Source organism: Chenopodium album, chromosome 22, assembly GCF_948465745.1.
Source record: "Chenopodium album chromosome 22, dcCheAlbu1.1, whole genome shotgun sequence".
In the NCBI taxonomy this organism is placed as follows: domain Eukaryota; kingdom Viridiplantae; phylum Streptophyta; class Magnoliopsida; order Caryophyllales; family Amaranthaceae; genus Chenopodium; species Chenopodium album.
The window spans coordinates 8,790,085-8,862,173 of NC_137855.1; the positions used below are offsets into that span (position 1 = coordinate 8,790,085).

Below are 72,089 nucleotides of genomic sequence, written 5' to 3' on the forward strand. Positions count from 1 at the left end.
TTGAAAGGTGGGGTTGTTCCTTTGTAGCTTTTGTCTTGAGTTTGTCAAATCATGCTAAAACGTTTTCGGTGCAAAGTTTAAATAGTGGGATCCGAGGTAGGTTAACCAAAATTTGAATGCTTAAAAGTAAAATGGTGAATGGGGTGACAATAGGACGTTTTATTAGTAGGGCGTGGGCCAAAGTTATGGGATTTAAAATGAAAGAATAACATTTATGTATGATGATGATGTTGGTTTGCATGGATCGACTTATGATTAATTCTAGTGGAACATTATTTTCTTTTTGATTTCCTTTTTAGGTAATAGGCCCACTCTTTGGTCTATTTTGACAATTTTCAGAATGGTACAACACCAAAATGTGGTTAGTTATGGAGTTAGATGGGTTTTCTCTTTAAAAAGATCTAAATGGATGTTTTTAGAATATGAAATTTGATGCAAACGCCAAATAACCACGTTAAAGTTTTTAAAGGTGATATTTAAAATGTAAACTCAATTACATTTTTTTTTTGAAACTCAATTACATTTTACTAAGTCATTACTTGTTACAACAAAATAAGAAATAATAATAATTATTGTTATGACTGGACGGTTAAATAAAAAAAGAAAAAATTGTTCCATATACCCTTGAGGTATTAAAAAATGCACCGTGTACTCCTAAAAACTTTTTAATGCACCGTGTATACCTAAGGTTTGTAAAAAATTACACCAAATACCCCCTAACTCATAATAAATGTTAATTTTGTTAAATTGAGACCCGCCTAAGCATCAGATTCTATTAAATTAATACATTGTAATGCTACTAAATGATAAACCATTTAATTATCAAGTAAACTTGATAAATAAATCAAATTCTAACACCCAAAAGTTTAGGATTTATAACAATCAATGGAGTTCAAATTTTGATGTAATTTATGCTTTTGGCGGTTTTATTGCATAAATAATATAAAGTACTAAAAGTGAGTCAATGTGTGGGTATTATTATAGTTTGACATGTCAATGAATCAATGATATGTGCATTTGTTAGACGATCAGGATATTTGATACATTTTTGTTACAAACCTTAGGGATACGTGGTGCATTTGAAAGTTTTTCAGGCCCTGTTCACTTTACCTTAAAAAAATAATATTAGTAAAAATAATTTCAGTTTAGTAAAAATAATTTGAGTTCAGTAAGATTTGATAATTATAAAGAAGAAAAACACTATAATTGAAAATCAGTAAAAATAATTTTAGTTCAATAAAAATAGTTTCAATTCAGCAAAGATAAGGTGAAGGGATGATTTGGGAGATGGATATATATATATATATATATATATATATATATATATATATATATATATATATATATATATATATATATATATATATATATATATATATATATATATATATATATATATATAATGAGAAGTTCCTTAAAATGAGAAGGATGAGCAACGAAGTGATTAACTTGCTAGAAGCACAACCGAACCCGCAAGCACGATGGACCGCCGAAAATGACTTGTAACTGTAAAGCTATAGGGTATCTAATAAAAATAGTTTCAATTCAGCAAAGATAAGGTGAAGGGATGATTTGGGAGATGGATATATATATATATATATATATATATATATAATGAGAAGTTCCTTAAAATGAGAAGGATGAGAAGGATTTTTATGCATAGTTTTTGTACTAAATGTGCATATTTTTTGAACTAAATATGCAAAAAAAATTTGAACCAAATTTGATGTGCATAAATTTTGAACATAATGTGCACATTTCCTGATTTTCCAGAAATTTCAAAAATTTTATTATTTTGAAAATCTATTTTGCTCATTTAGTGAAAAAAATCTGCACATTTAGTGAAAAACTTATGCACATTTCATCCTTCTCATTTTAAAAATCTTCTCATTGGATCGCAACTATATATATACGACCGGTAGATGGATTTTAAAGTTTTTTTTTTTTTTTTTTTTTTTTTTTTTTTTTTTTTTTTTGGGGGTGCAAATGAGGGCCAAGCCCGTTTAATCAGATGGATATTAAAGATATGGTATTGTTGTATATGTAAGTAAAAAATAATACATTTTTTTGTTGATTTTGTTTTTAAGAACTAAACCATTATGTATCATATCTTTAATGTATTATGTCTATGTACTTTTAATATTTTTTATGTTAATCAAATATTTGTAATTTTTTTTAATGGATTGTTAACATATACTTCCTCCGTTTCTATTTAGTTGACGCGTTTGATTTAGGCACATATATTAAGGAGAGGAGAGAGAGTGATAGAGAATGAAAAAGCAAGTGGGGTAGCTAGTAAATGCAAGGTAAAAAATTTACCCAAAAAGGAAACGTGTCAACTAAAAAGAAACTTCCTAAAAAGAAATACGTGTCAACTAGTATAGTCTAAATGATATTTTTCTTATTGCAGTTTATTGCTATTTTACTCTTCTTACAATTAAGATACAGGCCATAATTGATTTGCATGTAAATAAGGCTTTGTACATCTAAACCAACTTATGTTACACATTGTAATGATCATTTAGAATTTTTGACAAGATCTAGATTTTCCTATTGTGATATTATTCTTAGGCCCTGTTCTTTTGAGCTTATGGGCAGAGTAGAGCAGAGCAGGGCAGGGTAGGACAGAGCAGAGCAGGACTGAGCAGAGCAGAGATAGGCTTCCACACAGTGCGGATCTGAGTAGAGCAGAGCAAAGTAGAGTAGAGCAGCTCTAAAGAACAAGGCCTTATTCTTTCTAAAATCTAAATTTTTGCCTATGATTGATTAACAATAGTTAAGGTATATTTATATTTATTTGTTTTTCTCATTAAAAGCTTACATACTTTCCAAAAAAAGGCAAATCAAGATCGAGATGATAATATGACTTATGTCATTGCTTATGTGTCTTTTAGTATCTAGTTATAAATGATAAATTGATTGGTTTTTTTTTTTTTTCCCCAATAACCTTATACAATAATCCATAGTCTACTATCCATTTTGGTGACAGTGCCCAAATTAGTGGGCCTTATGTCTAACAAACTCCTATGAATGCAAAATTTAAGGTACACTATTATTCTTGAGCAACATTCACCCATTAATATATTTATATATGTGCAATGAATTAGCATGGTGGACAAATTACCAAGGGGCTTTTCAATGATTCAGATGCACCATATACTGTATTAATTTGCATACTAGCCATTAAGCTAAGGTCAGCCATGGTTGATTACTTCTCGAGCCACGGTGGGCGGGCGAGCAGTCAAATGACTAGTTTTTTATTATCTCATATGACTGTTCAGACTTGAACAAGGTTTTTGGTTAAGACTATTATGTGTGATCAACTTACAAATAAAATTAATGCTTAACACTCACCTTAATAAAATTCGTAAATCAAATAGAAATTTCAAATTTCTTAGGGAAAATTCTTAAACATCTCTTGCTTAATGACTGAACACCAAAAGTGTGATCAACTTACAAATACAGAAGAAGTATGTTGTATGATTGGCACCAAAAAATAACAGTCAAATGAAGAAGAGTTAACTACTTGTTGATTTCATGATTAATTTACTTGTTGAGTTGTTGATTTTTGTTTTTTTTTGGTATGGATTTTATTCAGCAACTAGTAAGTGACTTGGGCAATGCCCCGCGTTTTTTTTTTTTTTTTTTTTTTTTTTTTTTTTTTTTTTTTTACGTTGGTATAATACATTTTCGCAGCTGGAAAATATTTAAACTTTGATGGGAAAACTTTCAATAAATAAATCACATTAATACATGCCGGTTACAAATTAGTAGGTCAAAGCAATTAAAGTACCTTGTAATTATTCATCGTTCTTATTGAGCTCAAAATAAATACACCGGTTAAAAAACTTATTTTGGGTGATGAAAATTAATTTAATTGTTTTTTTTTTTGTAACAACTGATTTAATTGATTATCATACGATCAATACTATAATACAATTAATTAATTTATCATACAATTTATTGACACGTATTTAACATGTACATGTAATTGATTATGTGGCAATTTGATCGATAACGTTGTAATACCCCCAAATCTCCCTCTACGTAATTACTAAACTTATATGTATACAAATACGGTAGAGATAGACTTGGGCGTATTACCGCCACGTGAAAACGTAAGGCTTTATAAATTACTTAAATTGCAGCGGAAAAATAACTAACTTTTATTTATAATATGAATAACCATAATAACTGTTTCAAAATAAACCAATAAAAACTTGTCCATACATAAATAAAATTAACTCCTAACTATGTGATCCCAATCCCGACTCTAGTATGCGCACGAACAACTTCACACCTGAAATCAGGACTGCTTACCAAAATGGTAAACAGAGCGAACCAAAATAAAAAGGAAAATAGATTAGCAAAAACGCTAAGTACGTATAAGTGCAAGGCATGTAAATACTTTTATTAGACAAACATGCTTTCGAAATAACCATTTAAATTTAACTTGTCACAAGTCACATTCGAAATTAGAATTTCTAAAATTAAACCTTCCGAGGATAGTAATGTTCATCAATAAAAGCTTTCCAAACCAATAGATTTCCAATTTATAAACTTTCCAATTTTAAAATATAATTCAAAACCAATTTTTCCTCACCTAAGTGTGCACACCCCCCAAGCAAGTTATACTATACTCGAGGAAAGACCAGATCATACAAAGCTCATGGTCTTACTTAACCAGTCCCGGGTAGAGGGACAATTAAAATACCAAATACTCAGGCTCATAATAAGCTGCAAATTAATTAAATCAAGTGATTTATAAATTAAACTAATTTTCATTAAACCAAACAACACTTTTAGAGATCAAACCTTTAAATCATAAAATCATATATTTTAACTCGTCACGAAAATCATTAACTTAAATATTCATACGTTTCTTCAAACAATTATTAAAACAAACATTTACCATCACGCATTGTATCAAAGACCTAGCCACCTATACGTACCTTGATCACGAGAACAATAAGGTACGACTACTAAACTTGACCACGATCGAGAGACTCCTCCTACACAAATATAATAACCTTAATTAATATAAGGTTAACAAAATAATACAAAACCAAAACACCATTCTATTGTGCATGAACGGCCTAAATATTAACCTTATCAAACAAATTATTTTAGTATCAAGATAGTGCTATTAATTAGTATCAAAGTGGTAACGTTAGTGTCAAAAATAATTCATTAGCTTCTTAAAGAAATAGTATTAGTATGATAATGTAAGTAATAATAATCATAGTATAGTAATCAAGACTTGTGGCAAAAAGAAGGATGAAGGAAGGAACGTGACACTGCACCTCCTTGATAGCAAGTCACCGCAAAAGGTTGGCAGCAGAGTGGCGGTAGTTGGGTGGTCGATGGTGGTGAAAGAGGTAGTTGTTTGGTGGCAACAACTTGGTTGCGGGTTGCAGAGTTTATTAATTAAGCTAGATAGAGGACGAAGAGGGCGTGAGAGATAAAGAGTAGAGAAGAGAACTTTTGATTTTTGGTGTGAGTGAATGAGGGGGAATAAGGGTCTATTTATAGGCGATTAAGGGTTAAAAAGATAGAGCTCAAGGAATTGTAGAATTAAGATAAGTTTGATTAGTTAAGTGAATTTGGATGCAATTTAGCGTAAGTTAATTTATGTGAAAATTAAATGAAAAGATGATGAGAGAAATAGGATAAGTGTTGATTTGGTAGAAGTAGGGATAAAAAATTGAAGATTTATCAAGAATTAGCCAAAAAACTACTATCCACCTAACTTTAGGCTAGAGTTGTACGTGGTTTTTTTTTATTTATTTATCTTTTTAAAATAATATACTAAAATCATTAAGAAAGTAATTAATTGATAATTAAATTAGTTTTTCATTAAAATACAACTAAATATTTTAGATGATATCAAAATAGAAATTAGTTGTGAATAATAAGATAATAACTAAGCTGAGGTTGTTAAATATTATTAAGATAAAATCTGGATAACAAAATAATTAATTTAAAAACGTCGTACAACGTTAATAAAGTATGGATTGACCAAGGTCATAATTTCAAATAATTAAAGTAATAACTAAGAAAATATTTCCAAAAATTAGGGTATTACAAACGTGGCTAAATAAGAAAAAAAATGTGACACGTGGCGATATGACACTCCTTGCCTTTGAGTTTTAATACTTTTGAGTTTTGACATATTACTGTTATTATTATTATTATTATTATTTTGACATATTATTTTAACGCAAAAGGAAATACTATATACCCACATACGAGCAATATACTTTTGAGTTGTATGCAATGCATAATACAATAATAAATGCATACTTAATTATTACTAATTTACTACTTGTGGATTTCATGATTAATTACTTGTTTTTTTTTTTTTTTTTTTGGTGAGAACGAGGGGCAAGCCCCAAAAACAAAGAGAAACTAGCAAATTAGAAAGGCAAAAAACCAAAAAACAAAAAACAAACAAACAAAAACAAACTACTACTACTACTACTCAATCCTCGATACCCTTCTCGGTATCGTCATTCCCCTCAAGTCCTCCAATAAAACGGTTAGAAGATCCTTCGGGACCGCCTCAAAGATGACTAAATTTTGCTCCATCGTCACCCCATAGTTTGCCAACCAATAAGCAACTCTATTGGCTTATCTGTAGCAATGTCCGATCGTGACTTCCCAGCCCTGCCTTTCGATCAAAGCTTTGCACTTACGGATAATATGAATAAAAGGGGAGTTAGTGGGAATTGGATCCACTAACAAACGAACCACCACTTCCGAATCAACTCTCACCATTACCTTGCGATGTCTTCCATTCCACACAATAGCTAATCCCCTCATCACCGCAAGAAGTTCAGCCCGCGTACAAGTACAAATACCACACCTCATCACAAAAGCTTCAAGAAGCTCACCGGTATGGCTTCTTATCACACCTCCAGCCCCCGCACTACCTGGGTTTCCTTTCGAAGTGCCATCCGTATTCAGCATTACCCATCCATCAGGTGGAGCAATCCAACGCACATAAATTTCCTCAAGCTTCCTCTTACCACGACTTGTAATATTTCCTCGCTCATAAGCCTTCTTTATATCTCCAACTCGAGCCATGATAAAGCTTGCTTGGTCAATTGGAATAACCGCTTCTCTATCAAAGCATCTAGCGTTCCTCCATCTTCATCACCACCAGCACGTAACTGCATAAATCAAGGTCCAATCCTCTCTAGCAAAAGCTCCTGGAGCTTTTAAGTTGCGCATAATCCAATCTTTTTTTGGTAGCCAGAAGTCAGCTTCATCAACATTTACTCCAAGTTGCTTCCATACTGATAATGCAGCAGGGCATGCTCTCAAAATATGTTTCAACACTTTCTTCCACATGCCCACAAACTAAACACCTTGGATCATCGGTTAAATGCCGCAAGAATCTTGTGGCATTTGTTATCAATTTTTCCCTATAAGCTAGCCAAAAAAAGAATCTAATCCGTTGTGGAGTTTGGATTTTCCATATTAAATTCCAATTGACTTCCTCACTCGAATCCTGTTGCCCCACATCACGAATAATTGCCATTGCTGACTTCATAGTAAACACCCCAGATGGGGATCCATTCCAATAGATATTAACTATTGCATCATCGTCTTCAATGAGCTCATGCGCTTGAATTTTTTCTAGAATTTCCTTCGGCAAATAATCAGCAATTTTCTCGAACATCCACCCTCGATTTGCATCCCACATTTCATTCACCTTGTATTCTAATATTGCTTCTGGGAGAGGGACAATAATAGTCTCATCAATTAAGGCTCCATCAATCACCCAGCCATGATGCCAGAAAGACGTAGCTCTACCATTACCAACAACCGTTCTAATGCCCTTCTTCAAGACGTCAACATTCTCCACAATACCCTTCCAAGCATTTGAAGCATCCTGTTTGTGCTTGAACATTCCTATTTCACATTTACCCTCGCAATATTTATGCCTAAGAACTCTCGATCATAAAGAATCCTTTTCAGTCAAGACTCTCCAACCTAGCTTCGAAAGGAACACTGCATTAGATTGCCTCATCGATCTTAAGGCCAACCCTCCTTTTTTGGTTTGAGCCTATTCACAATCACTTTAGTGACAATCGTATAAGTGATGTTACAAAGCCCAATCGGTCTAAAGTGGTTTGCTTTTTGAGGAGTCTCCATCTTTGGAATTAAAACCAAAAAGGCATCATTGAATCCTTCGAGAAAGCTACGCCCTTCCAAAACATCAAACACCAACTTGAGCAAATCGGCTTTACTTTACTCCAATATTTTTGATAAAATAGTGATTGAAAGCCATCGGGTCCGGGAGCTTTATATGGATCCATGCTTTGCACTGCCTTGTATATTTCACATACTGCAAATGGTCTAGTCAACACTTCCCATTCATCTTCATTCAGTTGAGGAAAATAATCCCTTAAAATCTCCCCTGCTGCCTGATGCTGTCCTTCTTTAGAAAATAAATTTTTCCAGTATTCCAACACCAAGTTCTTGATGATCTCTGGCTTAGTTTCCCAATCATCATTCGAATTCATAAGTGTCTCAATTCTATTTTTCTTTCTTCGAATAATGGTAGAAAGATGAAAATACCGCGTGTTATGGTCCCCATCACATATTGCATCCGCTCTTGATTTCTGGAACCATAGAGTCTCTTCTTCATCGAGCACTACATTCATCTCAGCTCGAAGTTTTTCCTCTAATTTCAAAATATGCCGAGGTCCTCCATTTGCTAGCGATTTTTGAATCCCTTCCAATCTAGCCATTAGAGCAGCTTTCTTTCGAAAAATGTTGTGAAAGACCTCCCTATTCCAAATAGTCAACTGACCAGCAAATCGCTTCAAAAACGGTATTAAATCTTGGATGTAATCCCAATTTTCTTCAACAAATTTATCAAACTTCTCATGGTGGAGCCAAGTAGCCTGAAATCTGAATGGTTTTACAGCCGAGGGAATGGGAGTAAATCCATTCGTACTTATTATTATGGGGCAGTGATCCGATGTAAAGCGTGGCAAGTTACGAACCGCCCCTTCAGCAAATTTGATCCTCCATTCTTCATTGGCTAGACCTCTATCTAGCCTTGCCGATTTAGAGGTCCCTGGAGTCAAGCCATGAAACCAGGTTTGAGCAGGACCCGTGCATCCAAGGTCAATCAAGTCATTGGCATCCACCCATTCACAAAAGTCCCTACATCTCTTTTGCATATCAGCACCTCCAACACTCGAACGCTCAGACATAAACGTAGTATCATTAAAGTCCCCCGCAAGCATCCAGGGACCTTTATATCTTTTCCCAATTTGCTCTAACTCCTTCCATAATTCTTTCCTCAATGCATTATCCGAGCTAGCATAAATCGCCGAGAAGAGCCATGGTTCCTCTTCTTTTTTTTCCACTTCCACTGTAATAAGCTGAGTGTTGTTATCAAACACCGTTACCTTGACAAGTTCCTCTCTCCAAAACAACCAAATCCCACCACTAAAATATTGCGCATGCATCTACTCTAGTTTGACCCAAAAATCCAATTCTATCGCAGATCTTTTGCGCTTGTTCACCACTGATATGAGTTTCTACTAAAGCAAGTAGAGTTGGATCGTTAATTCGAATTAGCTCCCTTATGGCAGCCAATTTGTTCCCCGCCCCTTGAATATTCCATATCATTATTTTGATTGACATATTAAACATTGGAAAAGTAGGATGGCGGTCATAAACATTCAGAGGAATGTTAGGCAATAGTCCTATGTACACTTCCATCAGCGCACTCATAGGACCTCTTACTCTTATCGGGATTTCCATCGTGGCTAACATATTCGGGGGATTGTGTCTTGGTGGAAGAAACGTGGTTAGTTCTAGCAAAGCCTTGTTGGCATTTGGATGAAACTTGGTCAGTGTTGGTCCCTCCATCACATAGTCCACCAGCGCTGAGTATGACGGAGGGGAACATATCTCCAAGGTGATCGGGATCTAGGGGTTTGTTGCGAATTCCCAAGCTTCCATTGTCACCCAAAGGATTAATAAATTTTCTGTTCTGATTTTGGTCGGAAATTTTCAAATCAGGGTCAAGATTCTTATTTTTTTCTGATAATATTGAATCGCTGATAATAAAAGGTTCAATATTTTCTTTATTATTGAGAAGATAATTATGTAAGCCTATATTCTCCTTGGAGGGCAAGGACTTAACATAATTATCTTTTTCCAAGCTAGGTACCACTACTTTTTCCTTATTCGCCCCTTTAGGTTGCTCCAAAGATTCACCTAAATCAATTGTTGATCCTCCTTCCATATCTACTTCCATCTCATTATGAGAGTTACCCGAATTTCCATTCACCTTCTCATGAGAATTGATCTCTTTTCCTAAATTGACTATCTCATTCAAATTCATTGAAGTTTCCAAAGAATTTTTTGCCTTCAAATTATTTTGATCTTCCAAAATTTGTTCTTAAATGTCTTCTAGATCAACCATTTCCTGATCTTTCTCCTGTCCCAAAATAGAGATTCTTGACCCCGACCCTTTTTTTCTTGAATCCACTTTCTTCTAAACCTAATTCTTGGTTTGTTTTCCTTTGTTCAATCCCGCAACATCTTCCTTGCTGTTCTGTTTTTCAGCAACATTCCTTTGTTATTCAACAGGCTTCTATTGCACTTGTGCCTTTGGTTTATGCACATACTTTCGAGTATTCCTTTGCACTAACATCCAGGAAGCAAATTGATCATGTTCCTCAAATCTTGCTTTACTAACAGTGTCCTTCATAATCACCTCCTTCCTTCGAAGAAATTTTTCCCCATTGTCATCTTGAACTACTTCAAGTTCACAATCATTATCTTTATGTCCCAATTTCCCACACCTGAAACAAATTTGCCTTAATCCCTCGTATTAGACACGCCACATTCTCCCATTCAATCAAAATTTTGACATTAGAGGTTTAGTCACATCCACTTCGAACCGAACGTACTGACCTCTGCTCATAGCCTCAGTATTCCTATCAATACTCACAACCTTGCCAGTACTCGATTCTATTCTATGAAGAAATTCCTTATCGAAATATTCAATAGATAAATTTGGGATTCGCACCCAAGCCGTGAGAAACTTTATCGGTGCTTCGTCAGCTATAAAATTCGGAATCCATTTTCTGATAGTCAGATAATTATCCCCAATTATCCATGGCCATTGAGTTAGAACGAAGTGATAGTCCTCCATATTGGTAAATCGCACCACATAGTAAGCATAACCCAAATCAGTAAGGGATATATCTCCTTTCAGACTCCATTTCAACCTTAATCTCTTAATAAGAACTTCATATCCCAACTTCTTATCCAAGAGTTTGATAATTAAGGCATTTTGCCATGGTCTCCTTAGTCGCTGTTTCTCCTCCTTGGTAAGGAGAAAATTAGGGCAAGACTCATCATCTGAGTCGCATTCCAATGGTTGATCATCATCAAAATCGAATTCCTCTTCCATATTATTCAAGAACCCCTGGCTCATTTGTGCACTTCCATTTCCTTTTGCCATATTGCAATATGAGATGCGCGGCTGAGGATGTTGTAATTCCTCCGCAGTTTCCGCAACAACAGTCTCCATCATCATATCATCTTCAATATGTTGCCCTTTCTCTCATAGTGCTCGCAGAATTCTCCGGCGTTCTTTTAACCTTCTTATTTGATCTTCCTCTTCAGAAGGAAGGGTTTTCTCGTGTGTTTTCGCTCTCTTGCATCTTGCTTTTTTAGCACTCACCTTTTTTTCTATAGATGATTAATTACTTGTTGAGTTGTTGATTTTTGTTTTTTTGGTATGAATCTTATTCAGCAACTAGTTAGTGACTCGGGCGATACCCTGCATTTCTTCTTCTTTTCCCCCTTTTTTTTTCTTTTTCTTTTTTTGGTATGAAGATTGTGGATATTACTTAATTATTTTTTTTATGTTGGTATAATACATTTTCGCAACTGAAAAATATTTAAACTTTTATAGGAAAACTTTCAATAAATAAATCACATTAATATATACCGGTTACAAATTAAGTGGGTCAAAGCAATTTAAATACATTGTAATTATTCATCGTTCTAAGGCCCTGTTCTTTTGAGCTTCTGGTAGGGTAGAGTAGAGCAGAGCAGATTTCAGCAGAGCAGATTTCAGCAAAGCAGAGCAGAGCAGCGCAGATTTCATTATTATTATTATTATTATTATTATCATTATTATTATTATTTCTAATATTATTAATATTACTATTATTATAATTACTATTATTATTATTATTATTACTATTATTATTGTTATTATTATTATTATTATTACAAATATTACTACGAAATTTTATTATTAAATATTAATTATTATTATTATGATTATTATTAATATTATTATTATTAAATATTATTAAAATTATTATTAATATTATTATTATTAAATATTAATTATTATTATTTAATATTAATTTTTAATGATATTATTATTAATTATTATTATTATTAAATATTAATTATTATTATTATTATTAAATATTAATTATATATTATTATTATTAAATATTAACTATACATTATTTTTATTAAATATTAATTATTATTATTAAATATTAATTATTATTATCATTAAGTATTAGTTATTTATTATTATTATTAAATATAAATTATTATTATAATAATTCAATATTAAATATTAATTTTAAGCAGAGCAGGGCAGAGCAGAGCAGATTGAAGCAGAGCAGAGCAAAGCAGATTTCAGCAGAGCAGAGCAGATTTCAGCAGAGCAAAGCAGCTCTAAAGAACGGGGCCTAATTGAGCTTAAAATAAATACAACGGTTACAAAACTTATTTTGGGTGATGAAAATTAATTTAATTATTTTTTTTAACAACTGATTTGATTGATTATTATACAATCAATACTATAATACAATTAATTAATTTATCGTACAATTTATTAACACATATTTAACATGTACATGTAATTGATTATGTGGCAATTTGATCAATAACGCGGCTAAATAAGAAAAAAAAGTGACACGTGGCGATATGACACTCCTAGCCCTTGAGTTTTAATAATAATTGATTGATATATTTGTATAACATGGACAAATACTTGTACAGTAGTACACATACACTTCGTACTATATTGTAGACGCACTGTTGGTTACATTTCTAGAGTTGTACTTCATTGTCTCAATGGGTCATAGTTGTACAACAATTATCATGTAAATATGATCTCTTTTTTTCCTAATGTTTAGGAGATTTTCACATCAAGGCTACTCCTCATAAATTTGGAAACAAATCACTTGATTTATTAGCTTTCAAACCATGCATGCATGTTTAATCTAGTAATCTTGAACAGAAATAAATCGTTATCCATTTAATTATATTATTACCTTATTTTATTTTTTTTTTCTATATAATACCAATAAAAGAGTAACAATATATATCATCTTTCATTTGCATTATTCATCCCAAGGCTATCTCAAACGTTTCATAGCAAGAAATTAAAAATGAAACCAACAAATTTCATTTTTTTCTTATACATTATTACTACTTCCATCATAATCCCTCAAACAACCTCATTTTCTTTGCCAATGATTCCTATAGATTCAAGTGAATTACAAATTGTACCTCAAAGTTTAACCACTCATCTACGCCACCAATTCCTTATGAATATATCTTTGTCACGAGTATCAATGTATCGTAAAAGAAGGGGCTCGGAGCCAAATACAAACTCACTCGAATCCACCGTATGGTGGAGGTTAAGCAATTTTTTCGTAACACAAGTCTTCTTTGGCACAAGCTCAAATCTTTTCGGCCCTTATCTTCTTTTAGACAGTGGGGATGACAATACTTGGGTACAATGCGACGGATGCAATCCTTGTTTTGAGGTAAGTGGTGGAAACCCTAGAGTTCAAGATTCTTTAACGTATAAATTACTTAGCCCTGATGATCCGCGATGTGAACCTAGATACATTTATGATACATCATGTGGGTTTTTGAATGAATATGTGAACGGGGGAGTGTCTTCCTCTGGTCTCGTGGGGACGAATACATTTTTATTCCTTAATCCAGAAACCCAAAAACCCGAATTTATTCAAGATCTAGCATTCGGGTGCGGTCTCATCAACAAGAACATCAACTTCGGGCAAAATGATGGGCCTGACAATACAATTGGGGGCTTATTTGGGCTTTCACCCGGCCCAAGATCTTTCCTTGACCAACTTGATGCCCAAACTCAAGGAAAATTTTCCTTTTGTCTTACATCTTGGGCCGAGCCAAACCTTGGCAAATCTACATTGCATTTTGGTGATGCAGCCAAATTAGAAGGACCTAATGTCCAACAAATTCCTATGGATTCAAGAGAAAGATACCATCTATATTTTAGTGGTTTAAGTGTAAACGGAAATAGACTCTCATTTGATCCTTCTATATGTGCATTAACCGATGATGACCCTTCCAAAGGCACAGGGTTCTTCGTCGACTCGGGTGCACCACCCACAATACTACCTACAAGTGTATATCGACCCCTACGTGCAGCCATGGTTGACTACTTTGCTCAATACGGTTGGCAAACTATAGGAGAACAAGCCTTTGATCTTTGCTACACGTCGACACCTAAAGAAGGCCAAAGCTATCCATCCGTGGTGTTTCACTTTTCGAAAGGTGACCAAGGAGGGGAGGTCGATTGGACAATGGACAAGGACAACATGTTTGTTAAGCTCGATGCAATCGATGGTTTTTGTATGGTGGTTGGCGAAGTTCCTGATCCAGGACCTTGCATCTTTGGTGCTTATCAACTAGCTAACTTTAAGGTCTCATTTGACGTCAAAAATGGGATTTTATCATTTGCTCCTCAGAGATGTCAAGAGGATGTTTAGCTTGATTTTAAATCAAGCTGATTATTGTACTTGTTAATTACCATGTTAGCGTAAATTAGTTTATGTTCATGGTGTGTTCAGAGGACATAACTATAAAAATGTTGTGTTCAAATAAATTAATAAAGCTACTTTACTATGTACATATTCACAATTTAGGAAATATTTTACGATGATCGATTTGTTTTTAAACTTTTGTGAGTTACTACCCTTACCGGCCAAATTGACACTCGCCAAAAATGCTCTATACATATACATATCCATAGTTCAATAGTACAAATCCCCTAAAATATTTAAGACGACCCAATACAAAGCCCCTAAAATATCTTAAACGACCCCAAACATAGACATTTATCAATAGCTCTTTTTGTGTTACAGTATTAGCTCTTTTTCTTGACAAGGCCCGGTACAAGACTCCTAGCGAGGGTATTCTTGATTCTAAGGAGGCGGACCGCTTATTGAAGTTCGACCCTGTCACATTTGGAGGAGGCCGTCGTCACCACGGGACGCGTCATCACCACCGTGGTACCACCAAAAACGCTAGGCTTCGATATAAGTGGATAGATTATCATATCACACACCATTGCTAGCCACAATTTCTCCTACTAGATTATGGAGTATTATTTTTGGTCCATGGATGTTGGTCTCATATCTCATTCAATCACTTTTGTATACACCCGGTTTTTAGTAATTTACTGTACATCGAGTTCACTTTTGTCAAATTTAGTGTCACTTTTGTCATATTTATCAATGAAGCATAAATAACTCTTATATATGTCAGAGTAACTTTTGTGCATTTTAGGGTAACTTTTGCGCCTTTTATTGTCACTTTATAACGGATGTTCAGTAATTTATTGTGCGTTATGTTTATTTTGGATAATATTTGTCTTTAGGGGTTTTTACGGACTGTTAAATACGGATTTGGGCCGCACCCGCAACTAAAAGAGAGTCTAGTTTGCAAGACCAAAAGATGTTTTATTCTAAAATCATATGATAATAAGAGTAATCCTTAAGTCTTATAAAATGTTTAACTATCTCTTCTTTTCTCAGCGTAAAAAACTATTATTTGAGAACTTTATACTTTAACGCGGACATTAATATTACTCACTTTGTGACTCTCAGCACCAAATGCGAAGTATAATCTATGTTAGTTGATGATAATTGGAGGGTGTTTGAAAGGTGGTGTTTGTAGCTTTTGTCTTGAGTTTGTCAAATCATGCTAAACATTTTCGGTGCTAAGTTTAAATAGTGGGATCCGAGGTAGGTTAGCTAAAATTTGAATGCTTAAAAGTAAAATGGTGAATGGGGTCGACAATAGGACGTTTTTAGTAGGGAGTGGGCCAAAGTTATGGGATTTAAAATGAAAGAATAACATTTATGTATGATGATGATGTTGGTTTGCATGGATCGACTTATGATTAATTCTAGTGGAACATTATTTTCTTTTTGATTTCCTTTTTAGGTAATAGGTCCACTCTTTGGTCTATTTTGACAATTTTCAGAATGGTACAACACTAAAATGTGGGATTAGTTATAGAGTTATGATGGGTTTTCTCTTTAAAATGATCTAAATGGATGTTTTTAGAATATGAAATTTGATGCAAAAGCCAAGTAACTAAGTTAAGTTTTAAGGGGTGATTACAAAATGTAAAATCAATTATATTTTATGTACTCATTACTTGTTATGACATAAAAAATAAAATAATAATAATACTTATGTTTGAATGGTTTAAAAAAAGGAAAAATTGTTCTGTATACCCTGAAATCCTGAAATATTAAAAAATGCACTGTTTACCCCTGAAAACCTTCAAATGCACCGTGTATGCCCGAGGTTTGTAAAAATTTCACCAAATACCCCCAAATTCATAATAAATGTTAATTTTGTTAAATTGAGACCCCCATAAGCATCAAATTCTATTAAATTATTACAATGTAATGCTACTAAATGATAAACCATTTAATTATCAAGTAAAGTTAATAAATAAATCAAAATCTAACACCCAAAAGTTTAGGATTTATAATGATCAATGGAGTTCAAATTTTGATGTAATTTATGCTTTTGGCGGTGTTACTGCGTAAATATAAAGTTCTAAAAGTGAGTCAATGTGTGGGTATTATTATAGTTTGATAACTCAATGATATATATGTGCATTTGTTAGATGATCGGGATATTTGATGCATATTTGTTACAAACCTCAGGGACATACGGTGCATTTAAATGTTTTCATGCCCTATTAACTTCACCTTAAAAAAAATAGTATTATTATAAATACTTTCAGTTTAGTAAAAATTATTTCAGTTTAGTTTATATTAATAAGTTCACTTCAGTAAAATTCGGTAACTATAAAGAAGATATACACTGTAATAGAAAATCAGTAAAAATAATTTCAATTCAACAAAAACAATTTCAACTCATTAAAAATAATTTTAGTTTAACAAAGGTAAGGTGAAGTGATGATATGGGAGATGGATATATATGTATATTTTTTGACAGGGAGATGGATATTAAAGATTTTTTTTTTTTGGTGCATATGAGGGCCGAGCCCATTTAATCGGTTGGATATTAAAGCTATGGTATTGTTGTATATGTAAGTAAAAAAAAACACTTTTTTTGTTGATTTTATTTTTAAAAACTAAACCTTTCTGTATCATATGATTCATCTCTTTAATGTATTAATAGTGTGTCATCCGGGCATTGCCCCAGGATGTTACTTTGAGGGTTTTTTTTTTTTTTTTTTTTTTTTTTTGGATAAAGTGTTTGAAGTATTATTAATTTGGAATATAATGTTTAATATTGAAGAGAATATAAAGAATAGTATGTGTCACTGTTTTTGAGTTTGGATGCAATTTTGTATTCTGCATTTAAATACATTTATGTGGAAAAATAGAACATAAGTTATTGGTAGTTAAAATGGTAAAGTCATGTGATGTTCATTCCACGAGGTTAGGAGTTCAAACCTCTTTATATGCGTTTTTAATTAACATCGCAATGAATTATTGAGTGGTGACATGGCGCGATGCCATGGGATATTAAGCAGTGACGTGGAACACGTGGCATATAAACATTTTTAGGAACGCTTTTTAATATATAACTAGTGTGTGTCCCGGACGATGCCCCGAATTGCTAGTTTGCACTTCTTTAATTTGATAATTATGTTCAACTATTGTATAGCTAGTGTGAGATTTGGGCGTTATCTTAAATGTTACGAATTTATTTTTTTTACCTCTTATGTATTTATTGTCCAATCTTGTGAAAATTAAATAAATCAAATAACCTCTAATTTAAAAGCAATATATAATGTTAAATATGTGAAAATTTAAAACAATAATAAAAGTTGGTTGAGATGGTAAGTGTGTAGCATTTATTTCTTTGAGGTTGAGGGTTCGCATCTAGATAAAACCATATGTTATTAATTTTGTTAAATGAAGTCGCAAGTTTACGTGTCGCTGACGTGACATTGTGACATGTTGTCATATACGTTGAAGAGTGCCACGTGGCACCGTTCCTTTAAAATGAATGCCTTTTATAATATATTTTTTTTTAATCAAATATATATAATTTTTTTTAATGGATTGTTAACATATATAGTCTGAATGATATTTTTCTTATTGCAGTTTATTGCTATTTTACTCTTTCTAAAATTCAAGATGTAGGCCATAATTGATTTGCATGTAAATAAGGCTTTGTACATCTAAACCAACTTATATTACACATTGTAATCATTATCTAGATTTTCCTAATGTGATACGGAGTATTTTTTTATTTTTTCTAAAATCTAAATTTTTGGCTTTGATTGATTTACAATAGTTAAGGTATTTTTTTTGTTTTCTCATTAAAAGCTTACATAATTTCCATAAAAAAGGAAAATCAAGATCGAGATGATAAAATGACTTATGTAATTGCCTATGTGTCTTTTAGTATAAAATGACTTATGTAATTTCCATAAAATGACTTATGTAATTGCCTATGTAATTTTTTTTTTGTTTTTTTTTTGTTTGTTTTTTTTTTTTTTTTTTTGTTTGTTTTTGTGTGTGTGTGTGGACCATTTAGTATATACGAGTAGTTATTAATTGATTAATTGATTTTTTTTGCTGATTTTAAATTGGGAATCTATACTTATCCACACATTTAGTATATAGTTATTAATTGATTAATTGAATTATTTTGCTGATTTTAAATTGGGAATCTATACTTATATATTAAAAAACATTCCTAAAACAGAATATGTTTCACGTGTCACCTTTTTTAAGTTTGATATATCAACAACATGTGTCACATGTCACTATAAACATGACATGTCACCTTCACAACATGTATTAGGTTTGCATCTAAAAAATGCTTATAACAAGACTTAAACTCAATACCAACAAGTCTTAAGTTACAAATCTTACCATTTTAGCCATTTATTAATTGTGTTTTTTTATCCTACAAAATTATAGTTAACTTATTTAAGTTGATTGGTGTTTTATTATATTATTAATTATTTGTTTTCATTATATAATGATTGAGTTTGGCAACTAAAAAATGTTTATAGCAAGAATTAAATTTGAAACCAACAAGTACAAACTAGCAACCCGGGCATAGCCTGGGCCACACACTAGTTTGAGATTATAAGTGTGAATGCAATGGAGGAGCCAAGGAGGTGCCTCTACTTATATGTAAACAGTATTTTGGACTTTTGGCTAATACATACCCCAATAACCTAATACAACAATCCATAGTCTACTATCCATTTTGGTGACAGTGCCCAAATTAGTGGGCCTTATGTCCAACAAATTCCTATGAATGCAAAATTAAATTACACTGTTCTTGAGCAATATTCACTCGTTTATATATATGCAATGAATTAGCATGGTGGACAAATTACCAAGGGGCTTTTCAATGATTCTGATGCATCTTACACTGTAATTATCTGCATACTAGCCATTAAGCTAAGGTCAGCCATGGTTGATTACTTCTCGAGCCACGGTGGGCGGGCGAGCAGTCAAATGACTAGTTTTTGTTTATCTCATATGACTGGTCAGATTTGAACAAGGTTTTTGCTTAAGACTATTATGTGTGATCAACTTACAAATAAAATTAATGCTTACGACTCACCTTAATAAAATTCGTAAATCAAATAGATATTTCAAATTTCTTAGAGAAAATTCTTAAACATCTCTTGCTTAATGACTGAGCATCAAAAGTGTGATCAACTTACAAATACAAAAGAAGTATGTTGTATGATTGGGCACCAAAAAATAACAGTCAAATGAAGAAGAGTTTTTTTTTTTTTTTTTTTTTTTTTTTGTTTGACATTGAAATGAAGAAGAGTTAACTTTAGAAGTATGTCGTATTATAACTATTTATTAAAGGTATGGTAACACGATAGTTACCAACAAATATGACATACTATCTGCGTTTCTTATTAGTTGACACGTATTCCTTTTAAGAAGTTTCTTTTTAGTTGACGCGTTTCCTTTTTGGGTAAATTTTTTACCTTGTATTTACAAGCTACCCCACTTGCTTTTTCATTCTCTATCACTCTCTCTCCTCTCCTTAATATATGTGCCTAAATCAAACGCGTCAACTAAATAGAAACGGAGGAAGTATGAAATTATTAGAAAAACATAAAAACTGAGTTAATTAACTATTCCGTATTATAATATTTTTCATCAAAAGATTCTAAACCTTATAGTGTGACAAAAAAAGAGAGCCTAAATACTTCGTTATACTTTTGAGTTTTGACATATTATTTTAACGCAAAAGGGAAATACTATATACCCACATACAAGCAATATACTTTTGAGTTGTATGCAATGCATAATACAATAATAAATACATACTTAGTTATTACTAATTTACTACTTGTTGATTTCATAATTAATTACTTGTTGAGTCTCGTCAAAAAAAAAAAAAAAAAAAAAAATTTACTTGTTTAGTTGTTGATTTTTGTTTTTTTTTTTTGTATGAATTTTATTCAGCAACTAGTTATTAGTGACCCGGTGATGCCCCGGGTTTTTTTTTTTTTTTTTTTTTTTTGGTATGGAAGATTGTGGATATACTTAACTATATTTTTTTTTTTACGTTGGTGTAATACATTTTTGCAATGCAATTGAAAAATATTTAAACTTTGATAGAAAAACTTTCAATAAATAAATCACATTAACACATACCGGTTACAAATTAAGTTGGTCAAAGCAATTTATATACATTGTAATTATTCATCGTTCTAATTGAACTCAAAATAAATACACCGGTTACAAAACTTATTTTGGGTGATGAAAATTAATTTGATTGTTTTTTTTTTTGTAACAACTGATTTAATTGATTATTATACAATCAATACTATAATACAATTAATTAATTTATCACACAATTTATTGACACATAAACATGTACATGTAATTGATTATGCGGCAATTTGATCAATGACGTAGCTAAACAAGAAAAAAAAAGTGACACGTGGCGATATGACACTCTTTGCCTTTGAGCTTTAATAATAACTAGTTAGTGACCCGGGCGATGCCCTGAGTTTCTTTCTTCTCTTTTTTTTTAATTTATTTTTTGGTAAGGAAGATTGTGGATATTACTTAATTATTCTTTTTTACGTTGGTATAATACATTTTCGCAACTGAAAAATATTTAAACTTTGATAGGAAAACTTTCAATAAATAAATCACATTAATACATACCGTTACAAATTAAGTGGGTCAAAGCAATTTAAATGCATTGTAATTATTGTAATTATTCATTGTTTTAATTGAGCTCAAAATAAATACACCGGTTACAAAACTTATTTGGGTGATGAAAATTAATTTAATTGTTTTTTTGTAACAACTTATTTAATTGATTATTATACAATCAATACTATAATACAATTAATTAATTTATCATACAATTTATTGACACATATTTAACTTGTACATGTAATTGATTATGTAGCAATTTGATCGATAACATGGCTAATTAGGAAAAAAAAAGTGACACGTGGTGATATGACACTCCTTGCCTTTGAGTTTTAATAATAACATTGACATTGATTGATATTGATATATTTGTATAACATGGACAAATACTTGTACACATACACTTCGTACTATATTGTAGACACACTGTTGGTTACATTTCTAGAGTCAAGGGCGGAGCCACGGGGGCCGGGTGGCTGGTGGTCTTGGGTTCGATTCTTGTGAGGCTTACTTGATCACTTTTTTTTCTTTTTATTCCTTTTTTTTTTTTTAATTTTTTATTTTTTTATTTTATTTTATTTACTTTTTTTTTTTTTTATTGTATTCACTATATCTTATACAATTATTAATATTATTTTTCCTTGAAAATCACTACTGTAATAGCACAGTATTAGTTTTAATCTTTTAAATTATATTTCTTTTATCTAATCCCTTCAATCTTTCTTTTTATTAGTTAGTTAGTTTTTTTTTTTTTTTTTTTAATTTTTTTTTAATTTTTTTTTTTTGGTGTTTAGAGAGCCACAAGGATGGGGGTGAAAATCGATCCCAAGATCTCTTGGAATCGGAAGGGAAGCTCTTACCACTTGAGCTATCCCTCACTCTCTCTTTTTATTAGTTTGTTAGTTGTTTTGATTTCAAAGTTACTTTTATTGTTTTTCCTATATTTCTAATATACTAAATTAGTAAATTGCATAACTTACATTTTTTTTTTATTGGTATTTATTTTTGAGCAAATGAACTACAAGAGCAATACAAAATATAAATGGGGAGGACATAGGAGGAAATAAAGCCTAAACCCTATATTATTGTACACAATCCCTTTGCTTTAATTAATAAGGCAAGACCTCATAGGTTGTAATGTTGATTATTATTTTGATAAAAATATTTTGTGTGGCTTAATAAATATAGTCAATCTAATTTATAATATCGCAAATACCGCAAAAGAAAATATTGTACAATGAGAAAATTATAGTAAATACAATATACTTAACTCGGCCTCTCCATGATTAAATTCCCGGCTTCGCCCCTGTCTAGAGTTGTACTTCCTTTTCTCAATGGGTCATAGTTGGAAATAAATCACAACCATTATTATGTAAATATGATCTCTTTTTTCCTAATGGTTAGGAGATTTTCACATCAAGGCTACTCCTCATAAATTTGGAAACAAATCACTTTGATTTATTAGCTTTCACACTATGCATGCATGTTTAATCTAGTAACGTTGAACAGAAATAAATCGTTATCCATTTAATTATTATTATTACCTTTTTTTTTTCCCTATATAATAGCCATAAAAGAGCTACAATGTATATCATTTTTCATTTGCATTATTCATCCCAAAGCTATCTCAAACGTTTCATAGCAAGAAATTAAAAATGAAACCAACAAATTTCATTTTTTTCTTATACATTATTACTACTTCCATCATAATCCCTCAAACAACCTCATTTTCTTTGCCAATGATTCCTATAGACTCAAGTGAATTACAAATTGTACCTCAAAGTTTAACCACTCATCAACGCCACCAATTCCTTATGAATATATCTTTATCACGAGTATCAATGTATCGTAAAAGAAGGGGCTCGGACTCAAGTACAAACTCACTTGAATCCACCGTATGGTGGAGGTTAAGCAATTTTTTCGTAACACAAGTCTTCTTTGGCACAAGCTCAAATCTTTTCGGCCCTTATCTTCTTTTAGATAGTGGGGATGACAATACTTGGGTACAATGCGACGGATGCAATCCATGTTTCGAGGTAAAAGGTGGAAACCCTAGAGTTCAAGATTCTTTAACGTATAAATTACTTAGCCCTGATGATTCGCGATGTGAACCTAGATATGTTTATGATAAGTCATGTGGTTTTTTGAATGAATATATGAGCGGGCGAGTGTCTTCCTCTGGTCCCATGGGGACGGATACATTTTTATTCCTTAATCCGGAAACCCAAAAACCCGAATTTATTCAAGATCTAGCATTCGGGTGCGGTCTCATCAACAAGAACATCAACTTCGGGCGAAATGATGGGCCTGACAATACAATTGCAGGGTTATTTGGGCTTGCACCCGGCCCAAGATCTTTCCTTAACCAACTTGATGCCCAAATTCAAGGTAAATTTTCCTTTTGTCTCACATCTTGGGCCGAGCCAAACCTTGGCAAATCTACCATGTATTTTGGTGATGCGGCCAAGCTAGAAGGACCTAATGTTCAACAAATTCCTATGAATTCAAAAGACAGATACCATATATTTTTTAGTGGTATAAGTGTAAACGGAAATAGACTCTCATTTGATCCTTCTATATGTGCATTAACCGATGATGACCCTTCTAAAGGCACAGGGTTCTTCGTCGACTCGGGTGCACCACCCACAATACTACCTACAAGTGTATATCGACCCCTACGTGCAGCCATGGTTGACTACTTTGCTCAATACGGTTGGCAGACTATAGGAGAACAAGCCTTTGATCTTTGCTACACGTCGACACCTAAAGAAGGTCAAAGCTATCCATCCGTGGTGTTTCACTTTTCGAAAGGTGACCAAGGAGGGGAGGTCGATTGGACAATGGACAAGGACAACATGTTTGTTAAACTCGATGCAATCGATGGTTTTTGTATGGTGGTTGGCGAGGTTCCTGATCCAGGACCTTGCCTCCTTGGTGCTTATCAACTAGCTAACTTTAAGGTCTCATTTGACGTCAAAAATGGGATTTTATCATTTGCTCCTCAGAGATGTCAAGAGGATGTTTAGCTTGATTTTAAATCAAACTTGTTATTGTACTTGTTAATTACCATGTTATGTTCATGTTCAGAGGACATAACTATAAAAATGTTGTGTTCAAATAAATTAATAAAGCTATTTTGCTAAGTACATATTCACAATTTAGGAAATGATCGATTTGTTTTTAAACTTTTGTGAGTTACTACCCTTACCGGCCAAATCGACACTCGTCAAAAATGCTCTATACATATACATATCCATAGCTCAATATTACAAAGCCCCTAAAATATTTAAGACGACCCAATACAAAACCCCTAAAATATTTAAAACGACCCCATACATAGACATTTATCAATTGCTCAATAGTTCTGTAATCTACTCCTAATTCATCTCCGTGATCAATATTTACATAAAAATTCTAGTATGGTCATTCTCACTATGACCATGACTATAGTTAATTATGATTGGCTAATCTTTGCTTTTTTTTAAAAATCTTGGTCAAAACTTATTTTTAAAATTTTCCACTTTAAATTCTTTTTCATTTTTTCAAAAAAAAAAAACTTATTGATTTCCAAAATTGCTTTCTAAGTTCCGAAATTATTTTCTTAAAATCAGTTATTAATTAAATCTAAAAATAAGATTAAATTAAATAAATCAAAATAAAAAATTGTTCTTCGTAGTTCTTCATTGTTCTTCAAAGTTCTTCAAGTTTCTTCATTAATGGATGAAATTAACAATAAATTCATGATCTATGTGTCTTAAATTAACTCACGCTTCAGGCGGAAAATGAATACATGCTCCGATCTACACACCATGTGCGATTTTTTATTTTTTGAAAATCGGAGTTCGTACGCATTCGAATCTATGTGGGTTGTTTCTTAATCCTAGAATAATACATTTTAATTGAATAATTTTAATCAAGGGATGTGAAATTGGTGATTACATGTAGTTGAAAATCTTAAATATTCACTTTTTCGATAATCTGGGTTCGTGAAACAAATCATGGAAGAAAACAGTTAAAATATCTTCTTCAAAACCTTGTTTGATCCAAAAAAACGAAGATGAAATTTTAAATTTTTGTTTTTGTATTAGATTTTCACCAATATGCTAATAGGACATTACCTATAACAAGTAAGTTTACTATTTATTCGTCTACGACCATAAAGAGTGTTATAATCATATTGAACGCTATAATTATGAATTTTAATTTGTGATCATATTTATGTTATCATCAAATAAATTTCATTAGATTATCAATAAAAATTGCATTAAATACCTTTTAAGACTTTAACATTTTTTATTATTAATAGAAAGTCATGATCATACACATTATAGGTTATTACATTATGAAATGATATATGCCAAACTTATGTCACGAAGTATTTATTTAGAAATGTGATTCAACTAGTTAAATAACAACGAACAACGACCTATGAATTATTCATTTAATCTAGCGCACTAGCGTCGTGAATATTGTGAATTCAAAAAATAACACTATAATAATTTTTTTACAAAAATAGCTAATTGAAACGGCAATATATGACCCCAAGATATGTCCCCTAGGGTCTCAACACTTTTCGCCACCGGGCCCCGAAACCTCAAAATTTCCTCAAAAAGTGTGGATAGCCTTCAATTTTGTAATTTTTTGAAATTCTTTACACCCGGAAATAAAAATTGCCGAAATATTTACCATGGTCCCTAATACTCTTCGGGAGTCTAATTGGGTCGGTGGAACCATCCAATATGCCCTTAAACAGTCATTTTACCCGTTCACAATTTGCAGTGATTTCGTAAACTTAAGTCTACCACGTACAAAAATGACAACATATTATGATCATATATGGTTTCAAATGACATTATATGACCTCGAGATGTATCCCTTATGGTCTCAAGGCTTTTCGTCAACGGGCCCCAAAACCTCAAAATTTTATTAAGAAGCGTGGATTATAGCCTTCAATTTTGTAATTTTTTGACCTTTTTTTGCCCAGAATAAAAAATTGCCGAGATGTTTATCATGGTCCCTAATACCCTCCGGAAGTCTAATTGTGTCGGTGGAACCAACTAATATGCCCTTAAATGGTCACTTTACCCGTTAGCAAGTTGCACCAGTTTTGTAAACTCAAGCCTACCACGGACGTTTATGACAACATATAATGATCATATATGATTTCAAACGACATTACATGACCCCAAAATGTATCCCTTATGCAGGGTCTCAACGCTTTTCGCCACCAGGCCCTAAACCTCAAATTTTCCTACAAAGACGTGGATTATAGCCTTCAATTTTGTAATTTTTAACCTTTTTTCGCCCGGAAATAAAAATTGCCGAGATGTTAACCGTGGTCCCTAATACCCTCCGGGAGTCCAATAGGGTCAATGGAACCATCCAATTTGCCCATAAACGGTCATTTTACCCGTTTACAACTTTCAGTGATTTCGTAAACTCAAGCCCACCACTTACGTTTATGACAACATATAATGATCATATATGGTTTCAAAAAGCAATATATGACCCGAGATATATCCCCTAGGGTCTCAACACTTTTCGCCACCGAGCCCCGAAACATCATAATTTCCTCAAAAAGAGTGGATTATAGCCTACAATTTTGTAATTTTTGAACTTTTTTTCGTCCGCAAATAAAATTGACGAGATGTTTACCATGGTCCCTAATACCCTCCCGGAGTACAACTGGGTCGGTGGAACCATCCAATATGTTCTGAAACGGTCATTTTACCCGTTCGCAACTTGCACCGACTTCGTAAACTTAAGCCTACCACGGATGTTTATGACAACATATAATGATTATATATGGTTTCAAACGACAATATATGACCCCGAGATATATCCCCTAGGATCTCAACACTTTTCGCCACCGAGGCCTGAAACCTCAAAATCTCCTCAAAAAGTGTGGATTATACCCTTCAATTTTGTAATTTTTTGAACTTTTTTTTCGCCCGGAAATAAAAACTGCCGAGATGTTTTTTTTCCATGGTAACTAATACTCTCCGAGAGTCCAATTGGGTCGGTGGAACCATCCAATATGCCTTTAAACGGTCATTTTACCGGTTTACAACTTGTAGTGATTTCGTAAACTCAAGCCTACCACGTACAAAAATGACAACATATAATGATCATATATGGTTTCAAACGCATTATATGACCTCGAGATGTATCCCTTATATATGGTCTCAAGGCTTTTCGCCACCGGGTCCTAAAACCTCAAAATTTCCTTAAAAAAGGTGGATTATTAGAGCTATCAAAAACTGATCCGACCCGAGAATTTGACCTTAACCGACAATGATCTGAACCCAGCCTGTACTCGAACAATGCGGTGAAACTAGTGACCTGTAACCAGACCTGATCTTGACTGAAAACCGATTTGATCCAATACTTTATGACCTGAACCCAAACCTGCACCCCACCTGATAGTAACCGTCAACCGATTTAATCCTACTCGAAAATAATCTGAACCCGAACTAGTACCCGACCCAATTAAAACATGAACCCGAGTCATGGAAGGTTTAATAAATTTTTACATACCTTTGTAAACCCTCAATCCGATTTAATAAAATCTTTTGTTCAGCTTATATACCTTTTGTTCTCTATTACTCGTATTTAGGTTTAATAAAATCTTGATGATGCTTGATCAAATTATGAAAGGTGTAATTATATAGTTCATTTAGGCCACATCGATATTTATTAGAATTGAACTTGAACCAAAACCCGACTCAATACTAACCCAAACCCGAGTGTACCATCTTGCTAACCCATCCAAACCCGACTCAACACAAACGAACCTGAAATTGAACCCGATCTGATATTAACTCGAATTAAACCCAACCTATATCCGAAAAGGTGAACGACCCGTTATAACTTTAACTGAAATTGACCCGACCTGAATTTGAACCTAATCTGAATCTAGATTGACCCGACATAACCTGATCCTGATTTAACCCAAGACCTAATTTGACCCGACCCAAACTCGACTTGAATACCCGAATTGACAGCTCTATAACCATCTACTCCTAATTCATCCCCGGGATCAATATTTACAACGTTTATTAACAATAAATAATGATCCTCTGCATTATTAGATACGTTGCTCCGTAGTAAATAATATTAAAGCAAAATAAAATCAATGCCAGAAAATGTTACAGTTAAAAACTAACAACAAATTAGTCTTAAAACTGGAAAAGTTTAGAAATGGTGGTGCTAATATAACTCATCCTTGAGATCTTATTAAACGGAACCTTGATAAATTCGTCTCAATGTGAATCTCTTAATATCAAAATTTCAATATTTCTATAAATACAAAATTAAAGATGAACTAGAAACAAATGGTAATAAGAAGTTATGTTCTGATCAACTTTAATCAGAATTTATTTGGTAAAATCTGATCTGTTTGTACAAGAATAAGTATTTGTAAGGTAATAATCACGAGTAACCGAGTTAGCATGATGTTACACAACGGTTCTTATGATATTTTTGTTGGGTCAGGTACATATTGGATCGAGTCTAAGCTCACTTATCCCAGGTAATTAAACACAGCTCATTGTAGTCGCGATACTGAGCTGAGCTCTTTTAGCACTACTAAGCCTGTAATTTGTGAGAACTTTCGTATACCACAAATGCTAGGAATGTTTGAGAGCAAGCAGTCTCAAAAACAGTGCTACGGGTTTTTATTAAAAACGGTGTGGTGCACAGTAAGTTGCACCTGAAAACTTCTCACCATTGCAGGGAGTATAATGATACATAACTTATTCTATACTGGAGGGCAAAGCAGGGACAGAAACGAGGTTTCTAATCAGAGACTTCCCTTACTATGTAAAAATAAGATACATTGGCCTATAGGCCCTCTATAACAGCTTTGCTCTACAAAAGAAGCCTCCAGTTTTGTAGCTTCGTGCCATTTGAAAAAAAAATGTTTACAGGCACACCGTGCTTACAGAAAAATTACACAATTTGGTACAAAAGAATCGCTGGGAGAATATCATGGAAATACCTAACAAATCCGTCATAACATGCTCTTTTCCAAGACTTCCTTCATTAGTTCCTTTGGGGCTGTATTATAGGCAATACAGAAGTCAGCCAGGGCAGAAGAAACAGATCAGATGATCAGCAGAAACATAGCAAAAATATTAATCAATCAAGTGGAATTGAAGCATTCATAAAGGGTGTTGCTTAAATCTGGGATTTATTTTGTGGTAACTGCCAGAATGAAGAAAATTATCCTGCTTTCCCTTCCTCAAAAACTCATCGATGGCATAAGTTAAGGAAGCAAGTATATCCAGTTATGATCTTACCTGGCAAACCAGTGAACTTTTCATACTGTCTGAACGCTTGATTAGCAAGCATTTCTGTACCATATACAATGATGGCCCCTGATTCTTGGGCTTCTTTTAAGAGTCTGGTTAATTTTGGTGCATAAACCGCATCAAAAACAAGAGCATAGTTCTTCAAAGCTTTCTGTGGAAGAGCATACAGGAAAAGAACATGGTTCAACTTGATGGTGAATCAAAACTGATCATGAAATAACGTAAAAGGTTCACATTACTGGAGAGCATGAGACAAAGCATCATTTATGTAGAGACATTTCAGCTTATACATTGCTACTATATGAAGTGCAACCACATTTTGTCAAATTTACCCAGAGTAACAATGATTGCCAATGCTGCGATTTTAAAAATAGGAGATAAATTAAAAAACAAAAAAAAAACGATCTTTATGTCTCCTCCAAAGCTGGGTTATTGTTGAGCTTGATGTAAGAAATTACCAGGATGGTACACTAAAGATGTCAACATCACATCATACTCTTCCATCCGGTGATTCAGATTTCCAGTGATGAACCCCTCTTTTATTTTTATTTTATTTTATTGTAATACACTCAGTTACTTTATTTCAGCTTTCTGGTAAGGAATAAGTTAATAAACAATAGGCAAAGGTCTCATAAGAAATGAGTACCCAAGCACAACAGTCACTCAGTTTATACTATGGCACAGGACAAGCAAAGAATTATCCAATAGAAACTGAATTCCTAAGTCAACACTCTCAGCTTAAGTGTATCTGATATTCTGATGAGATACACAGATCAGGTATACGGCTATAATGTGGGAAGAAAAAAGAAATATATGGTGGTGGTGGTGGTTTGAGGGGGGGGGGGGGGGGGGGGGGTAGGTAGGGGTGCCTAAACATATTACGATTTTGTCAAATGTAAATGCTTTTCCCAGGCAGATAAAGGTGACATTTTTTTGCCAAAGGTAACGATTATTCTGGACAAATGAGCAGTTTGTAATATCCACATTGCAATTGTTTTGGATGAGGGCACCATCTAGAACCAATCAACTAAACCACTAATAATTACATGACGCTCTTGATTATAGTCTGGCGGTCAAATGTCTGAAACATTACCCCTACAATTGCAGAGCGACGTGAGCTGTGATACAATAAACTACCATGATTTCCAAAGAAATCATTTTGTATCCCAACATCATAGATTACCATGGTTCTCACAGAATTAAACAAACAGGGAGGGGTTTGTGTATTCCCACAGAAATTAAATTCCCAGCAGAGCATAGATTGTAAATGCTGCATTTTTTTTTGAGGAAAGTAAATGCTGCATTTAAGAATACTTGAAATCAATCAATCAATCAAAGCCTTAATCCCATAAGTGGGGTCGGCTAACATGAATCAAATTTGATTATTTTAAGAATACTTGAAATAGCATATGTAATTAAAGGGAAAATGCATAAGAAAAAGGAGAGGCCTGAACCTTAGAAATAGGTGTTTCGGATATTTTTGGTTTCATCCCAACAGATGTAGTATTTACAAGAATCATCCCCTCTTCTGGAGCAAAGTTGTCTAATTCATCAAGACTGATAGCTTTTCCTCCAACATTATTAGCTAAATCCACAGCACTTGCTGATATCAAACAACAAGAAAGCAGGAAATCCCTTTAATACAAATTTAGAGGTGTCAATATAATCTACAAGAATATACAACAAAAAAAAAAAAAGGTTGTGATAGATACATGGCATTATTTATCAGTGCAAGTGTCGCAACACAAACAGAGAGCTAGAAGAGACCTTTAGCTTCACGTCATATCAAAAACAATTCTCATTTTATCTCAATTACCAAGGATTTAAACAAAATTAAATAAATAAATAAAAATTAACAAAAGTTTACATGACATAAAATTTAATAATATTTTCATTTTCTGCAAGAAAGACGGTATCTAGTGTCTTCAACCAAAGAATGGCATATTGTTTCCTCTACATGTTTAAAGCCCACATACACATAACTAATATGCTTAGATAGTTAGATTACTAGTAAACCACTATGTTTTCTGCAGTAAGAGTACAACAACAACAAAACCAACAACAAAGCCTTAGTCACAAAATGATTTGGTGTCGGCTAACATGAATTGTCATAAGGAACTGTCCAATATAGAAAAAGGATATAACAAGATAATCAGTTGAAAGTATTTGAAAAAGGTGTGTAAAGTAAGAAAAAGAAATAGCATCCAAGTATAAATGTACAAAGTAAAAGAGAACCAAGAATAAGAGTCAAGAAAGTTTTAAAGGAGTGGTAAAAACGTGTGAATAAAAACAAAATAAAAGCTTGAGATTTTTTTTTTCCTCCTATAGTAAGAGTAATAATCATCGATTATATAGCTGAGTTGGTAAGCCAATATTTAACTTGTAATGCCGTAAAGAAAATACTTACCAAGTGTGTGATTAGCTATGACCACCTTAGCTCCTTTAGCTTTTCCACCATAGGCAAGTGCCTTTCCTGCACCACCAGCTCCAATAACAACAAAAACTTTACCTTCCAAGGGTGATCTTGGTGCAGTGCTTCCACCTTCTAGACTTGCAAAAGGAACAGTGTTTTGTTATACGATAGTGTGATGAAAGAATTCAACGAGATAATTAAAATGTAATTGATTAAAAAACCTTGCAATCCTTCTTCAATAGCTTCAATAGCTCCCACGTAATCAAAATTGTAACCCGCCAATTTCCCATCGCTTGGTCTTTTAACCAAGCAATTTACGGCTTCAATTGCCTATTAGAATTTGGGAAAAATTAGTTTCATTCAATAAACCATTAATTTGGGCATAAGGGACAAGCATGGAGTGTAAAGACTTTTGCTCACCTAATTTGACTTACTTTAAAAAGTTCAAATTAGTTCTAATAAGATATGGCTAATAAATTCAGATTAGTTGTAATAATATAAGATAAAGGCTGATATAGATTAATAGGTTCTAAAAAGGTCTAATAACACCTACAATGCCTAATACGATAAGATAAAATAAGATAAGGATTCATTAGATCAAATAAAATAATAATTCGTATAAAATAAGGGTTAATTAGTTCAGATTATACAAGTTCAGGACTAATAAGATAAGATAAAATGAGAGAAATATAGGTGGAGAGAACAATGCCTACACCAAACCAGATTTTGAAATGATGAATCTGTGTAGTCCCTCAACCATACCTACCTCCATAGAAGACGAACTTAGTAGATCATAAAAATATAACATTAACCAGACAGTTGCACATTGATAACCATGCAAAGAAAGAAGTCCAAAAGAAGAGGAAAGGAAAAAAGGAGGAGCTCGTCCACTTTGAAGCTCTTAAAGTTTCCGATCAATAACCGTGGAAATTATAGTACGAAAAAAGCTCATTCACAAAATCAAAGCAAAGAGTTGCTATACCTTAGCTATGGGATCAACCTCTTCAGAACACTCAAGTGCAGCCATCTTGTGAGGTAGTGTGACACTGCACAATATGCATCATCGGATGAAAATGTAGCGTAGTATGAAATAGCAATAGAACTCTGTTTACTTGTTATCTAGGAAATATAATGATACAATAAATATGCTATTTCCAATAGCAAAAGGATGCCATAATATCACAAGCTAATTAAATGAATAAGTAACTTTACATTGACTAGCATTGACATCTGCCACTGTTACAAAATATCACAAATGGTGTGCTGAAATCTGATTGGCTAATTATGAAATTTTGTAAGAAACTGTAGGGATATAGACATCTACAAAAAAATTTCCCAAGTGTACATGAGACATGTGGGGTTAGCAGTTTTGGAACTTACATAAACTATAATGGTAGTCAATGAGTAATTTGAAAGGTAGTGGTACCTGAATCCAGCAAAATCAGTAGAAGAATATGTCTTCAAAAAGTTAGGTAAACTGTCCACCAGCAAAGGCAAATAGATTCCATCAAAGCCAACAGACTTAAATGCTGCATTATACATATGCGGACTCTTGCTATGAGCAATAGGATTCCCAATGACTCCATATACTTTAGTGTCAGGCCCTATACGTCTGAAATTATACAAATCCAAGAGATCTTTCATAGTAGGTTGGCCAGGAGCTGAAATTGCTCCTCCCTCAAGGGTACCAAAAGTAAGATAACCACCAAATTTGGCACAAAGTATCCTTGACATCAATCCTTGCTCACGCATAACAAGTCCAATCATTGGAACCTGAAAATGTAAATGTGAAATTCAATCAAATACTCAACAGTCCCACTTTTGTACAATTTTATAGTAAAAAATTACGCTTCAAATTATTTTGTACGAATCAGAAACCTTGTACTAAGGCATACCCCCCCCCCCCCCCCGGTTGCCTGCATGAAAATTGAACTTAGGGCATCATGTTAAAAGACGTAAGTTTGATCAGTGATCTCCTTCCAAATTATATGACAGATATTATCTACAATTCTACATAGATCATTGGCCTTTTTTTTTCACACCTGAGAATGTGTGAGTACTTGAAGAATACGTGCACAATCTGTAATATCTGTAGCGGTTGTTGCAATCTTTACAATGTCAGCTCCAGTTGCTTGTATCCTTGATACAAGATTTCCTATCTCTTCAACTGATGGTGTGCTTTGATAGTTATGAGAGGAGACAATAATTGCGGTCCTTGAAGGCTTCTTTCCACCAAAAGAGTCAAAGAACTCATCCGCTACCTACAAGAGGAAAATGATGAGATACCGACTTATTTTCAAAAATTCAAGTCCCATCATTTAAACACGAACAACGTAGGGTAACAAATACCCATGTTAGTTAATGAAAACCATTATACATAAATGCCATACTTGTGCAATAAAAACCTAAGATTCATTCTAATCAAATCCTATTGGTGATTGGTGAGATTTGAGTCAAGACCTAAAGGAGACACGATAGCTCTTTAATAAGCATTATATTGAAATAACCATAAACATAGTGGCATATACCATGTAAAATTGTAAAGTCAGAAAAAGTGTATAATTCCCTTTGCATATGTTTTATGTAAGATAATCACAATAGAGGTCTTCTACTTGTCCTTTGAGGTTTCAAAAGTGTATCATGGTTCTCAATGGGGTAATACAAATAAATATAAATATAAATCCATCGACCTTGTAATGTTCTCTTTACCTTATTTTGGGAGTTTACTACCTCCATTTTTTTTCTTTTTAATCTACACTTTTCTTTTTGCATTATTCACATACTCTTACCGAAGTTGTGCAATAGAAAACGTGAAAGTTGAACTAGGGGAAAAAAAAAAAAGTGAGAGTTTTATTTACTCTTATAATCTTATTAGAATTAAACCATATGAAAACACAAAGATTCAAATTAAACAATGTATTAGTAAAAATTGCAAAAATAAAATATTTGAAAATTTCACATAGAGACAAACCTATTGATAATATTTTCTTAAGAAAATTAGTCAAAATATGGTTTGAGTTTAGTCAAACCAAACCACATCATTATAATATCAAACACCTTCTTTAGGTGAAATGATAACGGCCAAATTTTGGACTACTTTTTGCTTATGAGGACAGATTAGATCATCTATCTAAAACATCGTTGTGTATCCTAGTTAAAGATGCTCAAGTCTCTTACATTATCTTTAAGACTATAGTGTTGAGAATCTTGAGATATATGAAGTACTAAACATGAAACTCCATTTTTCTCAAATAAACAATTATCACGTTTTGTTGCATACAATACTACACTTACTCAAATCAGCTAAACATACCTCCCACATCAACTTGTCAACAACATGAAAACTAATAAAATACAGGTTTAGATTTACAACAAACAAAAGACAAAGGAATAGTATAACCTTAAGCTCGACATCTATATAGTCAGCTCCTAGTTCCATGGCTCTGTACAATGCATTTCTTCGCTTGCTTTCATCACCATCATACTGACCTCCTTCCCATGCAGGTCTAAATACCACATGAATAATTATAAATGATTATGAAAAAATAGTTTATATTGTACTACCTGATTTATGAATTCGAAATTCTATTTATAATATACTATTATATTGTTTTTCCTTCGATGTTAAGAAAAAGAAAACCAAACTACACATTCAAATATGAAGTTAGAACTAATTTTTTCACTTTGCAGAAATGATACTGTCAAAGTCATATAGGTCTGCCTCATCTAAGCATGTAATTGAAATGATTCGGTTTGCACTCTCCATTATAATTGACATAGCAGGTTTCATTAATGTAAACGAAGGTGGACCCTACATAGCTTGCACACACACATCATCATTATCAAAGACTCAACCAACCATATTCAGTACTCCGTATTTGCCGATTTGTAAATGATTCCCTCTTACTTATACAAGAATAGCATTCTTTGACAATCTCAACTTTACAAGATTGCATATTGAAAATGCCACCCCTGCCCAAAGCATCATCTCACTCTATATTTCTCGAGACTCAAGAACCATATCACTATCACATTTCCAATCAAGTTTTTGACTCAAAATTCACAATGTACAATAGTTTCAATATTCAATACTCTAGTTTTCATAAGCACAAAATTCTAAATACCCAAATCATAAAACATCATACAATTAAATCATTCTTCATGAATCAACTTACACAACTCCCAAATTCATACTTTAAACCCAAAAACCAGAATTTCAGAAAATTCAATTTCGTGAAAATTCAATTTCTTCACGAAATTGAAGACACGCCCAAACAAAATTACAATCGAAGATTAGAAATTACCTGAAAGTGATCAAAGTAGGCAAAGGACTGTTTTTAATCAAAAGTTGAAGATCATGATCTGGGTTGAAATTCTTCAAAAAATCTATTCGAAGCTCAACCAAATCAGCCCCTTGTTCCTTAGCTTTGCTAACTTGAACCAACATTTGATCTGGGGTATCAGCCATAATGGGTACACATAGCAATGTCGGATTTCTTCCAATGTATTCCCCCATTTGAAGATTCTAGATTGCTAACTGACCCAAAAACACAATCATCAGCAATTTATACCCAATTAGCTCAATTATCTACCTTAAAAGAACCTAAATTGAATATACTGAAGATATAATAAACGATTAACACTACTACATTATGAAATTGATATTCGGTTATTATAAAAAGATAACATCTTTACCTCGGAAGCTGCTTCAATGGAGGAGAGAGGAAGAGGAGAAGCTCAAAATTGAAAAAGGTGAAATCTTTTTGGATTGTGAAAATTTTAGAGTATGAGGTTAGGTGAAGGTGACTGAACAAGGTTAGGTGCCGTTTTTTTTTATTTTTTTTTGTCAAAAACACAAAAATCCAATGGAACTGCAACAGTGGATGTGTTTGGTGGGAAGTCAATGGCACTTTCTCATCCCTTTCAAATGGCAATAACCTCATTAGCAGCAAAATGAATAGTGTGCTGACGATTTTGCCCTTGTCTCTTTATTTTTCCTATAAGACGCTTTTGCCCTTTTTTCTCATCAATGGCGATTGATCCTCACCTTTAATTGAATCAACAGGATGCGGAAACCCTTGATAATAGAAAGTGTAATTTTGGTGTTGGCGATTTTGGACGAGGCAGAGGAGGAAATCGCTCCTGCCGCCACCGGTCATGGTGGTGGTGGGTGGGGGTGATTATGATGTGATCACGAGTCTCATGCCGCTATCAACTCTAAAAACCCAATTGTTGACTAATCCAATTTAATTTTGGCACAACCCTATGCGAGAAGAGCATATAAAATTGTGCTCTCACATAGGTGTGCCAAAATTAATTAAGAGTATGCTAAAATCAATTTTCAGAATTGGGTTAGATTTATATAGATATAATTATATTTTCATAATGTTAAATTATAATGTTAATAAAGATAGTAACAATTAAAATTATAATTATGCATTGACAAACATAAAAATCGGTTAGTAAAAAATAAAATGGAACCAAGGGAAGTACTATACATTTTTTTTTTGGAACCAAGGGAAGTACTATACATGGTAAAAGGGTAGTGTGTTAATATTGTTAATTCAAACACGATAATACGGGGTATGGAGAAAGTATGCACCCTATTATAAATTAATAGATCTATTCATACATACTCCATTCTATAATCATCCAGTCATCCACCAATACCAATCCTTTTTTTTTTTTTTTTTACCCAGACTTATTTTTCGAATTAAGCATTGTTAATTAGGGTAAAGAGTTACAAAACCTTTTGCATGCACCCGGTTTACAATAATTTTATTGTACATCGAACATTTTACGAAAAGTGACCATTTTTTCTTATAAAAGTGACCCTTTTTTCTTATAAAAGTGACCCTTTTTTTTTACAAAAGTGACCCATATTTTTACAAAAGTGACCCTTTTTTTTTTACATAAGTGACCTATATTTTCACAAAAGTTACCCTTTTTTTACACAGAAGTGACCCTTTTTTTTTCACAAAAGTGACCTTTTTTTTCCGCAAAAACAGAGTATCAAAATCAAAAAGTTATCCTTTTCTTCTACAATTAGCAAATATTTTCCTCCATTTTCTCTCTCCTTTAATGGTGAAATCAATTATGATCTGCCCTTACCACCTTCTTCCCAACAATACAATTCAATACAATTATCCTCCATCATAGGAGTATTCACTTTCCTCAAAATTCAACCATTTTTCTTCTACAATTAGCAACTACAGTACTTCTCCCTCTACTTTCCTCCATTTTCTCTCTCCTTCAATCCTTCAATGGCGAAATCGATGGAGCATGAGAACAACAACCCCTTCGACCTCCTCAATGAAGAACTCCTCTTCATAATCCTCGATCATCTCTCCATTGACGACCACCTCGCTGTTAAATCATTTTCTCTTTCCTCAAAATCATTTTTCTCGGTGATGAAGTTGCCCAGCCCAGCTCGATTTACACTAATTTAGTGTAAACCGGGTGTTATTAAGAGTTTGTGAAAGAGTTAATAGTATGGTTTGAGTATAATTGATCAAAAGCTAGAATATTTATACAAAATTAAATCTACACTCACAAAATAAGAAACAATTTTCTTATAAATGTACTATCCTATATCCACTTACTAAACAATATCGTATTGAGCTTGCCCCACCCGGTTCACCTACATCCGGATCCGACTCGGGTTGCACATTTGACTGAATTCAGCTGAACTGAACTGAACTCAGCTGAACTGAACTGAACTGAAATGAATATTTTATAAGAGAAGGAAATTAGGAGCTGAACTAAACTGAACTGAACTGAATTTCAACGTAAGAGAACAGGCCCATAGTTGGTGAGTCTTCCAACAAGAGTTTTCTGCGTTCGGTAAGGTTTGACCTCGAGACCTCCTTTAAGCAAGGGCATCAAGTTGCTTACCACCTAAGCCAACTCATGTTGGTCCTAATTTCAGTAATTTATATACTACTATTCTTTCTTTCAAAAAAAAAAAAAAAATACTACTATTCTACTAATTATGTCAATATGGAAAATATATCAAATACTACTATACGCTACGATAACATTATTATTACACATTAGTAGCTTACGTTCATACAATAATACTTGATTTTACAAATTTGTCAAAATTATAAGTTAAATATAGCTCATGTCAATCCTTATTATGTGTTCTTTGCCAAGACTTCTCTCATAAGCTCTTTTGGGGCTGTGTAATCAAGCGAAAACAAACGTCATGAGAAAACACACAGAAAGGAAATGATATTAAGAAGTCAGAAGTGTTAGATTATATTAAGAGGTTGTATATATATATATATATATATATATATATATATATATATATATATATATATATATATATATATATATATATATATATATGTGTGTGTGTGTATATATATGTATATTTTACCTGTCAAACCAGTGAACTTTTCAAATTGTATGAAAGCTTGATTAATGAACATTTCTGTTCCATAAACAATAGTAGCTCCTGAATTTTGAGCTTCTCTCAATAGTTTGGTTAGTTTTGGGGTATAAACTGCATCGAATACAAGGGAGTAGTGCTTTAGAGCTTTCTGCAAAAGACACGCAAATTTAATTCACATATGGGGTATAATGAAAATAAAGTTAGTGCAAACTAATACAAATTTGAATGCATGTATTCCTAATCGATGTTGAATTGAACAAAACCCTTAAAAAAAAAAAAAAAAAAAAAGCATGTGCATGTATATCTACTAGTCTACTACTACTATTTCATTACAATTAATACTCTTGAGAACGAAAAGGAAAATAATTTAATAAGAGGATCATATCCTTAAAATGCTTAATTTATTATCTATGACATTAAGCTCATCAATACCGAATAGTTACCATGCCACTAGACTAATCAATGCTTGATAGCTAATGCGACATAAGGTTTGGATTATGCGTGTCTCAAATTTCTCAATTTATATTTCCTCTATTTCTATATAATATACCCATCAGACAAGTTTGATGAAAGACGTTAAACTTTATCAACTTTTTTGATCACATAGCAGTATAGTTTGGTAAGTAAATTTCAATTTCATGAAATACTTTCATGAATAAGAATACTATTTTGTATGAGGAAGCAACAAGGTATATAATTACCTAAAATATAAATTATGGTAAGATCATTATTGACGATAAAGAGTCAAGTATAGTAAGGTATCTTATTTAGGTGTGAAGGTATTAGGAAAGATGGTTACCTTAGAAATAACCATCTTATTAATATCTGGTTGCATTCCAACAGGTGTAGCATTTGCCAAAATCATGCCCTCTTCCGGAGCGAATTCATCTAATTCAGCAAATTTGATAACTTTTCCACCAACCTTACTTGCTAAATCCACAGCTTTTTCTGATATATAAATCAATTAATAAACAATAATCTTTTAGCACGACTAAGGGTTTATCCATATATATAATGAAAAATAGAAATGTAATTGATGAGCTAAATAAACAGAGAAAATTCAAGTTTACCAGTTTACAATAAACCACTAGTGTGTACCCCGGGCGATGCCCCAGGTCGCTAGTTTGCGTACTTCTTGCTTTAATTTAACAATTATGTTCGACTATTTGTATAATTAGTGTCACCTTTTTTTTTTACTTTTTTTTTTACTTTTTTTTTTTTACATCATATGTATTTATATTTTAATCTTGTGAAAAATAAATGAATTATATTGCGGTATTATTACCTCTAATTTAATTAATAAGTGAAAGGAATATTATAATATTATGTGAAACTTGAAACATTAATAATAGTTGGTTGAGATAGTAAAAGTATTACTTATATATATCGGAGGTTATGGGTTCGAATCTTGTTGAAAGCATATTTTATTTTGTTAAATGAAGTGGCTAGCTTACGTGGTGCATATACTTATGATGATGACGTGGCATTGTGACATAGACACAAATACTTTGAAGAGTGCCACGTGGCACCGTTCCTTTAAAAGGAACGCCTTTTAATATATAGTATAGATTGTATCAAACATGTACTAAATTATTGTACTTTACCAGTTTACCATGTTTATGGACGCTAAATAAATGCCAATTAAATTATTTAAACAACTCATTCCTAGCTATAACAATCAATCATAATTTAATACTGGTACTTCGTAGTAGCTGATCAAACAAACAAATTCAAGTAAACCAATCAACGACTCATTTTAAAATGCCAATATGTTTATAGCAAAACTACCTATAATGCAATCAGTTACGATTACTCTTGCGCCTTTAGACTTTCCTCCATAGGCGAGTGCCTTTCCCGCACCTCCAGCTCCAACGACAACCATGACTTTATCGACCAATGGTGATTCCAGCGCTGAGCTTCCATCACTCATGCCTACGACATACAAATTTCAAATAATGCAATTCATGGTATTGCAGCTAAAAAGATACTAAAAAATGATTCGAGAAGCCAAGAAGGTTATGTACAATTGTACATGTATAACAAATACGAGTAATCACTTAATATATATGTACAACATGTATGTGTTTAATTATCAAACAAACCTCGTAATCCTTCTTCAATAGCTGCAACGGCTCCCATGTAGTCAATGTTATAGCCTATTAGTTTCCCATCAGACGGTCTTCTAATCATGCAACTTATCGCACCAATTTCCTTCAAGATTATATTATATAAGTTTATAATATAATGTGATATAAATTGACAAGGGTTTTTGGAACACGGAATTGAAGAATTTGTTGTATTCTAAAGTGCTAATGAAAGAGTAAGCTAAGAGAATTTTATATGCACCTTCGCAATTGGATGGACCTCGTCACAACATTTAAGTCCCGCAATCTTGTGAGGAATTGTGAAGCTGCACACGAATGTCATGGGCTTAGTATACTCAGAAAATGACACGAATGTCATTTGCTTAACTAGCTAGTAATTAGACAGCTAAAGATACATACACTTACTGTGATGATTATAATAAGGGTCTGTTCTATTCACCTTATTTTCACTTATATCAGGTTTAATAAGTTCAGATTAGTTAAGATAAGTTCAAGTCAAGAAAAGTAAGTTCTAATAAGAGTTGTCCAACTTTAAATTACAACTAAAATAAGTTTTAATAAGTTCAGATAAGTTTAGTTAGGTTCAGATAAATTCAGTTAAGTTCAGAAAAGTGAAAATCAGGTGGATAGAATCGTTATGGTATTAGCTTAATAGTCCAATATATGTACCTGTATCCAACGAAGTCAGGAGATGAATAAGTCTCTAGAAAGTCAGAAACACTGTCCACCAGCAAAGGCAAATAAACGCCATTGAAACCAACAGATTTGAATGCCGCGTTGTATAGATGAGGACTCTTGCTGTGAGATATAGGATTTCCTAGCACACCATGAACTTTGGTATCAGCCCGTATTTGCCTGAAATTGTACAAGTCCAAGAGGTCTTTTGTAGTGGGTTGTCCAAGGTCTGAAACTGATTCTCTACCCTCAAGGGTTGCATATGTAAGGAATCCTCCAAATTTCGCGCTAAGTACCCTTGACATTAGTCCTTTCTCACCCATAACAACTCCAATCATTGGAACCTGAGAATGTAACACAAGCATTTAGCTAATCACTAAGGGTTAGTTCAATTCGTTATCATTTTTTTGTTTCCATATTTCACCACAAAAAGTATTTTTCATTACTTTGTTGTCAATTTTAAAAATTAACATGATTATTGTAGGAAAAAATTACTTATCTTTTGTTCATGATTCTATTTAAATTTTATGACTTTCAAATTTATAAAACCAAAAACTGAAAACTAACAATGATGTCAAACGAGCCTTAACTTTTAATTGTCACCTGATTTTGATTTGGTCATTTGTAATAGTGAATTGAAAATGATTACAAATTTCACTAAATATAACATGTGTATTACCTATTGAAAATGATTTTAATGCAATTTGTTTTCATACGTAAAAGATAACACGACCTTTGAATTGTTGTACACACCTGAGAATAAGTAAGCAATTGCATAATACGTGCATTATCTGTAATGTCTAAAGCAGTTGTAGCAATTTTTACTATATCAGCTCCAACAGCTTGTATACTTGCCAAAAGTCCTCCTAATTCCTCAAGGGATGGGGTGTTTACGAAGTTATGAGAAGAAACTATAATGGTGGTCTTAGTAAGCTCCTTTTCATCATCGTCAATGGACTTGAAAAACTCATCTGCAACCTAAAAGAACCAAAAATGAGTAAACCTCAATAACTTGTTTAGCCAAAATAAATATACGTGTTTGATTGCAAAATTTTCCTACATAGATCCTTTCGGACAAATTTTCCTTTTATTTATTTCAATTTGTATCCAGTAATAATAACCACATCTTTGCAATTCTCTTAATTTCTCATACACTATTGTATACGTCCACATTAGAAAAAAAGAAAACAATACAACTTTTTTTATTTTATTACGAGTATTAATTTTAATTATCAGTATGGAGTATATAACTAGATTTAGTAAGGGCAAAAAAGTACCTTAAACTCAACATCGATGTAATCGGCTCCTAGTTCCATTGCTTTATGCAATGCACTTTGGCGCATACCTTCATCACCATCGTATTGACCTCCCTTCCCATGTTGGTCTAGAAACCAATTAAACAACTATATTATCATATGTGTATATTATTCCTGTCCCATTTTCCAATTAAAAAGGTTTAAAAAGTCCTTTTCATTTAATACTCCTTATCTTTTTAAAGATTGTTAAAAAAAAATCTTTATTAATTTTCCTCCATTTATTTGGTAAAGGTGCCAGAATTTATAATTCTTTTACAGTAACTTTTAAACAATTTTGTACTCGTACTATGCAGTATACAGTTCAATTTTTAATCATCATTCTCTCGATATCTGTATTTTTCTTAATTACTCTCTAATTTTAAATGAAACAACAAATAAGATACGGAGTAGAAGGGATATATTTACTCAGATGCAATTAATTAACATCCAATTCAATCCTCAATAACAATTAGACTAGCTGACTAGGTACGTCTTAGCAAGTCAATCTTTCCCTATATATGTTTAATTTGTGTTAATTAAATTGATCAATACAAACAAAATAGGTCAATATTAATATTGGCTTAGAACTTCGATGCAACAGTTCATTATGGCAGCTTCAATTACGGAATGTATATAATCTATATATAGTAAGTGGCCTTAGCTTAATATATTCAATTTGCGCAACTTGTTCCATTCATATATTATCATTATTATTATTATTATCGATCTTATGTTATAATAAAAGTAAGACAATTTATTAGAAAATCTACAGAATTCATGACAAAAAGATATTATTATATATATTTTTTTTTATATTAGAGAGTCATAAGAGCGGATGATGAGCCAGGATCTCTCACGAGGATAGCTCTTACTAATTGAGCTATCCCTCACTCTCAAAGGGTATGTAATTAACTAATTATGGATATTAAGTTCAATGTAGTTGTTATATATAATTTGTAAATTGTCAATTTATCAAGTTTTAATTTTATGTTTGGATAGTTGTACTTAGTTCAAAGTGAAAAAAAGATGTCAATATACAAGAGGCAGAAAAAGAGTTGCAAAAATAATTAAGTACCTGAAAGTGACCAAAGTGGGCAAACAAGTATGTTTTAGTAAAGCTTCAAGATCATAATGTAGATTGAAGTTGTTCAAACAATCTAACCGAAGTTCAACCAAGTCGGCTCCTTGCTTCTTGGCTTCCCTTACTTGAACCAGCATTCCATCGACTGTTTTAGCCAAAATCGACGTACAAATTAACGTCGAGTTTCTCCTTACATTTTCTCCTACACCAACTTCCAAGGGAGTTTCCTAGAAAAACATATATGCAAACAATGAATGTGTAAGTAAGTCTACCAAAATGATGAAAGAAGTGCTAGTAAAAAACAATGTGTGTGTATGTGTGAGCGCATGTGCACGACGCATGGAGGAGATACCCAGTTCCAGTAGCCGGAAGTAAGAATCATTGTAGGGCAAAAATGGAGGAGGATAGACAAAGAAGTGATGAGTTGATTAGAGGCTTGTTTAATGTGTGTATCAACTTGGCAAAATTAGTTAATTAATATAGTACTCCCTTTGTATGCCATAATGTATTGTTATGTTTATTTCTAATCTTTCTATTACCCAGTAATATCTTATAATTATACTAAACAATAACTTTACTATATATCTTTCCATACTCCCTTCGTATTTTTTTTAAACATTACACTTTGAACAACTACGCATGTCGAGACATGACTTTGACTTTGGGCCTATTCTGATTTACTGAACTGAGCTGAACTGATTGGAACTGAACTGAACTGAACTGAACTGAGCTGAAATGAATCGTTTATGAGAGAAGGAAATTAGGAACTGAACTGAACTTAATTGATTGGAGCTAAAGTGAACTAAACTGAAATTAAGCTGAAGAGAACAGGCCCTAATACTTATTAAAACACAGAAGGAGTACAATATACTCCAATAATTGCCAAATTTCATACTACTTTTACTTTTAAGTTTCATTCAATGCATATTTGATTTATCTTTTTTTAAAAAATACACTTTTTATTTTTTTTTTCATTTCACTAAATTTCTATTAAAAACAAAATAAACATTATATTATGAGACAATGGAAGTACCAAGTACGACGTATATGTTTTCGAGCGGGCGGCATAACGTAAGGCAGATGAGTATTGTTACTTTGTTAGTGTGCTGAATCAGTAGTACGTGATTGTGAAACGTTAAGCAAATTATTGAGCTATAAGCCAACCACGGCCAAGCTAAGGGGAAAAATAGGTGTAGCCTGGACCAAATATAGGACAAGTTCATATTTATATTGTTGATTAATGTAAATTTGTATATGTAACAATTAGTGAAAAACGTGTTTGATAATTGATCCCTAAAGTTTGCAGGAATCACTACCTTTTTTGCACATTATTTTGTTTGTTTCTCAACTTTTCTTTACCTATGAACTAACTTTACTTTGTTTCTATAGTACTACGTAATTAAAGGTAATGGATTGATGATAAGTTACTTGTGTTTTGTACCATTTTATGTAATGATCAGTTGATAACTGATGAGAAGTACAGTTTTTTGTCAAAACTTTTAGAGTATGATTGTGGAGAAATAAAAAGGAAATGGGCATTTCTATTAGATTCAGATCTTATTAGGTGAACTAAACATAGCCGTAGTGTGTAGTCAATAGTCATGTCATGGAAGTGAATAGAGGGAGGGGCGGGCCATTTGATGAGATTGTCTTAATTAGATGCAGTTTATTGCAGTGGTTAACAAAAAGCAAGATATTAAAGTTGTTTCCATCTGTAATTGTAATGCTTATAAGTTACAACTTCAATGACCAATTCTAATTAATTAAGTGTTGTTATACACATGTGTTATTCTAAACACAAAATCTTATATGTGGCTGACCACACAGTGTGGCCATCAATCATGAGGGTTATTCTTAGTGTTTTGGGTTATTCGTTTAATTTTTACAGGGGTTACTTCGTTAGTGTTATGAAAGTTACTTAGGGGGTACTTGCTTAGTATTACAAGGGTTACCAGATTACTGTTATAGGAGTTACTTTGTTCTTTTACAAGTGGTTAATGCAAGCAATAATGTATCTTCCCATATTAACTTTCCCACAAAACCATTCAACTATATATGTCTACTTTATTACGAAGTACAGTATTATGAATTTGCTTCATGGTTAGATGATGGCGAAGGTGACAGTAGTCATGATAAAAGTCAATGGAGGATGGGTCCCAAACTCTCAATTGAGTTATAGAAGTAGTTTTCGTAATTACAATGGTTTAATGACTATGTCCCTCGTACAGTGTCTAACATTAATCACCCATATTAATTAATCAATTTTTTTGATAGCTTTTAATCTATAATCTATTACTAAAACAAAACATTGTTGACGACTGACGTCATGAATTTATAAAATGTCTTATGTGTCAAGCTCTCAATAAAAAATTTCCCTCCGATAAGTTTAGGTTATGTGATACTCTGTATGGTTATTTTATTTGACTATATTTTAACTTTATTTATACACTAAGATAAAAGTTAATCGTATATGTACACTAACATGTTTTTTTTTTTTTTTTTTTTTTTGTGACTGGTCAACTTGGTGTATTGTTGTTCTTTGAAGTTATGATTGGGTGAATTTGTGAGAAATTAATTAAATTGGTGGCACTAAAAGCATTGTAAGTGAAAATAAAGTTAATAAGGAGTACCAAATAGCTGTTTATACCCAGCTAGTTAAATCAGTTAACACAATCAATGATATAAATCAAGTATTAGCTAATTAACAAATAGGGCATAGTATAAGAAAAATTCAAAAGGAACAAATCAAATTGAAAATATGTCAATCGTCATTAGTTGAACTTTGCTCTTAAATAAAAGAACTAACCTTTTGAAGGCAAAAGGGAACAATTTATGTGAAGCAAAACTTCATGAGAATAGAGAGACAACGGGTTACCATAACTTACTCAACTTCGCCTAAAAGTTGTAGTTTAAATAATCGAAACTTTGAAATTTTGCAGTTTGAGTACCCAAAATTGCTTTATGCTAAAGACAAGTACAAAGTATATACTTTTTTTTTTTTATTATTATTATTATTTTATTTTATTTTTATATACTTGCAACACATTTTCTTGACTCGTCATTTAACAGCGCAATTAAGAACAACAAACGAACGAATTAAGCCATAAAAATTTGAATTGTAAGAACTATCAGAGGTAAAGTTATTTCAATTAATTTGTCTATTTATCTAGTCTAATATATTTCTTAATGTATATGTAAAAGTGGTTGCAAGAATAAAAATGGAGAAGTATTATAATTTAATCAACATATAATACTCCGTAATATACATGTTGTCAACAACACAATAGTTTATCTTCCTCAGATAATCAGTTTTTCCATAGAATCCAAAATCAATCAACAACTTTAGGGTTCATCCTCAAATTAGATCAAAACCCACCAAAAACATCATTTGGGGCTTGATTATTATCAATTAGTTGTAGTTCAAAGCCTCATTAATTTTCAGTCTCCTAGCTTAACCTAAACAATACTTCGTATTTGTTAATTAGCAACCTTCACCTAAATCCTGATCAAATTTTTTCGAACCTTCAATACCAACCGGCATGTCAATGAAACCCGTTTGGCTGTTCGACATAAAGTCTTGGAACCTCCTGAACTAGTTTCCCCTGCACAAGTGCGGCTTGGCAAAAGATCATTAAATCCAGAATCCTTCACAGCTTCAGTAAGATTCACAGCCTACATTATAAATCCAGTACCCACATCAAGTAGCAGAAAATCATAATAATAAATACCAGTGCTTTTGCTGCAATCTAAAATTTTGATTTAATTAGAATTCGAAAAAGTTACCCCATCAAAAGGTTGAATCGCATTATCTTCAATGCCATGCAAGTAATCTGGAAGGCAGATTTTATTGATCTCAGAAGTCATTTCATGAAAATTGGAATCAAAACAGAGAAAATATCTTATGACAGTGAAAGGCTCTAAAAATAGATTTATCAAGTACCCGAGTATGCAAGGTCCTTAAATATCAATAGACTCCGAGGCATCAGCAATAGAGAAAAGTTACTCTGGCAGTTCAATGGTACTGTGGATTGTTCAGAATTTTGTGGAATAGCTTCGGATTCAGCTGTACCACCGCATTCAGATAATTTTAGATGAGGAGTAAAATTCATTACCACAGGTGACTCAAGAGACAAGATTGATGCAGCTGGAAAGTAAGCTGGTCCATCTTGATGAGGCTGCATGATAGTGACAAATTAAGTCAATCTAAACTACTAAAGCTTACATAGTGCATTTTTAGGCTTTCCTATGACTGACAAATAACATATCAAAGCAGTTAAAAAAAACGGTGTAAACAAAAAAGATACACTTTTAAAGTGACACTAAGGTTTATCAAGGGGGTATACATTAAGAGTCATTATGCTTAGCCCATCATTATTTCTGCAATTACTAACCTACCCCATGTATACCCGCTCCAAATCTCAAGCTACCACCCACACAGGTTCACTGCTCTCTGATTGGCTCCGACAGCCAGCCCAAACACCCACCCTACCACCTGACCCACTACCCCAGTTCAACCACCAGTTATGTTCTTTAACCCAGTTCAACCTCCAATTATGTTCTTTAACCCAGTGGAGTGTGTTTTGTTTTGTTGCAAGTGTTCAGGAGGCAGTCGTTGATATAGGAGTAGGCAGCCAACTTCCATTTACATCAGCGGCAGTGGTGGTGGATAAGGTGAAGAGAAGTGGGTGGAACTTGGAAGGAGAAGATGAAGGTTAGTAATTAGCTAGAGGTCTAGAGGGTAGGTTAGTAAAATGAAAAAATGTGGGTTAGCCATTAGAAGAGCAATTAGGGCACGTAATGGAATATGATTAGCCAAGGGTTCACTTTAGAAACTAAAAGTTTTTTGTTTCCACCATATGGAATTTTCAAAACTACGAGGCCACCTTGCAGAATTTCACAGAAAAGCAAGTTTCACAGAGTTGAAAATGTCAAAAAAAATTCAAGGTAGTAAAAGGAGATGAAACAGCGAAAATCGGCAGAAGAAAATATAGACTCGGGTTCGAACCATTATGCCTTGATCAGGCTGGTATTCATTTATGAGAACATGATTAGGGGCGGCAGGGAAAATTCCAAGCTCTTCATGTATCCTTTGTGTTATCTTGGTCAGCCAAGGAGGCACTGTAAAAGTATAAGAGGAGCAGTCATATTTTATAAGGCCTAATAAAATTTCCAAAATTTGAATTTATACTACTAGAAGCTGGAGCAAGGGAAAGCAAGATGAATATCAGACATTAATATAATCTCAGCTTATTCCATAAAAAGTGACTAGTATTTATCATAGAAATCATACTTTGTGACTCGCAAGTCACAAGGATAAGCGACCACCACTTGCAAAATTCATGCATTTTGTTCTAAAAACAGATTTAATGAATCTTCACTCAATAACTAGGTGAAAATAAAAACAAAAAAATGAATATTAACTCACTAACTAGGTGCAAGAGTTCAATTTTTTGTTTTGCAGCTTTAAATGGTCTAAAAGATGAATATGGGCCAGGAGTTGGACCTTGATATAATATGAATTGCAAGTAAAATGGTTCCAAACCCAAAAGTGAAATGCATATGACTTACAGTCTTGACTAATAAGACCCTTCTCATGAACTACACCCCCTGTAGAAGAAGATCAACAAAACAGATTTAGCAACCATATCATGTTGTGCAAGAGCGCAAGTGTGCATCATATGTGCAAGATGCTATCTTTCAGTACCCCAATTCTGTAACCTCCGATTTTTAAGTGTTTTCCACTTTGAAATAGGTGCTTGATAGATCTATGAACACAAGGAGAAGGAAAAAGTTAAATGTGTACCCAATGTTAACAAAACATTATATTAAAAAGTAACAAAGAAAATGGAAATATTACATGATTTAAAAGCTGTGTTTGTTCAGAATCATTAATGAATTCAGGGATGTATATCACTGTGGGAACAGAGCCAACTACATAGCCATGCAACTTCTCATCCATTTCCATTGCTGCTCACCAGAAAAAACGCTAATACAATCAGTCTAAATAAAAGCAAATAACACAAAATAACATGAATATCTACAACGAAAACCAACAAGCCAAAGTTACTCTTGCAGTCTACTTTATCATACAAATCGGCTGCCTACCTAAAGTGTATCACCCCCCCCCCCCCTCCCTCCCCTTTCTGCTGCTGGCTAATACGAAAAGGGCATTGTAGACTTGTACTAGTATTTACTCCCTCCGTCCCAAAAAGAACGACCCATTTGGGTTGATTACGCGGGTATTAAGGAAGTTAAGTAAAAAGAAGTAAAAGTATTTGGAAAGATAAATTTACATGGGGTTTGTAAAAAAAATAGAGAGAGAAAGTAATAAAATAACATGGAAAATCAAATTTTTATACGGGGAAGCTAATTTTGCACAAATATTGTAGCAAATTGGTGGGTATTTTAATGCAAATGGGTCATTCTTTTTGGGACAAAGTTTTGGCCAAATGGATCGTTCTTTTTGGGACGGAGGGAGTATCTATTATCTTGGGGGTAGGGAGGACTTGATGTTCAGGTGGCAAAATGCATAAGCAGACATAAATAATGAAGGGGATAAGAGATGAGCAACAATTTTATAGATTTTACGCCGCTACAATCAAGTAACAGAAGCTCCTCCAATAACTCTTTGAACATGTATAATAGGCTCAACTCATGTCACATGACATGAATATACCAAATTATTGTCTTTATAGGCTCAAGTTACTCTATCATTCAAAAAATAAACACCTAATGTAAAGCTTGAATTACCAACACCACAGCACTCTCTATACAAAAGTACAAGAACGTACCAATTGTGGGTTCTTCAATTACCTTAATTTAAACAAGTAACCTATCATTACAATCACTCATGTTCAATTCTGACTGAAGAGGATTCAAAAAACTGTTCATTGTTATTCATCAATGATCCCATGATAAACTACCAGTATTTTGAAGATGACCCAGCAGCCAAAATCACAAATTTACCATGAACAGTACATAAAAAAACCATTAAAAGATACCTAAAAGATTGAAAATTTACTAATCTTTCAGTCAAGCAATTCATCAAACAGGTGGCATGCCAGAGTTTTAGTAACACCAAACTCAGCAAAATTTTTAAAATTGTGGGAGTTTGCCACATGGTTAGAAGGGATACCATACAAATGGGGTTTGAATGAGCACAATTTGTTGCAGATTTATTTGTTTAATTTAAGATTATTGGGACATTTTATTTAATAAATTACAAGTAAAGGAAGAGTTTTGGAACTCACCAAGTCACCAGGCGATCGAAGTAAGCAACGATGAATCTCCGTTAGCAATCACACCGGAAAAAGTAAGGAGGTGTACAAGAAAATTGCCCAAGTAAACAGAAAGTAGGAAAGTATGTTTACCCTTCATTCTATCTAACTTGAAATTTGGGTTTTATTTTTTATTTTTTTATTTTCTTATTTTGATTTGGGGGTTTGGTGTTCTTGAATCGATTTATTAGATGGCTTGAATAAATTGGTTTACGATTCTTCATTAAATCAATTTGGAGGTTTAGGGTTACAATTGATTTTTAATTTACATGCTTGAGCACGAGACACATTGGCATGACACGTGAGCTTACACACTCATCTTACGTAGTATACTAGTATTTGCTTTGTTATGGCTAAAACATGTCATCGTTAGAATCATCATGCATCATATGTTGATGAGGAATTTTAAAGGGAGGAAAGTTAGACATTTGTAAATGCATAACATTGATTAAAATATTTTTAAAACACATGATAGAGAGAGAAAAGAGGAGAGAGATAGGAAGAGAGAGGTCTGTAGGTGGACCGCACCTAATTTTTGGTCGGATTGTATCACGTGATGGGGGACCACATGTTGATTGTTCCACTGAAAGTTTATTTGGTACCATTGAATCCTCAGTGGTACTATTTATGTATAAATTTTGTACAACTGAATGCGCATATAATACCATTATGTGCATATATAGTATCCCTATATATTCAGTGGGACCATTTGATCATCCGATGATACCAAAATGTGCATTCGTTTGTACATATGTATAATTACATGAATACCCCTTGTTATGCATTTGTAAATGCCTAACTTTCCTCCATTTCAAGTTCCTCATATGTTGATTATACTTCTTGTCGACCTTTTGCTAAAGATTTTGCTAATGAATTCTTGCTTTAGAAAAACAAATTAAATTCATTTCATAAAACATAATAGTTCTTCCTTCATCCCTTTTGCTTGTCCAATTTGAGTGGAGGCACTACATTAATTTATGGTTAGAAAGAGATGTTGAGAGGAAAACATGGTTATCTTAACAATTTGCAATACAAAGCAAGTTCACTATAGTAGTTGTATGAGTAATTTTATGTTCCTTTAGTGTGTTACTCCTGGTAAAAAATATACATTATAAAAACAAGTTCATAGCAATGATAAAAATTATATAAAAAAAAGGACAAAAATTAAGAGACGGAGAGTCAATACTTTCACCATCTTCAAACATAGGTCACTTTTACTTCACTACATATTATTTTTATTTTATGTTCATCTTTAAACTCTTAGGAGGTGTTTAATTCGTAGATTTTAAGTATGAAATTGGAATGAGTAAAACTCATATCTAATGTTTCCCTACTTTATAAAAATGGAAAAAAAATACTCTTATAAATAGTGTGGACCATTTTACCCTTAAAAATGTTAATTTATATTTTTGCCCTTATTTCATAAACTGATACATTTGAGTCTTTGACCATTCCTTTCTTTCCTTTGTGTATTTCTGCCTAAGATTTCATCTTCTCCTCTCAAGGCTCAATGATATTTTTTCATTCCTTTTCCTTCTTTAATATCCAACTCCTCAGTTCCATGTTGTTTAAGAAAAATCTAACTTTTAAACTCAAACCCACAAGGTTTGGGGTTAAGAAACTCAAGAGGAAAGGTAGGTATGTCTCATACTACACCTAGGGCCCGTTCTCATTGACTGAACTCAGCTGAACTGAACTGAACTAAACTAAACTAAACTGAGCTGAGCTGAACTGAACTAAACTGAACTAAGCTGAACTGAAATGAATATTTTATAAGAGAAGGAAATTTGGAGCTGAACTGAGCTGAAATGAATATTTTATAAGAGAAGGAAATTAGGAGTTGAACTAAACTGAAGTGAAGTGAACTGAGCTGAACTGAAATGAATATTTTATAAGAAAAGGAAATTAGGAGCTGAACTGAATTGAACTGAACTGAGCTGAGCTGAACTGAATTGAACTGAGCTGAACTGAGCTGAGTTGAACTGAACTTAAACGTAAGAGAACATGCCCTAAGTGTCAAATAAAAATAAAAAAGCCATTCCTAAACAACCAAACACAATGTATTAAGAATCAAATTCTAACTCCACACCACCCTAATTTCATTCCAAATTTCAAACCCATACCACTTTGTGAATCAAACGCCTATACATCTAACTCACATGTCTTCAATAATTGAGTACTCCCTCCGTTTTTAAATACTTGCACCATTTCTCAATGCGCGGAGTTTTAAGAGAAATTGGAGAAAGTAATAAAATAGGGAGGTAGTGGGGTTGGTGGAAGAATAAAAAATTGTAGAAAGTAAAATAGAGGAGAGAGAATATATGTTGGTTCCACTAGGTGAGAGAAATTGATTAAATATTGTAAAAGCTTTCCAAATGAGAAAATGGATCAAGTATTTAAAAACAGCCGCAAATGGAAAGTGGGGCAAGTATTAATAACGGAGGGAGTATATATATAAAGCACAATTGAGCCTTTAAGTTTGAGACATATTTACAGCTTGTTTGGATACAGTTTTAGGAGGGAATGGGAGAGAAGGGGTAAGGAGGGGAGGGAAGAGAAAAGGAGGGGAGGAGGAAAAATTCACCTCCCTTGTTTGGATAGAGGAGAAAAGAGAGGGGTGGGAGGGAAATCAATCTCAAGCAACATCGTATTCCTTCTCTACATTCAACAATCAAACTTCAATTCACAATCAAACCAAAATCCCTTGATTTTCTTGTTCTTCTGAATTATCTTCCTTGATCAACACATGATTCCTTCATCTTCGGTTCAATCATGGCGAATTATCCAGTTTGTAAACTTTAGAAATTTTCTACTTTGGAATAATTGAATGAGAATCAAATAGCCTAGCGAAAGAGACAGAGAAAGAGCTTACTCGAATTTGGAAGTCATTGATTACGATTACATTATCAATGGTGAATTGGTGGTGGTTGAATAGTGAAATTACAGGGCGTTTGGCAAATGGGATTGGGAATTTGGGGAATATAGGGTGGGAATGGGAATTAATAGGTGGGAATTAATAAAATAATCTCAATCCCTTGTTTGATATATTTTGGAAATAAGATTGAGAACTTTTAAATCCTATGTTTGGTATGTGGGAATAATAGAGGGATTAAAAGAAAAATTTACAAGATTGCCCTTATTATCATGTTGCATCTTAAAACAGGGGTAGGGTATATATATGCCACAAAACAGGGGTAATATTGTCTTTTAACAATTTAGTGAATTCCCCCCAAATTATTAACTCCTCCCCCAAGTAATAAAATGTAGGGAATACAACCTAAATATTCCCCATCCCATTCCCATGTTTTTTTTTAATTCCCACCAACCAAACATGGGTTTACAAAGATTAGGGATTATTATTTCCATTCCCACCCCCTATTCCCATTTACTAAACACCCCCTTAGGGTTACGAAATTGGGGGAAATTTTCGTAAGAATTCCAATTTCCCCCAATTTAAGGAGAGAGAAAATTTATGTATTTAAAAAAAAAAATCAGTTTGTATATTTTATTTTCCTTTAAATCTGCTTTGTATAATTGTATTTTTCTTCCAAATCTTTACTATTTTGGAAAGATTTTATTCCTAAGCAATTATTGAAATATTTTCTCCCCAAACCCTTTCCTTCCATTTACTTTCCCTCCATACTTTACTACCCAAACAGAGGAAATTGTATCTCTCCCTTTCATTTCTCTTCCTTTTCCCCCAAATCTTTCTATCCAAACAAGCTGTTAAAGTCCTTGGCACTCTTTCAAAATGATCACATCTCGGAAGAATACAATAACATGTTCCATCTTGAAATACTCAGTATAATCCTTAGCTCAACAAAAATCAAGACAAATATATAAATTACAAGTACTACGTATATGATATAAATAATCATAAAATGGTATAGATACCTTATTAGTACACGTTTAGCTGATTTGCTTCCTTTCTTAAACACTACAATTTACACATTACTATGGCCCGTGAATATAAACCATGTTTGATCATTACTCTAATGGCTTTACAACATACACAGTTAAGAGCTAAACAATTGAAATAATTGAGGATCAAGCATTTGAACTAAAAAGAAAAAACAGAGCACCCTGTACAAACCAAACTAAAAAAGAATTAGACACAAGCACAAGGCTGTTTATGGTTGTTTCGACATATCCTCTAGATTCGCTTCTAAGCACATTCAAACCGGAATAAGACTTCAATTCCACTTGTAAGCATCTTTTATCATCAACCTTCAATAATCCCAAGATAATAAGTTAGCCTACCAATTACCTGTCTTGACACCGGAGAACTGATATTTCAAAGGTTCACCCTGTCGTATACATCCTCTTGTGGGTTGAGTGCAATTGACAAATAGCCTTATGTTTATCACGGCCTATACGGCGGCACCTGACTTCCAACTGAACAACAAACAAAATGTCAAGAGATTATAATAAAATGAGTTGCAAAAGCTTATGAATATATGACAAATTTACATCAAAGGCTTTGAACTAACATCAAAGATTATTGTATAAAAGTTCAGAATTATACCAAAATATCCAGGTGTAGGAATAACATTAGAGCTGATTCCAGTAGTAGGCCAAAATTGTCCGGGTGCAGGAGTTCCATCAGGATAGCTTCCAGCAGTAGGCCTAAACTGTCCAGGTATACTGCCAGAACCAATTCCAGCGGCAGGCCTAAACTGTCCAGGTGTACTGCCACAACCAATTCCAGCGGCAGGCCATTGTCCAGGTGTAGGAGTACTGCCAGGGCCGATTCCTGCAGCAGGTCTAAATTGTACAGGTGCATGAGTATCACCAGGACCGAATCCAGCATAAGGTCTAAACTGTCCATGTGCAGCAGTAATGCCAGGGCCGATTCCAGCAGTAGGTCTAAACTGTGGTGCAGGAGTATCACTGGGGCAAATTCCAGCAGTAGGTCTAAACTCACCTGTTCCCCAACAGGGAGTGACACCATAGCTGCTACTAGGGCCACCAAAATGGGAACTTGGCCCATTTACAGCAGGTATTTGTCCAGGATGAAATGCAGTACGTCCATTGAGTCCATCATGGGCTACATGTCCAAATGTATAAGGTCTATGTTGCCCCCATGGTTGCAGACTTGGCAGTGGAGGGTTCATGGATGTTTTGGGATAATTGGGTGGTGGATTAGGAGACTCGAGAGTTTGTGGTCTAAGGTGCTTTGCTTGTTGTGGCAGCACTGAGGAAGAGGAGGGGCTAGAATAGTACTTCTCACCACACGACTCTGCTACAATTTCAGAAAAGGCTGGGGAGAGAATTTTTTCGGCCTTTTTTACCACCTGAGTTGAATTGTTTTCTACTATATCCTTTTCAATTTTTTCAGAAGAGGTATTCTTAAGATCCTCTTTTCTTTCATTAGCCAACTTTTGTTCAACTCCTGCAGTGGTAGTCTTCAATTCTATATTAATGCTACCAGGGCAAATTCCGGCAGTAGGTCCGATTTGCTGAGTCTCCTTATAGGGAGTGCGAGTGGCACTAGCACCATAACTATTATCAGATAAACCAGATTTGGCACTCAACCCATTTACAGCAGGCAATGTAACAGGATGCGACACAGGGAGTTCATCAGGCTTAACATGCGCTTGATGTCCAGATGTACAAGGCCCAGGTTGTGGCCACTGTCTATTAGGAAGAACAGGAGATTCAAGAGCCCCTGTTCTAAGGCGCTTTTCTTTTGGCAGCACTAAGGAAGGGGAGGAGCTGGAAGTGCGCTTCTTCCCACCAAACAACTCTGATGCAGTGTCAGAAGGCAATAGATTCTTTTCTGCCTTCTTACCAACCTTAGTTGAACCAATTTCCACCATATCCATTTCCAAATTTATGGAAATGTCATACCCTTCTTCGGTAGCTACCATCTGTTCCACTTCAGTGGTGGAAGTCTTCAGTTCTGCAATCTGCTTTTCCAGCTTTTCAATTTGTAATTCAAGGGAAACATCTGCGAATTCTGACTCAAGCTTATAATCATTAATGTATTTCAGTACATCTTGCAGGTGACGCATCTCAAAGCGAGCAGATTCAATCTGCAAAGATATTATTATGATTATACTTGATAAAAATATTATTATTATTATAAATCTACTTAATTTAAATAGAACAAAACATCTGGGCCGCTGGGGAGACGATACAAACTCCATGAAACATCCCCTTGTGAGGAAGTGAGGGGTTGAAAAACAAAATCAGTATTATACCAGGCAATCTAACATGTATATAAGCAACAAAAACAATACCATGGATGTTGGCATAAAACTTTCTTCACAAAAATAAAATATCATTACCATTAGACCCATTAATTACCCCAAATGGACCATTCTCTTAGTTCTATATTAGCATTTGGCATTTTCCTTGTTCCTCCTTCAAACACATTCACAAATCTCCATCTAGTATTAATTAACATTACTAATAACAGCATAGAGCAGATAATCTGTAAGGAGATCATACACAAAGAGAACAATTTTTTTTATTCTTTTTTACTAATTTAATTAAGGCTTTGATTGATTGATTGAATGATTTTTACTAATTTAATTCCCCTTTTCTCCTTCCTTTATTAAATAGTCCCCTACCAATCTCACTTAACATCACATAGAGTGACATATGACATGACCATGCCATCCAAGATTTCTAGTCTTCTTATACTCTCATTTACTAATTCTATAACATAGGACATACCGCAGCTTTGCAGGTGTATCTGAACCTTAGATGCGGTTTGATCATCTTCAACAAGATATCTGAACCTTGTCAAGCCCTACATCTACCTCACCAGGATTGAATTTCAATTCAAAATAATTTCAAATCCAACAGCATCAATTTCATTTAGAATAAATAAGAGATTATACCAAAATTAGACTTCCACTCAGAAATCTCCCCAAGTTATCATTGATATAGAGGATCATTTCATACATCTCTCTCTTTGTGTGTGTGTGTGGGGGGGGGGGGGGGGGTTATTCTATGCCCTCAACAACAATTTAGCAATAGTTCAAGCTTTTATTTTAGTCGTTGGGAAGTGTGGTAAGGGGGAAGGAAACTTCAGCACCAGCACAGTAATTGAACATTGTCTCTCTCTAAAAAAAAAATGCAAAAGGCAATTAGAAAATTGGTTATTCAAAACAAGTTTGGAACTTTTTTTTGCATTTGGAAAGTAATTAGCCATGGTTGAAAATTGAAGAGGTGTTAAGAGGATCAAATTAACCTCTCTTAAGTCTGATCTGATAGCAGAATTGTATACTGTGTCAGATCCGATTGAAAAGTGAAATGGCCCCTAGAGCAAGAGCCATAGCTTTGAAGGTTAAACCATAATTATAATACTAACTGTAAGCATTAAACAAAGGGCAATAATTTATTCCATAAGAATACAAACTCTCTCAGTCACATCAGACGAAAGCTAAGCAAAAAAAGGGGTTTTTAAGGCTGCCCAAACTAATATTACCTTTGATGCATGAGAATTTTTTCTTCCCTTCCGTAACTTCACTTGTTTCTTGGTGAACTTAAGGTGATCTTTTAGTAAAGGAGCTAGCGGAAAATAAGATTCCATCGTAAAAGCACAGATGTACTTGACTGCCTGAAGTCGTTGGTTCTCCTTGATTAAAGATTCAATAAGACCTGTTTAAAGTAATCAAATAAAGAACAGCTTACAGCGTAATTACCTTAGAATAGTAGCAGAAAACAAATATTGTAAAGGATCAACTATCTCAAATTTGGCATACTTTATGAAAGAAAGGCAATCAACTAGAACATCAACAATATCACACAATCCTTGAGATGCTATGAGAAAAGTGAAGCAGAGAGGCCCACAAAGAGAGTCAGCACAAACACTAGGATTTTGGATAGGAGGGTGGGTGGGGGGGAGAAAATAAAATTTTTTTAACACCCAAACTTCCACATAGAAAAATTAACTATGTGATTGTATAATATAATAAAATTTTACCAAAGACCCAAATTAGAAATTCCACCTCCCTATTTAATAGCAAGGGGAGTATCACAAGCATGAACAGCCAACAAACCATAAATGGCATGCCCTATCATACACTTCCTCAGAATCATACTCACTTTCCAGTTTCCACCTTTAGTCCTTTGATTTTCACCATTAACAATTTCTCCATTTTTCTAAAGTTTATGCCTCGATTGTCACATATCTTGCAATATCACATTGGAGGGAAAACAGAATGTAGAATCAGGAGAGTGAAAACACTGTAAATTTGTGAGAATATAGGGTTAAAATTAGAGGAAAAAGTCTTGCAGAAACAAAAGGCTCATAGGCTGAAAGGAAGTGGGCATGTAAGTTAACTTAGAGATGGAAGATTAGTTAAATCAAACATAAAAGCAATCTCAAGTCCTTCCTTCTGTAAACACCAGAAAGCAGCAAATAATGTTATCTTTGCTCTAAAAAATCATTTCCCTTTATATCTCCTAAATGGACAACATTGAATTACTACATGTGTAAATGACATTTTCTTAATATACGCACCCTTCAGCAAGAGACAATCTGACAATGCAGAGGAGAAAAACTAGGTAAAAGTTGTTCTATTAGACATATTAGAAATGATCAATATATAGTTCAACAAGATGATTTATGTGAAACTAAGGAATCAGTCTCTAGTAACTAGAGCTCTGGAAGCCTTTTTATGTGTTCCGGTAGAGAAGGAGACATACCTGTAATTCTTTTTTCTAATCCCAGTGTACGGCACAAGTATGGATTTTGCTCAGGCCGGAAGACCAAGCGCTCACCATAGCATTTTTTGAATAGTTGAAAAAGTTCATCTGCATTATATAAACTGGCTATCTCGTATGTGGCTAGAAATTGCAGAAAGCCATAAACTTCCAAAATTTTAAAGCCTTTCGTAGGCAAAGTTCGTCTCCATTTATTAGCAAACTTTTTTGCTTTATTTTTTAAACCAAGTGAAAATTTTGATGGTGGTTTCACCAACTGCTCTACCTGACCAAGGGAATTGATTCTAGGTTGTTGCTTCTGTAGTTTCATCAACAGCTCTAACAAAAATATGCAATTAGCTTTCTCGACTGGTGTTGCCTTCGGTTGGTTGAAAATTTGAACTACATCAAGAAGCAGTTTTGCTGGGTCTGGTGCACATCGAAATGCATCTAGAACCTTTTCTGGAGAAAAATTTTGCTCTGTCGGATGCTGTCTTATATATAGTCTTAGACCATTTGCATCCATACGGTGGCACAGCGAGTGTATCTCACTGCAATGATTTATGGAAGACGAATCAACTGTGTCAATCCCTTGCAATTTATCTGACTGTTGTTGTCTAGTCATTACTTCAAGGAGGTCAGTGGCCATATTGCTTCCTAGCCAAACAAATCATGTTGAAACAACCATTAGCATTTGATGTGGGAAAAGCATCTAAGAGATGAGAGATCCAAATATAGAAAATTCACACAATATTACAACAAACTATACAGGATACCCAGATACATAAATATATACAATATAAATTACACACACACACACACACTTAATGGTTGATTACTAAACACAAAAAGTCCAACATAGAGGTAAAAGTATAAATTATTCAAATCCAGTTTGACTAAATCATCATAGAAGCCTAATTATCAGCATTTCAACAGACCTTGCACATCTCAAGACAGATATATGAGTGATTTTACATAAAATCACAAAATGCATGACAAATTCACATGGGGTTGCTTGGTTCACTGAAGTGGATTAACATAATGGAAATAGTCCATAGCAGGGATGCTGTGAAAGGTGTGGATTCAAAACCCCACATCAATCTGAACTATGTAGTTCACTTTTCAAATGGATTCTTATTCTATATTCATCTTTAATATTTTATTGTATACAAAGTATATTATAGCTACCCATTTTAACTTTCTGAGCTATGAGCTATATGCAACTGTTTTCAACTTTTAAACTTTTCATAAAAAATATACTAGAGTAGAGATACAAAAGCATCAAGCAATTAAGCACCATGGTTAATTAGTACTATATATGATAAAAATCTTGGAAAAAGCATGGCATTAGTTAGTTAATTACAATGATATTAAAAAAATAATCAAAATATTCCAAATTTCAAAAGATGCATTATGAACAACCCAAACATTGATACAAATAAAAATAATCCAACACAAGCAGTAATGCTTAGATGCATAAAAAATGAAAGATGACAAAAGTAATGGATCCTTCCTATCACACTAACATTAATTTCCATACTAATAATCAGTTTTATTAGGAATAGGAGACAATAAAGCAGAACATATGTGATATGTCCAAGCTCATCTATAATGTCATGAAATTACTTAGTGCATAAATCACATGCCTTTTTGACAAATACTTTGTAATTATGATTTAATGAGGTTAACACATCTTATTTTATTATAATTAATGAGGTCCAAAAACTAACTGCCGTGACTTGTAGGGATGGCAATGGGTATAGTCTAGTAATACTCAGATCTGGAACCACAGCATTTTTTTTTATCTATACACATACCTTACTTGGAAGTCTAAGAACCCTAGGGTCTAAATTTTTAAGACCCTATGGGTCTAGCAGGTCTGGGTAGGGTCCAAGGTCTAATATGGGTCCATCTACTTTTATTCCCCATATTGTATATGTCTATTTTATAGTATACAATTGTTTGTATTGGGTGCAAAAATTTAAACTAAGTACATGAGAACATGACTATTTATTTTGTTAAGGGTTTTTTTAATTAGATTTTGTAACCTTTTTTTATTAATTTAATTCATTGTGTGGGTCTATGTGTGGGTTTGGATAAGGTCTGGGTCTTATAGGTCCGTGGGTACGGTTTGGGTTTCAAAACATTATACTTGGACCCTTACCCTACCCAATGCCATCCAGAAGACTAGAACCATACCCTACCCTACCCAGACCCCATGGGTCTAGAAAAATAAGACACATACTCGTATTAAAGGATAGGGTCCAATAAAGTCTGCGTTTGGACCCACCGCCATTATTCGCAAGAATGCAAAGACAATAACATTGCAACAATTTCCAAGGAAAACTAAATTCACGCATCTAATTATTTCAGGCCAAAAAAATCATTTTGTGTCAGTTACAACACGTCAACATAAATCCACAAATATCATAATACAAGTGATACCTCATCTAACAAACAACAAGCTTGAGCTACCTCTCTTTTTTTAACCTCAATATTTGTAGCTCCAATAAGAAAAAAAATATTAACACACAAGGCATCAGGTGGTACTCTGTACACTAACAAGGGTTGATCAGGCTCCCCTTTAAAGATTGCTCCATACCATATATAGGCATGTGGACCACAACTTTACTCTCACACAATTACTTTAGGTCCCACTACTCTTCTCTCTCATCAATTTCCTTAAGATTTAAAAAGGCAAAATATGAGTATGGGGCAAACAATTAGTGATAGAGTCACACAGGGAGTACTGAGATATAAAAGCATCAAGCATAAGCAGTTAAGCACCATGGTAAATAAGTAATATATTGGATTACGAAGCAAGACATTAGTTACTAATTAGTGCATTGCAATATATAAAAAGAACTAGGTTAAAATCCCGTGCAATGCACGGTTGTTAAATATTTTGACAATAACATTACAAAATATAAAGTATATTAAATATATCATAAATATTTCATTTGGACATATATGGAATATGATTGTTAAACTGGACAGATAATATCACAAGGTATAAATAGTTTACTTAGAGATTTTGCAAAAAAAAAAAAAAAAAAAAAAAAAAAAAAAAAAAAAAAAAAAAAAAAAAAAAAAGGAGAAGAAGCGAAAAAGGCGGGATTTATTTAATGACAAGTGTCATGGAAGGATGTGCTTTTAGTATAGGTTAATAGATAATCAAAATCTTCCAAATTTCAAAAGATGCATTATGAACAACCCAAACATTGATGCAAATAAATATAATCCAACAAAAACAGTATGCTTAGACGCATCAAAAAACAAAAGATGACAAAAGCCATGGATCCTTCATATCACACAAACAATTATTTCCATACTAATATTCGGTTTTATTAGGAATAGGAAAACAAAAGGGCAAAACATACGTCCAAGGTCAGCTATAGTATCATAAAATTACTTAGTGGTTTAATCACATGCCTTTTTGATAAATCCTCTAATCATTATGATTTAACGAGGTCTAAAATTTAACAATTGCAAGACTTGCAACTTCCTCAAAAGAGATGCATAGACAATAACAACATTCCAACAATTTTCAAGGAAAACTAAATTCGTGTATCTACATATTTCAGGCCTAAAAGTTCTTATGCACTAGTTTACAATAACAACATCAACATATATCCACAAAAATTATAATACTAGTGAAGCCTGGTCTAACAACAAACTTGAGCAACTTCAAGATATAAACACATGTGTAATCAACTGCTACTGTGATCTTGTCAAAAAAAAAAAACAAAAAAAACAAAAAAGCTGGTATTGTGTACACTAAAACAAGGGTTGATTAGGCTTCCCCCCCCCCCCCCCCCCCTCTTTTCTATCGCCGTTCATATTGACTTTTACACCATCCACACACACCCTCCATGAGCACCCTTTTTTAAATTATTATTTAATGTATGAAATTAAGTGTTATTTTTGTAATATGGTATTGGATGTGTGTGTGTGTGTGTGTATATATATATATATATATATATATATATATATATATATATATATATATATATATATATATATATATATATTTTAATACTATACATCTCTCAATGTATATCATCAACTTATAATAATTCCTACCATTATATAATAAAATTAATAATGGTCAAACCGTGCATTAAAAAATATGAAGTAAGAGAGGAACAATAAAAAATCAATAGAAGAAGATAATAGACAAAAATCAAAATGTGCTGAAAGGCTTTGAGAGTTGGGACCGTAATTGACTAATTACTATAGTGATTGTTGAAATAAATCCTGTGGCATGGCAATGAAACAAGAAAGTAAGGCATAGGACAACATCAAAACCTGAAAGGTGGGTTACCATAATATGCTACCAGCTAGTAGTTTGCTTGTTCTTGTCACAAGTCAATGTATAATATTAAAGGTTACAGCCTTACAGGGCTAATTGTTCAGATTAACGAGACAGAGTTAAGCCTACTCTGACTCTCAATCAAGCTTATTTCAACCAATTTTCTAGTAAATCCACAATATGTTATTCATAGTAGGTTCTTCCAAAGAGCGTCTTTCAAATAAATCTTTGAACACAATTTTTTAAACTAATTGGTTAGCTGATATTGAACATCAGAATGCAAAAGGATAGCAGAACATAAAATCACAACAACCTTAGACATGTATTGCACTTAAATAAAACTATAAAGAATGGGTCTCAAAAGCATTGAATGGGAAACAGATGAGAAGCTCACCTTCATTCTCTTCGAATAAGTCCAATTCCAGACCCAATCGAGGTGCTATCCTATCCTGATCCACAATCTTAAAAAGCCTCTGCAATTCATCCCTGTTAACAGTTGAACTCAAGCGAAATGCAACTATAAACAGTAAGAAGCTTAGCACCACAATACGACTCTCTCCATCTTCTCTCATTTTCTCTTTCCAAAGAATAAAAACCTTCTTGGCGTTTTTCTTTAAACCTTTATTAATTTTAAGTTTTAAATTCATCAATTGCTCCAACAGTAGCACACAGCTACTCCTAACAGCACTTGTTTCATACATCACATCACCATTCTTCAAATGTGGTGAGAAAAACCCAACACAAGCTGCTAATACCAACCTGCCTGGTTCCGAAGATAACCTGAGAGCATCCCTAATCTCTTCTTCCATGAACCTGTGTTCATTGACTCGATCATTCAAAAACATCTGCAAGGCTTTCCCATCTGTCATACATTGCTTAAGACTAAGACACTGCAATTTTTCACCCAATCCAAAACTACTGTTTTGTTCAGATTTCTTCTTCATGCCACCGGTATCACTCAAGTGCTCCCTTTTCAATTCCAATTTCGTGCAAGGGTCATTAATTTCATTCTTCTTGCACTCTTGCTCCAGAAAACACTGGTTAATTTTCTTCCCCTTTAACACCAAGGCTTTAATATGCTTATCCCTTTGTCTCTCTCCCAACTCCTCTGCCTTGGTGTGCCTACTAATTTCCTTCTCTTTCACTTCCAGTGCTTGAGACTGCTCGTACATCTTCTTTTCTTTCAAATCTAATGCTTTACTACGATCACTAATTAACTTCTCTCTCAATGATAAATCTTTACAGCGCTTGTTTATATGCTCCACTTTCGAATCCAAAGATGTAAAACTCTCATTAATATGCTTTTCCTTCAACTCTAGCTCTCCACATTTCTCACTAATTTGTTTATCTTTCAATTTTATCTCTTCAGTATGCTCTATCATTCGCTTCTCTTTCAATTTAAGCTCCTCACAAGCCTCTTCTGTCTGCTTGTATTTCAATTCCATTTGATTCTCTTTCAATTCTAGCTCTTTCAAACGCCCATCTATATGTTTCTCTTTCAATTGCAACCATTTAGACCGCTTATTCAATTGCTTCTCTCTCAACTCTTGTCCCTTGCACCGCTCATCAATCTCCTTCTCACTAGAACCGACCACTTTGCAACTTTCATCAATCGCCTTCTCCTTCAACTCCACCACACTACACCGCTCATCAATTTCCTTTGCTTTCAACTCCAACTCTCCCAACCGCTCATCTATATGCTTCTCTTTCAACTCCAACACTTCACAACGCTCACTCAATTGTTGATCCCTCAACTCTTGTGCTTTACAATGCTGATCAATTTCTGCCTCCCTCATTTTAACCACACTACACCGCTCACCAATTTTCTGTTCCTTCAACTCCAACTCTCCCAAACGATCACCTATACATTTCTCTTTCAACTGCAACCCTTTACACTGCTTATTCAATTTCTTCTCTCTCAACTCTTGTCCCTTGCACCGCTCATTAATCTCCCTCTCCCTAGATTCAACTACTTTGCAACGTTCATCAATCGCCTTCTCCTTCAACTCCACCACACTACCCCTCTCATCAATTTCTTTTTCCTTCAACTTTAACCTTTCCAAACACTCATCTATATGCTTCTCCTTCAACTCTGCCACACTACACCTCTCATCAATCGCCTTCTCCTTCAGCTCCGCCACACTACACCTCTCATCAACCGCCTTCTCCTTCAACTCCGCCACACTACTCCTCTCATCAATTTCCTTTTCCTTCAATTTTAACTTATCCAAACACTCATCTATATGCTTCTCTATCACCTCCAATTCTTCCCTACGCTCCTTCAATTGTTTATCCCTCAACTCTTGTACCTTACAACGCTGATCAAATTTCGCCTCCCTCAATTCAACCACCCTACACCGCTCACCAATTTTCTTCTCCTTCAACTCCAATTCTTTACATTGCTCGTTCAATTGTTCATCCCTCAACTCTTGTCCCTTACAACGCTGCTCGATTTCCGCCTCCCTCAATTCAACCACATTGCACCTCTCATCAATCTCCTTCTCCTTCAACTCCAACCCTTTACCCTTCTCACTCAATTCCTTATCCCTCAACTCCTGCACCCTACAAAGCTCATCAATTCCCTTCTCCCTCAATCCAATTTCTTCAAAACGCTCGTCAATTCGCTTCTCCTTCACCACCATCTCCTCCTCCCTCAACTCCGCCACCCGGTTTCGCTCCTCAACCTCCTTCTCCCTCCTCTCCACCTCAATACACCTCTTATTTATCCCATTCTCCCCCACCTCCACCGCCTCGCTTCGCTTATCAATTTCCTTCTCCCGCTCCTCCACCCTCCTTTCCCTCTCCTCAACCTCCCCACACCCTTCCCTCCTCTCTCTCACCTCAACCTCCCTCTCCCTCTTCTCCACTGCAACAATCCGCTCCTTGATTCGCCTCTCTTTCGCCTCCGCGGCCTTAAACCACTCCTTAACCCGCTTCTTCTCCAACTCCAACACCTGAACTCGCTCCGAATAATCCCTCTCTCTCATCTCTAACTCCTTACACCCCTCACTCAACGAATTCTCAACCAATTCCAGCTTTTTCCGACGCAATTCAACCTCTTTCTCCCGATTATCCAACGCAATTCGCAGCGAATTTGTTTCTCTCTCCTTGACCTCAAGCTCCCTAATATGGCTTCCGAGTGAATGCTGGACTGACACAAAGGAGTTCTGGAAAGCTCCCCATTGATCCGAAAGCGCCATAACTGAGTAAACGTGAGATTGAATTGATTGGAAAGTGTCAGTGAGTTGATGAAGAACTGCTCTCGATTTATTTAGGTCTGCAGATGTTTGCTGCAACGTTGCTGCCGCCATTGTTGCTGCTTGATTGTTGTTAAACCTCGGAATTAGATGCTAAAACCCTAGAATTTTGGTTCCAATTTCATGCATTTGCCGGAAATTGAATTACGATTGTGTAAAACGTAGCTTTTTTTTCATGATTAATTAATTTATGATCGATTGTCAGTTTCAGCAGCAATTGTTATAAAATACGGATTTATAACCGCAATAATTATAAACAAAATACTACTCGCAGTAAATAAAAATATGAAAAAGCCTTTTGGGCCTAAAAGTAATGGAGCCCAGTTTATAGTTGTAGGGGTGCTCAATCCAGAAAATTCAAAACCGTCCCCAACTCAAATAACCGAACCTAATAGAAATATGGAGTGATAGGGGTTATATTATGTTCTACTCGTCTTATTTTTAATGAAATTAAATTATTTTTTTAGTGAAATTAAATTAATTTTTATTTGTTTCACTGATTTACTCTCTCCTTCTCATTATACTTAAAACATTGGTTGATAATTATACTTAGAATATTGGGATGGACACGTAATTTAAGAAAACTACGTCTATTTAAATATTTATTTATTATATAAAAGATTTATTTTGTATATTCATATTACAAGAAAACAACAAGTGGGGTGAAGGACTGAGAGTTAAGTAGATGAAGAGAGAGAAAATGAGGAAAGATATTTTTTTATTAATGGTTCCATTCCATATTCGGTAATGTGTCAAGTATTATGTGGGCTGACGAAAATGGGAACTGTGTTAAGTATAATGGGACGGAGGAGTAAAATTATTTTTGCTAAACTTGAACTTATTTATACCGAAATGAGTTACTTTAACTGAGTAATACCAAGTACGGAGTAGTATTTTAAGGAGAGGTAAACATCGCCTAAAATATTTAAAATCCAAACCGATCGAAAATTTTATAATTTCACCTAAAAGTTTTCATTTCACTCTTCAATTCACTTTTTAACTTTTCACCCAAATTCACTTTGTTTTTAAAAGATATTATATTCGATTCTGTTACTATTAAGGATTTAAGATACAAAATGGTAAATGCTTTATGGCCTTTTTATTTAGAATATAGAATATTTTTCTATTTTAATTAGAAATTTTTGTGGCTTTTATTTAAGAAATTTACAACCCGAAAAAACCTGATACCTAAATGGGTAAGTTTTGTATGTGGCTAGTCACACGGTCGGTGTGGTCATATCAATACTATATACTAAAAGACACACCAGCAATGACACGTGTCATCTCCTGGTGTGTCCTTAGTTATTTTTTTCTTTTTACTAAAAAAAAAATATTTCAATTAAGGAAACAATACTATATACTAAAAGACACACCAGCAATGACACGTGTCATCTCCTGGTGTGTCCTTAATTATTTTTTTTCTTTTTACTAAAAAAAATATTTCAATTAAGGAAACAAATCACTTACAAAAATCATATTATTTATTTATTTTTAATTTTTTTACATATTCCATATTAACATGTAGTAATTATTATATTTAAAATAAAATATTTATTCACAAATCTTTCTAAAAAAATAATCAATTATATACCAAAAATCAAAATTTTAAAATAATCTTACAATAAGAAAAAATATTGCTCAGATTTTTTGCCTACTTTTGTTTTAGTTGTGTATTGGAAGCTACAATTAAAATTGCAAATACCAGATTAACATATTTCATACTTTTATTATTTATCGACTAATTTATGATTATACTGAGTACAGCTGTACAGTAATACTTCTCATTCAATACTATATAACTATATATATATAACTAAAGATCACCGTGCATGGCACGGGATCTAACCTAGTTGGTTTATAAGAGTAATATTCATTTATATGTATGAGTAACCTCATTTTTTCATAAGAGTAACCTCATATTGGCCATAAAAGTAACTCAAATTCATTATACGAGTGAAATCAAGTAATTTAGAAATAAGTAATCCCATTAGCTCATTTGAGTAACCCCTATTATTTTGTTTTAAAAAATGAAAGAATAATTTCACTTATTTATGCGAGTAACCCTTTTTTCCCTTAATTTTAAGTAACCTATATACGTTAAGGTAACTTCATTTGCTCATCACCGTAACCACCTATTATTAAAATAATTGTCTTATACTGTATGTGATTATGTGAAGTGGCCACACCAAATAAGTGTCTTGGGCCTAAGTGTAAGGATTTTAGGTTAGATCTAAATGCAAATTCTTGGCTGCATTCTAGTGCAGCCAAGCTAGCTGCAACAGCATTTAATGTGAACATAAAGTATGTTAAAATGAACATGCGTTTTTTTTTTTTCTTCCATATATCTTAATTCTTTTTCTTCTTCTTCCTTAGCTCTATTATTTTTCTCTCTCTTCAGTTTTTTTCTCAATTTAAAATTCTCTCTCTCCTCTTTACCTCACTTCCCTTCAATCTTTAAAGTTTTCTTCTTCTTTATATAATTTTTTGAGTTAGTAATTCGTGTTTTGATGGGTATACTCCTTTCTTTCTAAATCTATGAGTTTCATATTCAATCATTTGGCTTTATCAAACAGGAAAGAATGGAGGAGAGAGAAAGTTGAGGTCAAAGAAAATAATGGAGGTTAGATTTTATCAATTTGTAATTGTATTTTGTATGATTTCGTTGATCATGTATGATGATTTATTGTTTCATTATTTTTCATATTTGAAATTATTATGAGTTTGTGATGAATATCACTTAAATTGCTTAATTGTTAATGAATATCAATTGTATTGCTTAATTTGTTGTTATTTTCTCTCTCTCTCTCTCTCTCTCTCTCTCTCTCTCTCTCTCTCTCTCTCTCACTTTTTCTTTTGATTTTTTTTTTATTTCTAATCATGTTACAAATCAATAATTATTTTCTCTATGATGAATCATGATTAGATTTAAGGTGTATATTCAAATTTTTAGAGTTTCAATAATTACAATCGATCTTGAATATAATTTCTGTAAAAAAAAAAAAGGAAAATTTGTCAAAAACAACCTTTTAAAGTGTCCACTTTATTTAAAACAACCTTTTAAATTTTTTTTTGCAATTTCAAACCACATTATAAATTTTTTTTATCAAAGACAACCAAATGTTACTTTTCGGCGTTAACTCTATTTTTCCCGATGTTGACCACGAGGGTGCGAGTCACGTGACCTCCTATTTTGCTTAATACACCCTCTTTTCCCTCCAATTAACTCTTATTAAAACCCCTGCTTCTCTTTCATCCCTATTTTAGTACGAGTAAATTGGAGGGAAAATTAGTGTATTAAGCATATACGAGGTCATGTGCGTTGCACACTAGTGGTCAACATCGGGAAAAATAGAATCAACGCCAGAAAGTAACATTTGGTTGTCTTTGATAAAAAAAATTTATAATGTGGTCTGAAGTTGCAAAAAAAAATTTAAAAGGTTGTTTTAAATAAAGTGGGTACTTTAAAAGGTTGTTTCTGACAAATTTTCCAAAAAAAAAAAAAATGAACACGTAGGAATTTAAAAATGAACATCTTTTACAAAATGAGCATTTAGTACATCGAAAATGAATATTAAATACATAAAAAATGAACATATTTCAACAATTTATGTTATCTTTATTTTTCAGTAATAATCATGTACAATGAATTTGAACCTTTATGAAAATCACGTTCATTTCAATATCCTAAATGTTCATATCTTTTTGTTACATGTTCATTTTATAAGTGTAGATTTTTTAATGCTAAATGTTCATTTTTATTAGGTTGAAAGTAAAATATAATATGTTGAAAGTTAAATTATCTGAA

General features: G+C 33.4%; 5 protein-coding genes and 1 pseudogene across 6 annotated transcripts; 2 read left to right on the plus strand and 4 right to left on the minus strand.

Moving 5' to 3' along the window:
• The first annotated feature begins 13,649 nt into the window (after positions 1-13,649).
• LOC145603887 (aspartic proteinase nepenthesin-2-like) lies at positions 13,650-14,834 on the plus strand. The gene has a single exon (XM_081659860.1). The coding sequence runs from the start codon at positions 13,650-13,652 to the stop codon at positions 14,832-14,834; it is 1,185 nt and encodes a 394-aa protein (XP_081515986.1).
• Positions 14,835-23,239: 8,405 nt separating this feature from the next.
• Positions 23,240-24,526, plus strand: LOC145603888 (aspartic proteinase nepenthesin-2-like). The gene has a single exon (XM_081659861.1). It carries the CDS (start codon positions 23,240-23,242, stop codon positions 24,524-24,526), a length of 1,287 nt encoding a protein of 428 aa, XP_081515987.1.
• Positions 24,527-29,154: 4,628 nt separating this feature from the next.
• LOC145604653 (bifunctional 3-dehydroquinate dehydratase/shikimate dehydrogenase, chloroplastic-like) lies at positions 29,155-37,111 on the minus strand. Of its 2 annotated transcripts, none has more exons than XM_081660561.1 (11): positions 36,921-37,111; positions 36,530-36,758; positions 35,626-35,731; positions 34,268-34,486; positions 33,652-33,998; positions 33,208-33,271; positions 32,447-32,555; positions 32,220-32,357; positions 31,267-31,415; positions 29,801-29,963; positions 29,155-29,558 (listed from the first exon to the last, which is right to left on the minus strand). In XM_081660561.1, exons 2-11 carry the CDS (start codon positions 36,739-36,741, stop codon positions 29,512-29,514), a joined length of 1,554 nt encoding a protein of 517 aa, XP_081516687.1. In that variant the 5' UTR covers positions 36,742-36,758; positions 36,921-37,111; the 3' UTR covers positions 29,155-29,511. The 2 variants fall into 2 exon arrangements, with proteins under 2 accessions (XP_081516687.1, XP_081516686.1); XM_081660560.1 differs by having other exon boundaries at positions 36,530-36,762.
• Positions 37,112-39,361: 2,250 nt separating this feature from the next.
• Positions 39,362-45,162, minus strand: LOC145605413 (bifunctional 3-dehydroquinate dehydratase/shikimate dehydrogenase, chloroplastic-like; annotated as a pseudogene).
• A 2,854-nt stretch (positions 45,163-48,016) lies between these two features.
• On the minus strand, positions 48,017-52,152 carry LOC145605564 (alkylated DNA repair protein ALKBH6 homolog). Its single transcript, XM_081661634.1, has 8 exons — positions 52,031-52,152; positions 50,638-50,747; positions 50,485-50,545; positions 50,349-50,387; positions 49,786-49,898; positions 48,721-48,955; positions 48,564-48,610; positions 48,017-48,452 (listed from the first exon to the last, which is right to left on the minus strand). Exons 2-8 carry the CDS (start codon positions 50,743-50,745, stop codon positions 48,276-48,278), a joined length of 780 nt encoding a protein of 259 aa, XP_081517760.1. The 5' UTR covers positions 50,746-50,747; positions 52,031-52,152; the 3' UTR covers positions 48,017-48,275.
• A 3,862-nt stretch (positions 52,153-56,014) lies between these two features.
• On the minus strand, positions 56,015-68,466 carry LOC145604842 (uncharacterized). Its single transcript, XM_081660815.1, has 5 exons — positions 65,422-68,466; positions 60,719-61,372; positions 59,496-59,668; positions 56,583-58,092; positions 56,015-56,452 (listed from the first exon to the last, which is right to left on the minus strand). The coding sequence occupies exons 1-5, from the start codon at positions 68,336-68,338 to the stop codon at positions 56,421-56,423; spliced, it is 5,286 nt and encodes a 1,761-aa protein (XP_081516941.1). The 5' UTR covers positions 68,339-68,466; the 3' UTR covers positions 56,015-56,420.
• Between the last annotated feature and the right edge of the window lie 3,623 nt (positions 68,467-72,089).

Bases quoted from the DNA above. Each gene is read 5' to 3' on its own strand.
- LOC145603887 (XM_081659860.1), top strand. From the start codon at position 13,650: ATGTATCGTAAAAGAAGGGGCTCGGAGCCAAATACAAACTCACTCGAA.
- LOC145603888 (XM_081659861.1), top strand. From the start codon at position 23,240: ATGATTCCTATAGACTCAAGTGAATTACAAATTGTACCTCAAAGTTTA.
- LOC145604653 (XM_081660561.1), bottom strand. From the start codon at position 36,741: ATGGGGGAATACATTGGAAGAAATCCGACATTGCTATGTGTACCCATT. The intron at 32,358-32,446 runs GTTTTTTAATCA...TTGCAAGTCTAG, and splicing joins TATTGAAGAAGGATTGCAAG to AAGGTGGAAGCACTGCACCA. The intron at 29,964-31,266 runs GTTCAGGCCTCT...GCTCTTCCACAG, and splicing joins CCGAAACACCTATTTCTAAG to AAAGCTTTGAAGAACTATGC.
- LOC145605564 (XM_081661634.1), bottom strand. From the start codon at position 50,745: ATGGAAATGGATGAGAAGTTGCATGGCTATGTAGTTGGCTCTGTTCCC. The intron at 49,899-50,348 runs GTAAGTCATATG...ATACTTTTACAG, and splicing joins GGGTCTTATTAGTCAAGACT to TGCCTCCTTGGCTGACCAAG. The intron at 48,453-48,563 runs GTAACTTTTTCG...TTTATAATGTAG, and splicing joins CGATTCAACCTTTTGATGGG to GCTGTGAATCTTACTGAAGC.
- LOC145604842 (XM_081660815.1), bottom strand. From the start codon at position 68,338: ATGGCGGCAGCAACGTTGCAGCAAACATCTGCAGACCTAAATAAATCG. The intron at 61,373-65,421 runs GTGAGCTTCTCA...TTGTTTGGCTAG, and splicing joins CTTATTCGAAGAGAATGAAG to GAAGCAATATGGCCACTGAC. The intron at 59,669-60,718 runs GTATGTCTCCTT...TACTTTAAACAG, and splicing joins ATTAGAAAAAAGAATTACAG to GTCTTATTGAATCTTTAATC.